The sequence below is a fragment of the Perognathus longimembris genome, chromosome 5 (genome assembly GCF_023159225.1).
Source record: "Perognathus longimembris pacificus isolate PPM17 chromosome 5, ASM2315922v1, whole genome shotgun sequence".
Lineage (NCBI taxonomy): Eukaryota > Metazoa > Chordata > Mammalia > Rodentia > Heteromyidae > Perognathus > Perognathus longimembris.
The window spans coordinates 51,239,920-51,311,840 of NC_063165.1; the positions used below are offsets into that span (position 1 = coordinate 51,239,920).

A 71,921-nucleotide genomic window follows, 5' to 3' on the forward strand; every position below is an offset into this window, starting at 1 on the left:
CATGTCTGCCTGGTAAACAGACCAATGTATCTCATCAGCAGCCTCCCCATGCTGGTCGTATGCTGAAAGGACTATAAAGGTCCCTCAAAAGGACAGGTTGAATCTGGGTTTAAAGGAGGAAATGTTCTCAGAGACAGGGTTTGGGGGTGGGTGCACACGTCAATTCCATTTGGTCTATTGTGCCATTTAATTCTAAGGTTTATTTGTTTGGATGACCTATTTAACTAGTGAGAGTGGGGTATCAGTGTTTTAAGTCCACAAGTGTTCGTGGGAGTAGTTATTTGCTATTGTTATTTATGTTAACAACTGGAATTTCCTCGTGGATCATTCCCTTATTAATAGGAATATGTAGTCTCTTACTGGCCTTAACTTTTAAGTCTGCTTTCAGGATCCATTTTCAAGGAAGGTCATATCCACGTTTTCACCCTAAACTTTGTCACCAAGATGTGTTTCTTTTTGGTCGGTTGTGGGGCTTGAACTCTGTGCCTGGGTGTTGTCCCTGAGCTCTTCAGCTCAAGGATAGCGTTCTACCATTTTGAGTCACTGTGCCACTTCCAGTTTCCTGGTGGCTAAGTGGAGATGAGTCTCATGGACTTTCCTGCTCGGGCTGGCTTTGAACTGTGATCCTAGATCTCAGCCGTGAAGATGTGTTTCTTATAGGTAACAACTCATTGGATTTTTTTTTAAGTTTGTGCCAGTTTTCAAGTCAGACTTGAGCTTACTGCCTCTTTCTTTTGCTTAGCTGTTCCACTTAAAGCTGGCGCTCTATCACCTGAGCTACATTTCCATTTCTGGCTTAAAAATTTTTTTATTTATTGTCAAAGTGATGTACAGAGGGGTTAGTTTCATGCGTAAGGCAGTGGGTACATTTCTTGAACAATTTGTTACCTACTCCCTCATTTCCTCCCCTCCCCCTCCCCCTTTTCCTTTTCTCTACCCATGACTTGTTCAGTTGGTTTACACCAAATTGTTTTCTAAGAATTGTTTTTGGAGTCATTTTTCTTTTTATCCTTTGTCTCTTGATTTTGATATTCCCTTTCCCTTCCCTAGTTCGAATACCAGTATCCAGGGTACTCAGATGGGATACAGTGATAGTGTGGGGACAACCACAGGAAGGGGATACAAGAGGGTCATCAACAAAAGAATCTATAGTTTCACATGGCATCTTGAAAGTAATTATTTCTGGCTTTTTGCTTGTTTATTGGTGATAGTTTCTTAGATTTGTGTTCCCAGGGTGTCAGTACAGTGATAATCAGAACTCAGCCTTCTCAGTAGCTTAGGGATTGGCTTTGGATCTTGCTCTTCTACAACTTGATTTGTTTGCCCAGGCTGACGAACCATGATCTGATCCTCAATCTGTCTCAGTTGCTAAGATTATAGGTGTGAATCACTGGTATTCAATTTTTTTTGAAGAGTTCAAAATTGCTTTAATCCCAGTGATACAGGAGATATAGGTAGGAGGGTTTACAGGCTGCTTGGGCAAAAAGCACACAAGTATGTGCACATACAGAGAGATGTAACTGAAGTTCGCTGTAGAGCAAATCTATTCACTAACTATACTGAAAGATTGGAGAGTTGGTCGTTTCTGTAGTAGGAACTTAAGAGTTCCAGGGTTAGAAGCTTGGCTCAGGTGGTCAGGTGCCAGCCAATGAATGAAAGCATCAGAGGAAGAGTCCTAGTCTCAGACAAAAAAAAAGCCTTTAAAGAATGACAACTCCGTGTTCAAGCATTTTTATTAAATCAGGTAAGGAATCTCCACATATAAGCTTGTATACAATTATAAGGGCATGTCACCTGTTTACACAGACACAGTTGAGTAGTAAGTTGACGAATCTAGAATTTAAAGAATGCAGTGAAGGTCGTGCAAGTTCTAGAGCAATAAAACAGTGAATCAAGACACAGCTCAATTTGTCCTTTACCTTTACAAAATAATGTCTTTAACAAGAGAAAAGTCTGAGGATGAACAGGTTTGTCACTGGTCAGATACATATTTCACTTAGGAATATTAAGCTTCTCATTATTTACTGTCATGTTTGATTGGAAATAACCCAATTTTCACCAAAAAGAGTTAGGTATTTCGGGTGGTACTAGGTTTGAATTCAGCATTTGCTAGACAAGTGTTCTACCACTTGAACCACAGCTCCAGTATGAGTTAGGGTTATTTGAAGAGGCATTACTGTACTAATGTGTGCTTTTATTATGCTGAAGTCACTGAGTTCTCATTAAGGTATGTGTGCATAATATTCAACCAGGAATCCTAGCCCGTCCTTTCCACATGGGTATACTAATAAGGTAAAACATTATTAAGATTAAAGAGGGCTGGGAATATGACCTAGTGGTAGAGTTGCTTGCCTCATATACATGAAGCCCTGGGCTCCATTCCTGAGCACCACATATATTTAGAAAAAAGCCAGAAGTGGCGCTGTGGCTCAAGTGGTAGAGTGCTGGCCTTGAGCAACAAGAAGCCAGGGACAGTGCTCAGGCCCTGAGTTCAAGCCCCAAGACTGGCAAAAAAAATAAAAAAGATTAAAGATACTGAGAAGTGCAATGTGGCAAGGCTGTAGAATAATCTAAGGTTCTGAAGTAGTCTTAGGAACCTTAGAGCCCCCATATGACCTTTCATTTTCGTTGGCAGTTTTGAACTGCCTCATGACACAAACTACTCACTCATTAGTACATTTATAAGAATGGCTGATAAGAAAATAAAACCGATATAACTTCCAACTTACTTGTTTGTACCTTCATAATTTATACCCACCACACTAATGGGCAAGATCCTTTTCCAAGGTTTGCTTTCCCATACCCTTCTCTATCTGGCTACCTCCTGCTTTAAGCTAAAAGGTCAATTCTAGACTCTAACTTGCCTGAACTAAGTTTATAGAAGATAGCATGCAAATAACAGGATAGGGTTAAATTCATTTATCAGTAGCAAACATTATAAATGTATGCTGTTATCCCACTAACAGAAGACCTGGAGAAACCACAAAGATAACAAAACACCCTTATTAAATTAAAAAATAAAAAAGAATCTCAAAGGAAGTATTAGTTCTACTTTACAGCAGTTAACTTTACCCACCAAATGCTTAATGACCACAATGTTTCTGCAACTAAAACTAAATGTTCTAGGGAGTTGGGAATACATGTTAGATACTAACGATCTTCAAGCTTTGAAGATGTCATTGCATGAAGAAAATTATGGGAAACACTGTCCCCGATAATTACGTACACCCTTAGTGTAACATATGGAGATCACTGTCTCCGATATAGACACTGTGGTAGGCAAAAACTACCTTGTTCTTTATACATTATGGAAGACACTGCTCCCGATAATGTGAGTTAGGTTTGTGACAAAGGTACTGGAAATTTTGCAAAATTAGAATTTAAGTTATACTTTGAAAAAATTGAGATATAAAATTTTTGTATCACAAGTTCTACCACAGCCTTTTATTTATAACTTGGTCACAATTCATTGCATTCAGGAGAATTATCATTTTATCTGACCAGCTAAACAGAAGTCTCACTTCATGGGCAATCCCTATATATAATTATTTTCCAATTTAAATAAGTCTTTTGCTTATTTTATTTGGCTTGTGGCTGTTTTCCAAAACCCTTGAGTATTGACCTTAAGTGCAAAACTTCCAGTATCTGTTGGGTTTTATTAGCAGATGCTGCTTTTATTTAAAAAAAAACCGACAGTATAACTGTCATAATTATGGAAGGCACTGCTTCCGATAATTATCTTCTATTAAAAAAAAAAACACCATTTATAGTGAACTCTGTCACTGATAAATAAACAATAAATATCTCAGTGCCAAAATGATAGAAAGCTTTTCCAGAAGATTAACACTTTGGCCAAAATTTGGCAGTGTGTTCTTTAAAGTCTGACAAACTGAGTCTGAAATTAAATGCCTATAGCTGGTTCTATTTCAGAATACTTGGGGGGGGGGGAAGAACTAAATAAAGAAAAGCTATGGTGCAGAGGTCACTGGAAGAGAAAATATACTAAGTCTTTGGCTTCTGGTCTCCTTCTCTCATAAATATCATGGAGGTTAACACATTCAGGCCTTATTCCTGCAAGTGGAACCTCACTTCAACCAGTGGAAAGGACCTCACTGGCAAGGAAACAAGTCCTCTCTTCTAGACGGTAACTGTTTCATTGAGTGATGTGGAAACCAGATACATCTTTATGGAAGGACATACATTTCATTTGGAGAATAAGGTCTTACAACCCGACATCTATTTAGCATCAACTGAAGATGGAGGACCACACCAATATGCCACTTTGAATGTTCAGCAGATACTATGTTCTTCCTTCCACCTAAAAAGGTACCAACCAGCTCATGGATCCTTAGAATTTAGAGCAATAATACATGTAACTGGTTCTAACATTTTTGTAAGTATGACACAATGAGGCAGATAGAATTACAAAGCACTTAAGATTCAAGAGATAATCTGAGAAGATACTCTGTCATGAACATAGTGGTTATTCACTTTAACTTGAAGTGCAGGTACCTACCCTGTATTAAAAGCTGCTGCCTAAAGACATCTAGTAGTATTTCAAATGATTGGGTAGAATTTCAACAGGTTTTGTAGCTCTACAGAAAATTTAGCACAACCAAAACAAGTCTGGAAATAAGACTATCCTATTCATGTATAAGCTATTGGGATCACCTTTAAAACGCATTGTCAATATCCCAAATGTCACCAGCGAGGGCATTTGCAGCTCCTTGAATAGTCCATGTTGCTAGAGCCAACTGGTTTCTGAACAGTGTTTCATTAAAAGCACCGTTATTTTTCCGACGCAACTTCAAGTGCTCCAGTAAAGCCGAGAGAGTGTGAGAGCCAGAACCCCAAAAGATGTGTCGGAAGGGAGAATCTTTTGGAGATACATACGGTGACAGGAAGTGGTACTCCACCTATGAAGACACAGACAAGATGGCTTATAATGTGTTGTGGTCTGGGGAAGGGCCCAACATATAAAGATGTCACTGTCGTACTTCAAATGTTACAATCTCCCTGAATCCAAGAACATTGAGAACCAAGCTACTAATCCTCCAAGTTAAAAACTAAAGCAAACCATCAATTCCTTTGTTGAAGTGAATCTTAGATGGTTTTGATTATTAAGATTTTTGGTTGGAGCAGGAACCAAAGGTTTTAACACATCCTCCGTTTCTCCAAGAAAATCAGGAGAAAGTACGTAAAGACCTAAGGCAAGCGAAATTAGTGTTAGCTTGGGTTATAGCTACTGATGTTCAATACTTCCTCCTTTTCTAAGAGCTTACTTACTTTCATGATACGATTGTTGATTTCCCTCATGACAAATCGGTTTGTTTTCTCAGCATTATGGAAATCTGCTGTTAGCTTGGAAGTAGCACGGAAAAAGTCTCCACGAGCCGAATACAGCCACTGTAGACTCAGGCCCATCTCCTGATATAGAAAGATATTAAATCCACTATTAGAAAGATATTGTTTTATATGCCATTCTAATTCAGACAACTGAGAATACTAAAAAAAAAAAAAGAAGTGACCCTTCCCCAGCACCACATATATAGAAAACGGCCAGAAGTGCTGCTGTGGCTCAAGTCCAAGGCCCAGGGATGGGGGGGGGGGGGGGGGGGGAAGGGGGGGACTGGAAGGGAATATGGCCTAATGAGTGGTAAAGTGCTCGCCTCATATACATCAAGCCCAGGGTTTGATTCCCCAGCATCACGTACATAAAAAAAAGCCAGAAGTGGTGCTGTGGCTCAAGAGGTAGAGTGCTAGCCTTGAGCAAAAAGAAGCCAGGGACAGTGCTCAGGCCCTGAGTCCACATCCCAGAACTGGCAACAAAAACAAAATAAACAAAGAAGTGACCCATGTGTAAACTCAAAAGTTCAGCAAGGTAGGCCTAAGCACCCTGTACCAGAGACCAAAATAATTCATTAAAAAATTCAAAATATTTAGCAAAAGTATCCTGGTACACTATATATTATTTCCCATGAGGAAAAATTTTAAACATGGACTTCAAAATCCAGTTATTTCTATGTGGTAAGTCCCATTTCTAAACTTATTTTCAAGATTTGATTATCAGTGATTTACTTCTATTAAGAGACCTATTCCTGGTATTACAAAATCAAGTGGCTAAAAAAATTTTTTTAGACTCACAGGATCAACACTAAATAAAACTTAAGTACTAACTGCTCTCTTTCCAAGCCCATGTCTGAAAGACTGAAAGCCTAATAAACTCAGGATTGGGATCTTTGTTTTCTCCAAGATCTACTTATGTATAGGTTGGTAAGAATCAAGAGTTAACTGAAGCCAGACACCAGTAGCACACGCCTGTAATCCTAGCTATTCAGGGAACTGAGATCTGAGGATCATCATTTGGAGCCAGCTGGGGCAGGAAAGTCTGTGAGACTCTTCAATTCATCACAGAAAAAGCTGTATGTGGCACTGTGGCCAAGCAAACAGTACAGTAGCTCAGAGATAGTGCCCAGGCCAAATTCAAGCCCCAGAACTCATGCATATGCAGTAACTGAAAACTGGTTGAATACTACAACTATGAAAATGGAACAATGAAACCTGTTGGGGATTTTTTTTGTGGGAAGAGGGAAAGGAAGGTAATAGGGGTGAGACTGGAATGTAGTGCAAACATTTGTGGAGGTGTAACAATGAAATCCCCCTGTATACTTACTATGGTTTCTTCAATCTGTAACCCACAGTCTCCCAATTTCTTTTTCAAATATTATAGATTCTAATCTGACATATATAACTATAACCACGCTGTATAACACCGTTATAGTAACAATTTTTTTTTTTTTTTGTCCAGTCCTGGGCCTTGGACTCAGGGCCTGAGCACCATCCCTGGCTTCTTCCCGCTCAAGGCTAGCAAGCACTCTGCCACCTGAGCCACAGCGCCCCTTCTGGCCATTTTCCATATATGTGGTGCTGGGGAATCGAACTGAGAGTTTCATGTGTAGGAGGCAAGCACTCTTGCCACTAGGCCATAGTCCCAGCTCTATAGTAACAATTTTTAAAATGTTACGGATCTAAGCAAGGCAATACTTCAGTTAACTTTGAAATTTATTTTGGGCCCACCACAGTTCAATCCCCAACAATTCAGAACAAAAACAAGTACCAAAGCCACAATAATACCATTCATGGGACAAAAGCTGTACTTCCACGTTTCTTACAGCACTGTTCAACAAGGAAATAACTGAGAAACGCCCAAAGAAATTGTGGCTGGTACATACATGTGCCACTATGAGTAACTGGAGACCATTATGTCTCTAGCAAAATATGCCAGGCACAGAAAGACAACTACATGATCTCACTTATAAGTGTAATATACATGATCTAGTGAGGCATGGTGGTACAAGCCTGTCATCTTAGCTTATCATCTTAGAGGATAAGGTAAAAAGATCACGAATTCAAAATCCTGACAAACAAAAGAAAAGCAAAGTTGGTTTTCAGAGTATCAGAAAATAATAAAGGTAGTTGCGTAAAACTAGAAAGACTTAAAAAAAAAAAAGATAGATAAAAGAGATTCTTGGTCTGCTACTGTGGAATGAGGTGACTCAAGAAAACAATGTATTTCATTGTAAAAAGCTAGCACAGGGCTGGGATGTAGCTCAGTGGCAAAGCACTTGCCTAGCAAGTGCAATGTCCTGGGTTTGATCCCCAGTACCAAAACAGAAAAAAAAAAAAGCTAGCACAAAGGAATTTGATACTTTTACTAGAAATCGTATAAGCAATGATAAATGGCAATAATGTACATTTTTTCTCATGTGCCACTTTAAAAAAAATCAGTTAAAGATAAGTTAACTTAAGAAAAGAGGGCTGGGAATGTGGCTTAGAGGGAAAGGGTTTGCTAGCATGCATGAAGCCCTGGGTTTGATTCCTCAGCACCACATAAAGAGAAAAAGCTGGAAGTGGCACTGTGGCTCAAGTCGTAGAGTACTAGCCTTGAGCAAAAAGAAGCCAAGGACAGTGCTCAGAGACCCTGAGTTCAAGCTGCAGGATCAGAAAACACACAAACAACAACAACAACACACACACACACACACACACACATACACATTTTAATTAGTACTCACCTTTATGTCTGCTCGGAACTGGTTCAGATCTCTCATGTATGAGAGCAGTCTGTTGTTATACATTTCATAATCCAGGTCCAACTCAATATCATGGGTGAGTTTAATCATGAATTGACCAGCCACTTCTGCAGCAACACGCATCAAGGCGTTCAGCTGAGGAACATTCTGAGTCAACATCTCTAAGGTATCCACCTTAGTACTCAGGTAAGGGTAATCATTGTCCTGGAAAACAGAGTGATGCTTTTATACTCATGGTTGGCAGAGCAGGAGCCCCATTCTGGCTTTAACAAGGTGAAATACTGCACTCCTCCTTTATTTCTAATAAGATCTCATCCCACTTTTACCTCCTGTCTGCTGCTTTAAGATGCCATCCTGGTTCTAATCTACTTCTGTACCCTCAAATGATTTCTAGCCAAATACCTTGAAGCCGCATCCCTTGCTCTTCTCTCTGGGAAATCTGGCACGTTTTAATGGGGAAAGAGGATGTCTCCAATATAATAAACGACTCCTCTTAATAATCAAGAAGCACTTGGTCCATCCATCCATGTTACCTTTCAATACACTGCTGTTTCTTTAGGCAGCTTTATTAAGTGCTTCTTACTAATTCTATACCCTACTATTGTCCTTGTGAAAATCTCATTAACACTGTATAACTTCTGACTGCATCTCTTAACCAGCACTACTAGATTTTTGATTATCTCAAGCTACATTTAAATGTTTCGAAAAAACATGATTTCTGAAGATCACAGAAATCATAAACCCTAGGACCTGATACCCAGTTCCTCCTAATGATTAAACGTATTATGCCTACTTTTAATATTCTCTATATTCCTGCTCTAGCAGAAGGTCAAGATAATTCCAGCCATGTTAATTTCCAAATTCAGACCTGTTATCCCTTTATACTTTTCTCTCTTTTCTTAGCTAAAACATCGGTGATTAAAAAGGATTTGGGGGGCTGGGGATATAGCCTAGTGGCAAGAGTGCCTGCCTCGGATACATGAGGCCCTAGGTTCGATTCCCCAGCACCACATATGCAGAAAACGGCCAGAAGCGGCGCTGTGGCTCAAGTAGCAGAGTGCTAGCCTTGAGCGGGAAGTAGCCAGGGACAGCGCTCAGGCCCTGAGTCCAAGGCCCAGGACTGGCCACAAAAAAAGGATTTGGCCTCCACTGGCCTGAAATTTGATGTTAAGTCAACAGCTTCCACCCTACTCTCTAAAGCTAATGCTATGATCTCTCCCCATCAAGACCTCACTATATATGAGCAGCTTTCTAACTTGAGCTTTTTTCTTTCTTTTTTTTTGCTGGTCCTGGGGCTTGAACTCAGGGACCAGGTGCTATTCCTGAGCTTCTTCTGTGCTCAAGGATAGTGCTCTACCACCTGAGCCACAGTGTCATACCAACCCAAATCTTATTTGCTATAATTTCATCAGTTCAAAGTTTTGTCTCAGGACAACCCTACATCTGTTTGATTTTTTGTGTGCTTTTATTCATAAATTGCTGCTTGAGAACATTTCTAGACAAATACCTAGAACTTCTTTGATGGAAATATCCTATACCTACACTATCAAAATCTAGTACAGGACAAAAATCTGTTTGACTATATAAGCTAATTTTGTGTGTACACACATGTACCAGTTGTAGGACTTGAACTCAGGGTCTGGGTGCTCCCACTGAGCTGCTTTTTTCCTTCTTAAGGCTAGTGCTCTACCAATTGAGCCACACAGCTCTACTTCCAGCTTTAATTGGCAGTAAGTCTCATGGACTTTCCTGCTCAGGTATAAGATAATTTTTAAAGCAATTTTTTCTTATTAAAATCCACTGCAGTTTTAGAAGTAAATTTGAATGCTATCAAGCTAAGTCTGTTACAACTGATAATGAAACATGCAATAACTACATGAAATAAAGGGGACTACTTTGTATAAACATACAGCTTTCCAAACACTTGAAGAAACTTGGTCTTAAACACAAGACGATAGATTGCGTAATTCTCCAGAATTATTCTTGTTCTTCACACTTACCTCACAAAAACAGAAAGAAACTGCTGGAATCCCAGAATATGCAAGGAATGGGAAAGCAGCATTATCCAAAGAAAATCTCTCCCTGCAAGGAAAGGGAAAATTTATCATTAGATTTTTCTTTTTTTTTTTTGGCCAGTCCTGGGCCTTGGACTCAGGGCCTGAGCACTGTCCCTGGCTTCTTCCCGCTCAAGGCTAGCACTCTGCCACTTGAGCCACAGCGCCGCTTCTGGCCATTTTCTGTATATGTGGTGCTGGGGAATCGAACCTAGGGCCTCGTGTATCCGAGGCAGGCACTCTTGCCACTAGGCTATATCCCCAGCCCAGATTTTTCTTTAAAAGCCAGTACCATAGAATCCTCCCCTTTCCTCCTACTAAATTTTGAAGCAGAATCTATAGTTCACTGCAAAGTTATGTTACTGAATGCAGTAGATACTACTGGATAATTCTGCTTTTCTATCAAGCTTGTTCATTTGCTTTTCTCAACTTACACTTTGTTGACCCAATTGCTGTCCTGATATAAAAACTTCCCATTAACTGGATGTCTCACCTGGAAAATAAAATATTACTTTATTACTAAAATAATTTTTTATTAATCATGTATCTATGAAAGTATTTCTTTCATTCATCCTAGCATGTGATGGAACCTGGCATCTTTTTTTTTTTTTTTGGCCAGTCCTGGGGCTTGAACTTAGGACCTGAGCACTGCCCCTGGCTTCTTTATGCTCAAGGTTAGCGCTCTACCACTTGAGCCACAGCGCCACTCCTGGCTTTTTGTATATAAGTGGTGCTGAGGAATTGAATCCAGGGCTTCATGCATGTGAGGCAAGCACTCTACCACTAGGGCCACATTCCCAGTCCTAGAACCTGGCATCTTTCCTATGCTAGTTAAGTTCTATACTACACTCCTAGCTAGCCTACCTCACATTTCTTAAATCATTCCTGCTATAATGGTAGTTAGTTCCTTAGTTATGTCTTCCTCCTTTACTTTGTGTGTACTCTTGCTTAGTGTTTTTGCTCAAGGCTAATGCTCTACCACTCAAGTCACATTCTGCTCTTGACTTTTGGCTACTTAACTGGAGATTAAGCGTCTCACAGACTTTCCTGCCTGGGCTGGCTTCAAACTGTGATTCTCAGACCAGCTTCCTGAGTAGCAAAGATTATAGGCATAAGCCTCCAGTGCCCAGATTGTGTTCCTTAGCTTTTTTTTTGGCCAGTCCTGGGGCTTGGACTCAGGGCCTGAGCACTGTCCCTGGCTTCTTTTTGCTCAAGGGTAGCACTCTGCCACAGCGCCACTTCTGGCCATTTTGTACATATGTGGTGCTGGGGAATTGAACCCAGAGCTTCATGTATACAAGGCAAGCACTCTTCCCATAGGCTATATTCCCAGCCCCTTAACTTTTTATTCTGTGAGTCATGGGGCTTGAACTCAGGCCCTGGACACTGAGTGTTTTTGCTCAAGGCCACAGCTCTACTTCCAGATTTAGAATCTTCAGACTCATGAGGCCTTTCTGCCTCGGCTGGCTTCAAACTTCAATCCTCATCTCAGCCTCCTGAGTAGCTAGGATTATAGGCGTGAGCCACTGGCACCCGACTCAGCATTTTTAGGTAGGCTTAACCACATTTTGGAAAGGTTCTGTAGTCTACATGAGACAATATCTTATTTCTGTTCCCCTCTTTGTAGCCCGTCTTGTACTATCAGACTAACATCCTATGAGACATGAAGTCCAACATTTAGTGCCTTTGTTTTGCTCCAACTTTAATCTCTATATTATACATACCTCTAACCTCATGAAGCCAAATATTCTTTCATGTATTCCTCTCTCATTCAACTATGGTCATTCACGTTTGTGTTTTCTCAATGCATACATCCTTTGGCTTTATCCAAGTCCATTTAAACCTTCCTTACTGATTTAGACAATTCCCTATGGCCTCATGTGTTTTCACATGTTCCCAAACAGACTATATATTCTGAGATTGGAGCCTTTCATATATCCAATACCTTTAGCTCACATGATTCCATTGACTACACGGCAGTAAGCTAAGTATTACTTAATATTGCTTTAGAGTTTATCCTGAATTTGTTATTGATAACTGAGAATGGTTTCCATCTAATGTAATTTGGCAACTTGTAATTAGATATGCATTCAACTCACATTTTGCATTGTCTTCTCAATAAGTTTATACAACAGTGGGCTGGAAGAAACCTTGAAGTTGTTGGTACCTGCAAAACATCTTAACATTACCCTCTTTCTAATAAAGCAGTTATTGTTTTTTTTGAGACAGGGTCTCCTTATGTAGCCCAATGAGGTATTGGGAGGTCAAGTTCAAAGCTCAGTACCACTATTTCACAAGTAGTTTACTTGAATTCATAAATAATGAAAAGGATTCTTACCAGTAACAGCTTTATCTAGATTGATGTAAGTGAAAGCCTTTAAGTGCAAAGAGGCAAGGTATCCCTAGAAGAGAAAATACTAATATGAATAGGTACTCATCATCTAAAAAGCACTAACTACTAGTAGCTATTCTACCAGTTTTGAAATCTGGAATCTGCTAGGATCTACTACACAAAGACAGTAATAGTTGAATAAAACGTAAAGAGCCAGTGAGTTCAGAAACTCATTGGGGGCAGGAAAGACATGTAACTACCTCTAGCCATTCAGTGGCACCAACAGCTCCAAAGTCTCCAGCACTCCAGCTGGCAAAAATAATGCTTCTAATAGGTTTAAAGCCACCTGGAAGACAACAACAACAACAACAAAATTATGCTATAAAGTTAGGAAACAGATAAATCAGAAAGTTCTGATTAATTCAAGCTAGTTATTCTTTTCCTTTCCTTCCTCACATGAAAGCACTAATTTCTAGTACATGGTGGGGACCAACTTAATGGTAGTTGCTCTTTTACAATTCCATTCTTTGAGCCCTTTAATCTCTAGACCAGGAGGTATTTGAAACCATAAGGTTTGGGGGGTTTTGTTTTTCATATATAGGTTCTTGTTATGTTGCCCAGCCTGGCTTCAAAATTGGTGGGTTTAAGCAATTCTCCTGCGTCAGTCCCCCAACTGGGAATAATCCCACCACATCTGGCTGAACATGTTTATTCTACTTATGAAATAGAATGATCCTTCACAAATTCTAGTGACAGAGTTTCCAGACAAACTAAATTTGTGGCCACTGCATTTTCAGCCCTTCACTCTCTCACTCAGTTTGCTTGGGTCTACTACTTGGTTAACTGGAACTGGAGTTTTTCAGTCTTCTCTGCCTGGGATGTCTTCTTCCATAATCCTCTGGCAGCTGGGATCACAGGTGTGACTCACCAGCCACTGACCACTACTTTTTTTTTTTTTTTTTTGGCCAGTCCTGGGCCTTGGACTCAGGGCCTGGGCACTGTCCCTGGCTTCTTTCTGCCACTTGAGCCACAGCGCCACTTCTGGCCGTTTTCTATATATGTGGTGCTGAGGAATCGAACCTAGGGCTTCATGTATAGGAGGTAAGCACTCTTGCCACTAGGCCATATTCTCAACCACTGACCACTACTTTTGAGGCTACCTATGCAGCTGCTCTCCACCCCAATTTCCCTAGGTATTTACTTTTCTGTACTCCTGTACTTTCTATAAAAGCACTACAACGTGTGCTACAAAAAGAACGGCACTTTAAAAATGTGGGAAGCAATAAGTAGGAGAGAGCAACAATAACTACCAGAGAAAAAGACTTGAAAATGGGCAGAACAAAATTATAATAGTTGTTGGGCTTTGGTTTTATCACATCACTATAGAAATATGCCACTACTTTACTTTCAGCAAGATTACTTAATTAAGAACCATTTGGATTTTTGACTCGGTATAAATACTTTCCAGCATCTCAAGATGAGTCCTAATGTCATGATGACACTTCTTGGGATTCATTTCAAAGTCAAAAGGCAATCTAATCTGCCTTGTACTAAAAGATCTAGCATAAGAAGACCATAAAGTAAGCAAAGCAAGGAAATACAATTAAATGTAGCACAGAGATTTTTTAAAGGCCTTAAATTTATACTCACCATTTAAGACCATATCTGAGAATGTCTGGGCCAGTTCCAACAAAAGAGCTGTTCCCACACTGGACTTTGCAACTCCAGGACCCCAAGAATCCCTCTGGGCTCCTACTACAACGTAGCGATCTTAGAAGGAAAAAAGGAAAATGATCATGTGCAGAACTTAAAACCTTACTAATACTGAAGCCTAGAATAAGCACATAAGTAGGAGGGTATGCAATGAAAATAGAAAAGCCTAACTTCAGATCTGCTTTATGATACCAGGGATTAAAAGAGCATGAGCATTATTATTATTAAAACAGCATGACTCCTTGAACTCAGACAGTTACAACAAGTAAAAGAATGTTTATCCCCTGTGCTTACCAACTATATGGTTCAGTCACTAACAAAAGATTTTTCTAGTTATAATAATCAGTTTTTAACATGTCAATTTCCCAGAGACCTCTTCTTTTCAGCGAATAAAGCTTCGCTGACAATATTATTAGAAGTAAGAATAATCAAAAGAAAAGGAATGAATAACTACATATCAAAATTCCTTACCTGGTTCTTCAAAGCCTTTAATAACTCCAAAGATGTTACGAATTTTTATCTCTTTTAGCATATTGTTCACAGTGAGCTTCACACTGTGGTTTTCTGCAGACTGCATTCTGCATGAAGAATCTGTTCTCCAGGTAACAGGACATTCATCTACCATATTTCTAGAAGCAGAAAACAGGTATGATTTATTGTTACTTCCCCTCAAGTTTATAAGATCAAAATCATAGAGGAGAGAAAAGTTACTCCCTAGTGACCAACCATTTTGATTTTACTCTAATGTTTAGGCAGTAAACATGAGTTACTTCCTAGCTTAATGCTTAAAAAAAAATCTTGCTAGGCACTAGTGGCTCATGTCTGTAATCAAAGCTACTACAGAGGCTGGGATCTGGGGGTCACAGTTTAAAGCCAAACAGGGCTGGCTTTTCAGGTCCATGAAACTCTTGTCTCCAGTTAACCACTAGGACAAAGCTGGAAGTGGAGCTGGGATCAAGAGGTAGAACACTAGCCTTGGGAGGAAAAAAAAACTCAGGGATAGTACCCAGGCCAAGTTAAAGGGCCTAGACTAGAATCCCTTAAAAAAAAAAAAAATTCATGTGATTTCTGCCTTTCTGCCAGAGACAAAACTATACCTGAGGGCTGGGAATATGGCCTAATGGCAAGAGAGCTTGCCTCATACACATGAGTCCCTGGGTTCAATTCCCCAGCACCACATATATAGAAAATGGCCAGAAGTGGTGTTGTGGCTCCAGTGGTAGAGCGCTAATGAGCAAAAGGAAGCCAGGACAGTGCTCAGGCCCTGAGTCCAAGGCCCAGGACTGGCAAAAAAACAAACAAACTATACCTGACATCTGAAACACATACCAGGATGGGCTAAGAATGGTCTCATATAAATCTGTTAATATATTTTGGGTTTCCCAACTTTCTCTACTAACAATAGTAATACATATTCTTATGTGTATATCGTAAAAGTATTACTAATTCCGATACATCATCTAGAAAATAAGTGAAAACACTTATTTCAAAATAAGGGACTGACTTAAAAAAGATTTGGAAAAACTTATTCCAACCATTGAGTTAGTAAGAATCACCTAACAAATGCCTTATGCAGAATCATTGTCACAGTACTTTATAAAGCTTTTCATTTATTTAAGGACCACTATATTAAACAAGATGTATCACAGCTACCTAATTAAATTGAAGAAGGTTCAGAGGGGCTAGAATAACTTGTTCTATATTACCAAGTAAACAAATCCTTAAAGCCTGAAATTAGATATTCATCCTATAATAATACCAAGTGTGAAGTATCTACATCAAGATAAAATTTAATGATAGGTACCCCAATCAGACTGGTTCTTTTCTTTCTTTTAAAGGTAGGGCTACTGGGTTCCCATGGCTCCTGTCTATAATCCTAGCTACTCAGGGGGCTGAATCTGAGAAATGAGATATGAAGCTAGCCTGGGAAAACAAATTCTCTTATTTCTAATTAACCACCCCCACCTCCCAATTGGTATAGTGCCTGCTGTGAATGAAAAAAAAAAACACTGCCAGCACACACAAAAAACAGGCATCACTATGTTGTCCAGGTTAGTCTCAAGAACATGGGCTTGGGCTGGGAATATGGCCTAGTGGCAAGAGTGCTCGCCTCGTATACATGAAGCCCTGGGTTCAATTCCCCAGCACCACATATACAGAAAACGGCCAGAAGTGGTGCTGTGGTTCAAGTGGAAGAGTGCTAGACTTGAGCAAAAAAGAAGCCAGGGACAGTGCTCAGGCCCTGAGTCTAAGCCCCAGGACTGGCCAAAAAAAAAAAAAAAAAAATAGAACATGGGTTTAATGATCCTTCCATTTCAGACTTTTTCAGGTGTGTACATTGTGCTGGGTTGGGTGGTAGGTTAGCTACTAGTTTTCTCTTTCTCTTTGATAGTACTGAAGTAAACTCAGAGTAGGGCTGGCTCACTTCAGCCATGCTTGTTTTGGCTCTTTGCTGGTTATTCTCAAAGATTCATCTGTCTTGGCTAGCTTCAAATCAAGATCCTCAGATCTCAGTCTCTTGAGTGACTAGTACTACACATATGAGCCTGTGATCACTACTAGAAAGGGCAAATCAAAGGAATTATGAAAAAACATCTGGAAACTATTGTAAGAACTGAAGATACTCAACTGTACTTTGCTGCCAGAATTAAGGCAATCCAGAATTTTATCTCAATACAAAATGCCCAATAATTAAATGGGTGGTTGCAATCAACAGTGCTTTTGCAACAAGATACTCAAGTAGAAGCTATACTACATAAGGAGTTCACTGGGTAAATTGGGCAAGAATTCTTATGCTTATAAACGTAATATCTATTATCAAAATCTGTACAGAAGAAAAATTTCATTCATCTATACCAACAGTTAAACATATCAAAAGTATCCAAATGTGGAAAATTATAGTCAATTTTGTTTTTTAAGTTTTATTTATTTTTTAGTCAGTCATGAGACTTGAACTCAGGGCCTGGATGCCATCCCTGAGCTCTTTTTGCTCAAGGCTGCCACTTTGAGCCACTTCCCTTCTGGTTTTGGGGTGGTTAGCTGGAGGTAAGAGGCTTACAGACTTCCTGCCCAGGCTGGCATTGAACTCTGATACTCAGATCTCAATCTCTTAAGTAGCTAGGATTTTGATTTTAAGAGTGACAATGCCTAACGTATGGAACTGTAACCCCTCTGTACAACAGTTTGATAATAAAAATTTGAAAAAAAAAAAAAAAAGAAGAGTGAGACACTGGCACATAGCCTATAAGAGTTGATTAATTAGCGTAAGCATATTATTGTATTTGTCCCTCTCCCAAATAAAAACTTACTTAAACAGCTCTTCTGCACACTGTCTGGAAATTGTTTGGACAGGTATATTTGGCAATCCTGATGACTGAGATGGTGGAAACTGAGTATGATTGAAAGAAGGGAATCCAGGTGTATAAGGGTCGCCTGTTCCCAGATGAGCCTAGTAAAAAAAATAACAATTAGCTTTATCTAGCACTTAGAAGTCCAAGAAGGTCCCTAGAAGATTCACATTCAACCTTTATTTAGCATCATAAAGCCTCAAATTTTAAATAGCTCTACTATATAACATTTTAAATATTGTGCTGCAAAATTCTCAATTTAAGGTACTGAGAAGTATTTAACAAGTATTGTTAGGAATTCTCAATTTAAGGCACTACTGATATGGCATTTTTACAATGTTTCAAAAAAAAAATCTAAGAATTTACCTTCACAATTCCTGCTACAACTCTTCCAACCGTAATTAAGATCTGAGTTCTACTTCAAGTAAACATGGAACCTTAACAATTTAGAGAACTCAAAAACTTATTAAATAAGAACTCACATGTCCAAAGAATGGAACATCTGCCTTAATTATGGGATACTTAGTCTTGTCCATGTATATCAAGACACCAATTGCATTTAAGCTTTCAGCATTTGCAACCTAAAAAAAAGAACAACAACACACAAACGCAAGAAGTAAAGAGCTGATCACGAAAAATGAAAATATCATACTGGACTTTGTGCTTAAGGACAAAACTTAACAAAGGACTAGATCAACACTCCCAAATATTTGCTTATGCATACATCTAGGAAAAACAAAAACCCTGCGTTTAAACAAACATTAAATTTATTTATATGACAGTGAGTGCCCTGAATGTTACAAAACCATCCAAACAAAAACCCACATATGTAATCTGCCTACAGAAGAATTTCCAGAGAGCTCTCCAACACTCCCCCAAGCTCCCCAAACACATCTATACGTTATTTGTTTTTCAATATTTTTGGCATTTGGGAAGAACTAGTCATACCAAAAAAGGAATCAAAGTAAGAATCAAACTCATAACGTACTATTAGCTCAGCTGAACAATATATACAAGATAACAGTGACAGAAAGTGTTCATTTCTCAAAACAAAATGCATTGAGATAAAACTGCATTGAAAGTGTGAAAGAGAGAAGTGTGTCAAAGGATTCTAAGGGCTGTTTATACTTTCTAGAATTTGAGCTGACTAATAAAGGAAAGGCAATGTAAATGTAAACTTATCATTTAGAAATTTGGAGGAAAGAAAAGGACGATTGCAAAGAAAGGTGATAACGATGGAAGAGTGACCAGGAAACAGAACTCAGGGGTGGTGTGGGGAGGCAGAATCATAGCTTCATAGGGCTGTTTTGTTGTTGATAATTGGTTGCTTGAAGTACTACTTGATTTACTTACTGTTTAGATACCCATTTTTAAAAGTCATAAAGAATTACTTCTCTAATTAAAAGGAAGAGAAATCAACCATTATCTTTTGTTTTTGTTTTTTATGTCAGATACAACCAAACTCTATATAAACATAAGCCTGGATTACACAGACAATTTATAAGCTTTTACCTAAGTTTTTTTTTTAAATAAGCATCTTAAAAATTACTGTTTTTTAGTGATACTTAGTTTTTCCTTTGCTAGGCAGGTCCTCTACCACCTGAGCCATGCCCCAGTCCATTTTTTTTTAGTCAATTCTCAAACAGAGCCTCATTTTTATGCCAGGACCATCATGGATCAAGTTCTACAGAACTGAGATTCTCCTCCTCGTCCTGACTCTAACTCTAAAATAGCTGGGATTATTACAGCAAAGAGCCAATCACATACAGGTAGCTCCTTTGTGTTTTCTTTGTTTTTTTTTAAGGCAGGGTCTCACCAGTCAGCCCAGACTGGCCTGGGATTCATGATCCTCCTTCCTTACAAACCTATGACAACCACATACAGGGATTTTACTTTATTTTTACTGAAAGCAATAGCTGCAAAATATTCCAAGTGAATATGCTATCATTTTGAAGTATCCTTATAACATGTGAGTAATTGGGACTAGTTTGATCCGTTGAACACTTCAATAAAAGAAATTATCAGATGAGAATTTAACTCTGCTGTTTTTTTCAAAATATAACAAGAAAAAAAATCAAAGAATAAGATACCAATGTATTTAATTACACATACTTACCTTTTCTGCAAAAGTGATTTCCCCTGCTCTAACAATCACTAATGATCCATTCACAGGAGATCTTAAATCCTCAAAGTCTTTTTTAGTGCCAAAATTAGCATGAATAAGTTTCCCCTAGAACAAAGACAGATTTTAATGAGAGTTATGGTATAAAAGCAGTTATAGAAGTCTTCAAAAGTAAACAAAGAGGCATCAAAGCCATGAATTCTAGAGTCAAAACTGATCAGAATCACCAGGAATGGTCTCCTGTAATAAATCTTTCCTTAAATTAGAAACTATTCTCCAACAATCCCATCTACCTATATTCCTTTCTGCAGGATCCAGGCTAAGTTAAGGAGACACACACACACACATAAACACCTGACAAAAAATTTTCTTTGGCCAGTCCTGAGGCTTGAATTCATGGCCTGGGAGCTGTCCTTGAGCCTCTTTGTGCTCAAGGCTAGCATTCTACCACTTGAGCCACATCACCAATTCTGGCTTTTTCTGAGTAGTTTATTGGAGATAAGAAATACTTTTCCTGCTAGGGGTTGGCTCCGAATGGTGATCCCCAGATCTTAGTAGCCTCCTGAGTATCTAGGATTACAGACATGAGCCACTGGCACCTGGCACCAACACATTTTTTAACTGGAAAACAATTCATTCTATCTAGCTATTATTATTTCTGTATTTTGTTTATATTGAAAACATCAAACATTAAAAAGAATCAAGTTGATGCGCAGAAAAAGCCAGAAGTGGCACTGTGGCTCAAGTAGTAGAAAGCTAGCTTTGAGCAAAAGAAGCTCAGGCAAAATCCCCTCCAAGTTCAAGCCTCAGGAAGGAAGTGGGGGAGAATCAAAGAGGCAGGTGGTGGCTCATGCCTGTAATCCTAGCTACTCAGGAGGCTGAGATCTAAGGATTGTGGTTCAAAGCCAGCCCAGACAAGAAAGTCTGTGAAACTATTATCTCCAACTAACCACTAGAACACCAGAAGTGGTAACATGGCTCAAAGTGGTAGAGCATTAGCCTTGAGCTAAAAAGATCGCAGGAACAGCACTGCAGGTCCTGAATTCAAGCCCACAACCAACAAGAAAAGAATCAATTTGTGACTAGTCCCCCAACCAACCAAGACCAAATGTATTATTTGAACTTTTTTTTAAGCATATTATTTCTGAGGTACACCTCCAGCTCAAGACTGGCCCCCAGGTAAGAAGAAACTTTACACATGTATTTCAGTTAACAAACACTAGCAAGTGTCAGGTACTCTCCAAGGCTCTGAGGCGTGTCTGAAAATGCAATAAACTCAGCCCTTCATGTAGCTTACAATCTGATAGAAACAAATGAACAAGCATTTGATGCAAAAAGCACTATGAAAAGAAGAAAAAAAGCAGGATAGGATAAAGGGATAAGAGGGAAGCTATTTTTGGAAGAAAAAAAGGAAGTCCTTAATAATGAGATGTTAGAGAAGACTAGCATAAACCTAAATCAAGAAAACAAGTCAGACTGATGAAATCGAACTAAGCAACTCAAGGGCAGTGGGGGTGGGGGGACAGGGAGTGAGAGAAAAAGAGGGAACAGATTATACTAAGCAAAAAAGAAAGAAATGTACATATCACCCGACCTGGTAGAAATTGTTTTATTGTTAATTTCATAGAATTCATAAGCACTGTAGACTACAATGACAAAATCTAGCATTGGGAGGGCTTTAAAAAAAATGATGAAAGCAAGTCAGGTTGATGTTTAAAGAAGACTAGAAAGCCAAGTTGCATAAAGAAGAGGCACATGGGGGCTGGGAATATGGCCTAGTGGCAAGAGTGCTTGCCTCGCATACATGAAGCCCTGGGTTTGATTCCTCATTACCACATATATAGAAAATGGCCATAAGAGGGGGCTGGGGATATGGCCTAGTGGCAAGAGTGCTTGCCTCGTATACATGAGGCCCTAGGTTCAATTCCCCAGCACCACATATACAGAAAATGGCCAGAAGTGGCGCTGTGGCTCAAGTGGCAGAGTGCTAGCCTTGAGCAAGAAGAAGCCAGGGACAGTGCTCAGGCCCTGAGTCCAAGCCCCAGGACTGGCCAAAAAAAAAAGAAAAAAAAGAAAAAAAGAAAATGGCCATAAGTGGCACTGTGGCTCAAGTGGTAGGGTGCTAGCCATGAGCAAAAAGAAGCCAGGGACAGTGCTCAGGCCCTGAGTCCACGCCCCAGGACTGGCAACAAAAACAAAACAAAACAAAAAGAAGGGGCACATGTTTGAGACTCACCAAGGTGGTCTGAGTAGCCAAAATGAATGAAGAGGACAACAGTAAGAGTAAGGCTTTGTAGACCAACATTAGGAACTTGCAATTTATTTTGACTTAGGCACTAGAGGACTGAGAATAATATTGAACAAATTTTTTGGGGGGGAGGGGAGCAGTCCTGGGGCTTGAACTCAGGGCCTGGGTACTGTCCCTGAGATTCTTTGTTTGCTCAAGGCTAGCATTCTTTAACACCTGAGCCACAGCACCACCTCTAGCTTCTGTTTATGAAGAATCGAACCCAGGGCTTCATGCACGCTAGGTAAGCACTCCACCAATAAGCCACAATCCCAGCTCTGAACAATTCAAATTTTAAATGTTATTTTATACATTTATTTTGGTGCCACTATCAAAAGTGAATTTAGGGACTAGCACCCTACTGCTTGGCTCTTTTATTCAGAGTTGGCATTCTACCACTTGAGCCACACTTCTACTTTTGGCTTTTTGCTAATAAACTGGAGAAGAGTCTTGCAGACTTTCCTGCCTGGAATGGCTTTGAACTGTGACCTTCAAATCTCAGAATCCAAGTACAGGCGTGAACCATGGGCACCCAAGCTCAAAAAGTAAATTTATATTTGTGTATTTAGTCCTAAGAACAGCAAACAATTGAGTTCAGCTCTTCAGGGAAATCTCATGTACTGTTTTGTCTTACTTACAGTAACTGTTGTAGCCTTACTGTATGCCACGTAACCCTCAGGATTCTCCACCAGGTTTTCTCCACCATTTGCACTCACTAGAGTCACAGAGTTTTGAGCACTGCTAAAAAGATTAAGTTAAAATTAAACCAAGCCCATCTTAAGAAAAAAAAAATTAAAATTAAAAAGCTTTGGTATACTTAGCATTTGCATTATTTGGCCTGAAATGTAGTTCCAAATCTTAACCTTGCTTTTTTATTTTGAAATTCTTTGCTATTAGTCTATTGCTATTTGGTATACCAAAGTAGTAAAGAAAAAAGTAGCAAAGTTTATCATCCTTCAACATACCTGCCTTTGACTTGAATCCTAACATAATGTTCATCTCGCCAAACTTTGCTGAGTTTAAATTCATTGAATTGATTTTCAACAAAATAGCCAAGACTTTCATCTTTAGGAGATCCAGCCTCACGAGGCACATATATATCTTGACTCAACTGCCTGGAGGAAAAAAGATTTGTTAAAGTCCTTATTAATTTAAGACAATAACAATAACAATGTTTATGTAAATAAACCTTTAGGACTGGGGGTATGGCTTAAGTGATAGAGCTTTCTTAGCATACTCAAAGCCCTGGGTTCAATCCCTAGTATCACAGATACATTTAACCCATGGATTAAGTAACTTGTTTCAAAATCATCAACGTAGTTATTAACCCCCATGGCTCTTTCTAAATATACTCAAGCATATTAGTTCTTTCTGTGTGGAATATTTTCACTTTATCCATAATGCCCCTAAAATCTATTTTTAGGAGAAAATGTGGTAGGTAGTCAAATGGGAAATACTATTACTTTTTAGTTCGTCTGATAAAAAAATAATTTGTTTATATACTGAGGTTGAACTTATGAAGGAGCCTAAGCTTACTTGACGGTGTTGAGAAAGTCTATGGCATTCAGTTTCTCTGACAACATGTTTCTGAGGTCTTCCCAATACAAATGAGGTGGCGGCTCAGGAAATGTATCTTCTGCTTCTTGCTCAGAGAATCCCTTTTCTGCATTCTCTGTCGCTGTTTCTGCGATTCTACAATCAGATTTTGTTTCTACACGTTTACAGTAGCCCAGGTAACCAATCATGAATCCTAAGGATAAAAAGGTTAGAGCTGAATTTTAAGAATTTATTTAAAATTCATTTGTCTCTATAGGAATTATTGCCAGTTAAACCTAAAAATAGTGGTTTTGATTAAATTCTACGTAGCTTGAAAGCAAAACTGCAAATCACTGTTTTTAAAGATTTTAGTCCAATAAATTACTTATTTACCAGAAATTTTAGGCTGTTTCTCAAAATTTCATGTATGTATTATACATGCAAATGTCAGGTATAGAAACTTAAGCCATCATTGTATTCCTAATCCCTAGCACAGTGATGTTTTGTTTTGTTTTTTGCCAGTCCTGGGGCTTGGACTCAGGGCCTGAGCACTGTCCCTGGCTTCTTTTTGCTCAAGGCTAGCACTCTGCCACTTGAGCCACAGCGCTACTTCTGGCCTTTTTGTATATATGTGGTGCTGAGGAATCTAACCCAGGGCTTCATGTATATGAGGCAAGCACTCTTGCCACTAGGCCATATTCCCAACCCCCAGCACAGTGATGTTTAAAAAGGTACAAAGTAAGCATCTACATAAGTTTTCGAATGGTTGTTCTTACCAATCAGGAAAAATATTATCACAGCAATTGCCCCATAGCAGATTCTTCCATTAAACCTTTTAGGTTTTGTGACATTGGTCCTCATGTTGTTGTCAGCACTTTCTTCTTCATCTACAGCGAGTTTCATCTCCACATGACTGTTATCTCCATCTACCTGCCGAGCCAGGCTAAACCGAGTATATGACATCGGTTCTCCACCAAACTGAAATTGTTAGGAACACAAAAGGCAATTGTAGACATTTACAAGAGGTCTGATTATGCACTGTACTTGTTCTTGGACCACTAGTATAACTTGACACACATTTAAGGTAAAACAAGTTACCCTTTCAAGTTAACATTCTTCTCTGTTCCCAGCAATTAAAGTGGCAGCTGAGGGCTACTAGTCTTTTCTTTCTTTTTTTTTTATAATTTGGTTTTATTGGTATATTGATTGCATTTTTTTTTTTTTTTTTGGCCAGTCCTGGGCCTTGGACTCAGGGCCTGAGCACTGTCCCTGGCTTCTTCCCGCTCAAGGCTAGCACTCCGCCACTTGAGCCACAGCGCCGCTTCTGGCCGTTTTCTGTATATGTGGGTGCTGGGGAATCGAACCTAGGGCCTCGTGTATCCGAGGCAGGCACTCTTGCCACTAGGCTATATCCCCAGCCCCGCTACTAGTCTTTTCCATCTTTTCTTTCTGATGCCAGTCCTGGGGCTTGAACTCAAGTCCTAGGCACTGTCCCTGAGTGTTTTTGCTTAAGGCTAATACTCTATCACATGAGCCACAGTTGCACTTCCAGTTTTTTGGTAGCTAACTGGAGATAAGAATTTCATGGGCTGGTTTCAGAGCTCAGCCTCCTGAGTAGCTAGAACTAGTCATGAGCCACTGACACAGGGCTCTTTTTGCTTACTATTTTTTTCCTTTTTTATGTAGGTACAAAGGATTGAACTCTGCTTTATTCTCCTGTTTGACTTTCTTCCTCACATCTGGTACTCTTTAGCTATGCTTCCAGACCAAGATTTTGGTTATTTTAAAGCTAGTTGTTAGCCTGGGATGGCTTCAAACTGGGCTTCTCTAGGTTGTAGTCTCTTTAGTAGTTATAGGCATGAACCCCTGGTCCCTGGCTCATTCAGCTTTTTCACTCATGATTTCTGTTTTGTATGTCTCCTATACATTTTCTAGTTTTCAACTTTTTATTTAAAAGAGATCTTCAGGTTGGAGGCTGAAGGTTTGTCTAGTACACACACACACACACACACACACACACACACACACACACACAGCCACGAGCTATGATGGCACACATTCGTAAATTTAGCACTTTGGAGGCTGGAAATTCAGGGCCAGCCAAGGCTACACAGCAAGACATGACAATGAAGACTGAGAAATACTCTTCTTTATGGGATCTATCATGCTATCAGTTCAAATGTAAAGAATGCCTGTTGATAGTGAGGGGTATAATTTCATGCTTACTCAACAAAAGCCATGTCTATATGAAGTATTACTGAAACTATCTTACCAAGTTAGAGAATGCTGATCTGGCTTGATCCATCATTCTGAGTTGCCAACAGGAAGAACCTAAAACTAGAATAAAGAATAATGAGATAGAAATAGATGATGCTGTACTAATCAGTATGAACTTTCAATTACAAGGCTAGATTACTGTATATCAAATTTACTGTTGTTAAATTTGTTATTACCACTCTAGAAAAGATCCAGTTGTTCCCCCCCCCCCTTTTGTGGTAGCACTGGGGTTTGAACTTAGGGCTTCATGCTTGCTAGACAGGCATTCTACTGCTGAGCCACATCATCTGTCCATTTTAGGCTTCCTATCCAAAATCCCTTTAGCTGAGATGAAAGGCATGTCCAATCACTGCCCACCTTTTGGGCATCTTGAACTTTTCACCTGGCCTGGCCTGGAACTGTGATCCTCCAGATCTCAGCCTCATCAGTAGCTAGGATAACAGATGTGAGCTACTGGTGCCCAACTATTTGTTTCTTAATACTAGATCTTACTATAATATTGCCTGTCTTTGAATTCACTATGTGGTTTCAGGTTGGCCCTGGACTCTGAATTCCCCAGTGCTAGAACTACAAATGTGGGCCACTATACTTTAACCATGATAGCTACTGAATCCTGAACTGAGGTGAGATAGTAATGGGAAGCAATGAGACACATAAAAATTCTGAAAATGGGACTATACACAAGTTAATGTTACACAAACATCAGATTTTTTTTGTTCTTAGATTAATGCTGAAGAATTTAAGGATGAAGTACTATAACTCATTATCAAATAGTTTAGGTTTTCTTTGTTGTTTTTTGTTTTGGTCAGTCTTGGGGCTTGAACTCAGGGCCTGGGTGCTGTCCCTGAGCTTTTTCACTCAAGGCTAGCATTCCACTACTTTGAGCCAGCGTGACACCTGCAGTTTTCTGGTGGTTAATTGGAGATAAGTCTTATAGACTTTCCTTCCCAGGTTGGCTTTGAACTGTGATCCCCAGATTTCCCAGCTAGTAGTTCAGTTTTTTAAATATTTTAAAAAGCAAACAGTTGTTGAATCTAGTTAAAAGATGCATGGCTAGCATAATAACTATTCCATTTTCCTAAGATTTGAAATTTTGAAAATTAAAATCGTAAGGAAAGCCAGTTAAAATGTCATCCACACTAAGCAGATTTAAGTAATCAAATCTAGTGGCCAAAGAAAAGATATCAATAGATTATCATCCTAAAAAAAAAGAATCCACAGCTGGGAATATGGACCAGTGGTAAAGTGCTTGCCTCATATACATGAAGCCCTGGGTTCGATTCCTCAGCACCACATACATAGAAAAAGCTGGAAGTGGCACTGTGGCTCAAGTGGTAGGGTACTAGCCTTGAGCAAAAAGAAGCCAGGGACAGTGCTCAGGCCCTGAGTTCAAGCCCCAGGACTGGGAAAAAAACAAAACAAAAAATCTGCAGAAGCAAAAATCAAAACTCAGCCAGGGACCAATCACTCATGCCTGTAATCCTAGCTACTCAGGAGGCTGAGATCTGAAGATCATGGTCCAAGCAGGAAAGTGAAGGAAAGTCAGTGAGACATTTTCAAAAAAAATCAGAAGTGGCACAGTGCCTAAAGTAATATAGTGCCAGCCTTGAATGAAAGAGCTAAGGGGCAGGGAGGGATAGAGAATGAGGAGGAAGGATAAAGAGGGAGGAAGGAGCAGCCAGGTCAAATAGCATAGGCCTGTAATCCCAGCATGCTGAAGTGGAACTAGTTTGATGATGCCAGGAAACCATTTGAAACCCTTATCTCAACTCTCCCAGCCCCAAAGAATCCTGATTCTAATTAAATGAACAAGTGAGATCTCTGACATAAAAGACAAAAGAAAAATATGTTAGGCAGTTTTACAGATAATTGAGGTCAATTAGTTGAGAGGTTAATCCATTTGTTCAAGGCTGAAAACTAGTCATCTAAAAAAAATTCAATAGGTTATGGGGTTGTAGAAATTGAATTCTTTCTAGAATTTAAAAACTAATTTCAATTGTGTTATTGTGTTCAAAGTAAAATATACTTCTATAGCCAGTAGAAAGTCTAATGTTAAGTCACCTGATATCTAAAATGTTTTAATTAACTTGCATGCACCTAGCTGATTGAAATTGAAATTACACTCAGATTTATAAAATGGCCATTTTTTACAAGCAGCATCATAAAGCAAACGGAAGTTATAGAAAGGTTATAAAACAAACAACATTATAAATTAGCTTTACAAAAAGTCTCCTTTCTAAGGGAATACCAAATTCGAGAGACACAGGGTAAAAAAAGACAAACAACTACAAAAACAATACTTGCAAAACTGTTTGGTGTAAACCAACTGAACAACTCATGGAGGGGAAAGTGAAAGGGGGAGGGGGGAGAGGGAGCGAGGGACGAGGTAACAAACAGTACAAGAAATGTATCCAATGCCTAATGTATATGAAACTGTAACCTCCCTGTAACTCAGTTTGATAATAAAGAAGTTTGTTTTATAATTTTACTAATTTAGATATAAAAATATAAATTCTTTAATCCTTTCTTTTTCTTTCTGTCATAGGGGATAAAGTATTCCCCCCTATTCTTTTAGTTTCTCAGTCAGGCTATTTGTTGAAATATTCCAACAACTTGCCCAATGGTCTTGCCTTATGGTTGGGGGTGAATTATCTATTCAATGGAGGTCAGAGATTCTTGGATGAATAGAGCTAAAAAAATTTAAAATTAAAAAAAAATTTTGATATAAAAAAAGTCTCCTTTCTAAAACCTATTAGCCAAACAATGTTTTTCAATCCCAAGCAATAAAAGGCACTGTCAAAAGCACAATCTTTGGCTCCTTCTGGTACAAAGTTTATCACTACCACTGCACTAGAACTGCACAGACCCAATCACCAAGAACCAGAGCTAAAGGGCCCCACCCTCAGCCAATTTTAATCATCTTTTTCCAGGAAAAAAAATGCTTATAAATCTAACACTCATCTGAACCAACCATCCCCCCGAACTGTCTAGTTTTTAATTAATTTAGTGGTAGTTGGGATTGAACACAGTACCTCACTCATACTGAGCTACACTAAGTCTTTAAACTAATTTTATAACTGAAGTAATAATACATTTAAAAATTACTAGGCAAGTCATAGCACACTTGCCTATTAAGTACAATTAAATAAAAATTCAGAATTTAAATAAGATCATCTGCAAGAACATATATTAATGTGCAATTATGACCATGCATAATTATATCCTAATGTTATTTTTTAATTAGTTTTATTCATTTATTGTTTATGTGGTACAAAAGAATTGAACCCAGGGACTCATGCATGCTAGGCAAGCACTTTACCACTAAGCCACATTCCTAGCCCCCCTAAAAAAAGTCATTTCTAACTCAACCCAGACACAAAGTTAAGAGTATAATAGAAGAAATAAAAAGAAAGTAACAAGAAATTTCCATTTTAATCTCAACTCTACATCTAAAGACCCAAAAAGTTGAGGGTTTTTCTTTTTTTTTTGTTATTACTAAAGAATTGTACAGAAGGGTCACCATTTCATAAGTTAGATAATGAGCATAATTCTTTTTGGATAATATCACCCCTTCCTTCACTTTCCCTTAAGTTTCCTCCTGTCATCCATGCAAGTTGCATAGTTTGTTTTCCACACAGTAAGTACTGAATACCACACTTTTGCATTTGTTCACCCTCCCTCCATTTCTGCATCCACTCTGCCTGTTTTTCTTTTAATAATTTTATTTCTAATCTCATTTTTAATTTCCCATAGTACCTATTTGAAAACAAATATTAACATAAGGATAAACTCATTTGAACACTTTACGCATCACGTCACAGCATTTTGGGTTTGCTAACAAGAACCTAAGCAATAGATAAATAGAAGTAGATAAATAATTCTGACACCCTACCTCCCAATATTTAAGATGTCACTCAAGGGCTCTCCAAGTTTTATATGTAATAAAACTGGGTGACTCTTATAATCCTGTCTATAAATGGCATGGCCACATCTAAAAGCAAGAAGATAGGTAAAGTTGACTAAACTTTAAAATAAAAGTAAAGCAAAGATTAATCAAACATAGCCATATAGGTCTTGAATCACAAAGTGATATGAGGATCTAAAGATAAAGACTCTAGCTAGACCAATCCCAAACTAATTTCAAATTCAATCTTCCTAGGAATGAAGCATGTGATAAGAATACTTGCCCAGCCAACTCTAGGCTCTATCTCCGATACTACACAATACACAACCAAACTCACTCATCTTATTCCTACTTTCTTAAAGCATTATATTCTACTTAATGTTATTTATCTATTTTTTTTGCCAGTCCTGGGACTTGAACTCAGGGCCTGAGCACTGTCCCTGGCTTCTTTTTGCTCAAGGCTAGCACTCTACCACTTGAGCCACAGTGCCACTTTTCCTGTGTATGTGGTGCTCAGGAATTGAACCCAGGGCTTCATGTATTCTAGGCAAGCACTCTACTGCTAGGCCATATTCCCAGCCCCCTCTACTAATGTTTAAACACAGTAGTTGTTTAAATACAGTAAGTATTTTGAAGTCTTAGGTGTTTTGGGGATTTCTCAAAACCAGGAGTCAGTAAACAGAGCAAGGGTGGGCTGACACCAAAATAGCTTTCACTAAGTGTCGTACCCAGAGCTGCTACTATTTGCTTTTCCATGAAATAAAAATAAGCCATGCTAATACTGACAAGCCCAATTCAATTTGGAAAATAGGTTAGTTTCAAGACCTCAGAGCTCTAAAGGAAGTTCCTCTACCTGCTTAAGGCTCTGTTCCAGATCCTCATTGCCTAGTATGTTTTTTCTGAGAAATAGACGTTATTTCTTTTCTTTTTTGTTTACCCGTCGTGGGGCTTAAATTCAGGGCCTGAGCACTGTCCCTGGCTTCTTTCTTTTTGCTTAAGGCTAACACTCTACCACTTGAGCCATGGCTCCACTTTTGGCTTTTTCTGTTTATGTGGTGCTGAGGAATCGAACCCAGGACTTCATGCATGCAATCACTCTATCACTAAGCCATATTCCTAGCCCAACAGATGTTATTTCTATTTCCATCCAAGGACATGAAATTAAAATAGCAAGAGTTAGAGGAATAAGAAAACCATGACTTCGAGTTTGTCCAAAATGAGAATCCAGAGACTTAAGCCACTAACATTCTTCCTGTTCCTTGAAGTTCCACTCATTTCTTCCAGACTCGGCCCAAAGGCCATCTCAGAGGCCTGTTACTGAATTTTCCTGTGACACTGATATTGAATTATGTGGCAATTAGGAGGATGCAAAGATTATCTTATTTAATAGTACTAAGCATGCTTGATGTGCAAGTTCCCACTGCTACAAAAAAATAACATAATGAATACCTTGGATCTTTCCAAGATACTCCATCACTGTTTTAATCATAAAAATCACGGATCAAATTTTGGTAGGAGAAAAAAAATTGTAAGCAAAAATGTACTTGGTAGGGCCCTAAAACCTCAAGCAAGTGGTTGTGGGTATTATGCAAACTGCTTCCCTAGACAACCATACATTTTCCAGGTTTAAAATAAACATGAACTTAAAGAAAAATTTTTGCAAGGTTCTCAAAACTTACATACTTCTAATACACTAAAATGACTTGGAAAGAGATTGCCGAGGTCTTTCTCAGTTTTTTTGAGTCTATTTTATGAGACTGAAGTGAAACAGCAGTGAAATAAATTTTAAAAAAAACAACAAGATGAATCTTCATTTCCATACAGCTTTCAGGAAAAGATTAGCTGAAGATCAGAACCACTTAAGTCACTGTAGTCTCTGCCTGTACCTCATCTGAGAGGATAGAAAGGAGGAACAATATATACAGAACAATTCCATCTGTAAGGCCACAGAAGATTCAGGTTTAGATGGGAACTTTGCTCCACTATAGATAAAGCACATTATCAGAGGCAAATAACTGCCTAGCCTTAGGGTGGAGTCTGCCAAACCAATCTATCCTGAGATCAAACACAGGCTGGGTTCACAGCCATTATTGTGTGACAAAAACATCCCTTCAAGGAGAAAGGAAAAAAGAAGTGTCTGCTGTGCTATATATATAACCCTTTAGAAAAAAAGCCTCTCAGGGCTGGGAATGTGGCCTAGTGGTAGAGTGCTTGCCTCGAAAAAGTCTATCAGTGCTAAAAATTAAATAAACGGCATTTTCTTGAGAAGCATATTGAATTTTTATTATAATGCGAGGAGAGTTGCTAAAAAACAGCAGGGCCTACAGGTACTTAAGAGCCTGGGTCTGGAAACTAGCTTAAATTCTTTTTTCAATGAGGCCCAATTTTCCAGCTCACAGACAAACCAAACTAACATCTAGTATTCCAAATAAGCTTTTTGTAGAGGTATCAGGTAGCCCAATACCTGATATCAGCAACTAGTTCCCACTTCAATCTTCTTATACAACAGGGAGGTGGGAGAGAAGGAAGGAGAAAACAGCAACCCAGCTCCATAGATCCAAGGAAAAGCGATCTAACAAGGTCATTCTATGAGCCAGGAGAGGTGAGAAGAATTGTCACCCTAATATGCTCTTACTCACTACCCACTCCTCAACAACCCTTCAAAGAGCTGTCCAACACACACAGCGAACACGAGGCTTTCAGCAGCCTTCCATCAAACAAACTACTGCTCATTCCCAATCTCGCCTCCCATCTTGTAGGGAGAGCCGCGAGCAATTTCCTTGGTGTGAACACCTTCAGTGTTCAGTCGGATTTTGCACACGAGTCGGAATCCACACACAAGACCAGGTGCGCCCAGAGTTCAAGGGTACAGCAATTCTGGAACCTTTCCGCAATGAAGACCGGGGGCTGAGGCGGGGCTGGGGAGGTTCCGAGCGCAAGGTCACTCACGAGCCCCGCCAGCCAGCCGTGCCCTAGGGTGACTTCCGAGAGCAGCCGCCACGTGCTCCCCGCGGAGGCCGGCGCGGCCGCGGCGCTGTTATCCAGCGCCCCGAACCCGCGGCCTGGGGTGTGTGTGTGTGAAGAGGGACGGCCTGCAAACCAAGTCCTCAGAAGCGGCGGCGGCGGGGTCGGAAGAGCCGGAGACAGAGCGGAGGGGACGCAGAAGGTCAGTGGGGAGTCCCTGTCACCACTCCTCAGTCCCCGCGGAGAAGCCACCCGCTGCTCCGCTGCCGAGGGAAGGGCCGCGGCCCCAGCGCACCGCACCGCACCTGCCGCCCACACGGGCGGCCCACCCCCCGCGCAGCCTCTGCCGGGCCCGCTGGCGCCGTCACGCCCGCCCGACCGGGCGAGGCTCGCACACGCTGCGGGGAAGCCCTACGAGGTCCCGGCCTGGGCAGCGCGCCACCGAGCTCGGCCGGCTAGGAGAGAACACGAGGGTCAGCAGAAAACACCGGCGACGCGTCACTCACCCAGGCGCCTCCTCCGCACGCCGCCGCTCAGCCACCACCCGCTACCCGAACGCCCTCTGCGGGACCGCGCGCCCCCAACCGGCGACTTATAGCCCGGCCCCGCCCCCTTCCCGAACCCCCGGGGTCTTGCGTCACTTCCGGCAGCACGTACACCTAAGGAGGTACTCTTAATATTAGAGACCGCCTCGGGTGAGGTGCGCGCGCAGCCAGATGGAGCCCTTCCTGACCGACGCGCTGGGCGGGGCGAGGTTAAAGAAAAGGCGCCAAGCTGGCAGGTGCCCCGGGCAGCCGCGCGATTGGCTCGCTGGCTGTCTCCTCCCTCCGCACCCTCCTCCTCCGCGCCCTCCCGGCTGCCGGAGCCGCCGTATTCAGCCCTTATTGCTGGGAGCTTTCCGCCTAACCTTGACCGACCTCCGGGCGCTGTGGTGCACGGTCAGATCTGATAGAGGGCTTGCAAAGGTTGCGTGCTTACAATGAAAGTAGATCCTGGAAGCGCATGTCCGCCACCGAAGCCATATTGTAATATAGGTACTTCGGCCTTACAAACACTTAAGCAAAAAACAAAAAAAAGAATGCAAAGCAAAATGCAAATTTGTACTCAGGATGGACACAAAGCAGCCCTGGGACTGGCGAAATGCTTTGCGTTTTGTTTGCTGCGGGAGGAAAAACGCAAGGGATTGTAGAAACTAGAGATTTATTAGGGTGATAGAATTGCAGACTTACTTTCCTGTTTAGCTGCTGTACAATGCACAGCAAATAAGCAAAATTTAATTCTTGACACTTAAAATTCTGCCAACAGGGCTGGGAATATGGCCTAGTGGTAGAGCGCTTGCCTTGCATACATAAAGCCCTGGGTTCGATTCCTCAGCACCACACATTTAAAAAAAGCCAAAAGTGGCGCTGTGGCCTCGAGCAAAATGAAACCAGGGACAGTGCTCAGGCCCTGAGTTCAAGGTTCGGGACTGGCCAAAAAAAAAAAAAAATCTGCAAACATGGATGGGAAAATGGAGAACAGAAAAGGACTGTTTATTGAGGAACAGGGAGGGCCCAGACCTTCCCACGGGATTGGACGTTGGATTTTGGGGTGGGCTTATATAGGGCTTAACAAGGAAGTAGAAAACAGAAAATGGGTAATGGTCTCTTGGCAGCCCAGGAGGATGTCTTTGGCCAGGCCCACAGTGGAATGTTCCACCTGGGGTGAGGGGCTATTGTCCCCTGGAGACCAAGGGTGGCGTCCTTGGCCAGGCTCAGATTGGAATAATCTGTCTGCTGACAGGTGTGTGATCAAACTTGTTGTCTTGCTTGACCTTGGGAATGAGGTAGGAATCAATCCTGCAAACATCTCCATAACAGAACATTAAGGGAGGTAAACTAAGAAACAACTATGAAAGGATTGCAGAAAAACTCTTTCCAAATCTCTTTCTGAGTCTCCAGCTTTTCCCTTTCCCCTGCACCACCAATATCTTTACACCCCACTCCTTGTTGTATTGATCTAAGATCTTATCAAGATCTCCCTCAACAATATATATCATGTGAGTGCTTGAACTCAAGGCCCTGCACTCTCATTTGGCTTAAGACTGATGCTCTACCCCTTGAGCCACACTTCCAATTCTTATATAAAACCATAGCAAATTCTTATATATAACCATAGCACCCTGAAATATCAATGACCCTTTGTAGGGAACAGACAGGGATTAGCCTTTGAGGGGTTGCCTTGAAACAAACAATGGATTGAACCCCTCAGTTTTCCTCTGTGTATGTGTCTGTATATGTGATCCCAGAGATTGGAGACTGAGGCTAGACGATTTCAGTTCCAAGATAGCCTGAGATCCTTAATGAACTTGTGTCAAAAATACAGAAGAAACAAGCAAAACAATGCTCATGTTTTCAGGAAAACATCTTATACTGAAGAGCCAGACTAAAGCCATTTTGAAGTCAGGCCCCACTTTACCACAGGAACCTGAGATAAGCAGGCCCTGTGAGCAAACCCAGGGCAAGTTTATTAGGGCCCAGCCAGTCAAGAACTCTAACCACTTGGGAATGCTTAACTCTAACCGCCCCCAGAATACCTCAAGCCCTGAGCCAATCAGATCTGTACCCATGTCCTAATCTTGCTTGCTTGAACACCTGATGGCTGTAACTTTGTTTTTTGCCTTCATAAGCCCTGTACAATCGCAGCTCGGGCTTCCTCCTAACCTCCGCTGTGTCGGTGAGTAGGACGAGGCCTGAGTTGCAGCTCGCCTGAATAAAGCTTTGCTTTTGCATTTCGGAACATCTGAGTCTCGGTCTTCTTGGTGGTCTTCTCGTGACTTGGCATAACAATACCATCATGGAGCAAAATGAGCTTAGAACATAAAAGTTAAGACCGTTCATGACCACATTTTATATAAAAATTTTATATTCATGAAAATGAAACAAGACAAAACACATTAAAGAAGTTAATTTTATTTTCATGGTTTATTAGCAGTAACAGACAGTATATAATTAAAGTCCCTTTGCTAAAAATCCTTTCTAGAAGCTTTGTAAGATCTACTTCTGCAATTTTAAGTAAATTCAAATACACATTTTCCTTATGGATAGAGGAAAAGAAACATTCTGAATCAATACAATGTATGCATGTCTGAAATACTTCGGTGAATTCCCTTGGTGCAATTAATACTCACTAAAAAAAAAGAATCGCTTTGTTGGAGGGGGAAGGGGAGTTTAACCATGACGTGGAGTGAATGAGGACGAATATGGCAGCTTGTTTGCATGTATAAAAATGGAACAATGAAGTATACTGAAATTTTAAGAATGGGGACATGAAGCAGAGAGCACAAGCCCTAGAGAGTCTAAATCCTGGAGTTCTTAAATTTTCTTAGCTAAGTCATACCCATTTTTAAGTGGATATTAAAACAAAACAACAGGGCTGGGAATGTGGCTTAGTGGTAGAGTGCTTGCCTAGCATGCATGAAGCTCTGGGTTTGATTCCTCAGCACCACATAAACAGAAAAGGCCGGAAGTGGTTCTGTGGCTCAAGTGGTAGAGTGCTAACCTTGAGCAAAAAGAAGCCAGGGACAGTGCTCAGGCCCTGAGTCCAAGCCCCAGAACTGGCAAAACAACAACAAAATACCCTTCTGTAAGTTTAAATGAACCAAAGCAGTGGAAGCTCCTAGGAACATTGAATGGGCACAGAGTAGATACTTAGTGAGACTGGTGGTCAAACTGGTTGGGTGGACTGGGGTGAGGCAGACTGGGAGAAAAAGACAAAGCTTTTCATTGGAGAATAGCTCTGACATGAGAATGAGTGTGGGTTAAAATTCTACTTAATTTAGCCAAATAAACCAGGCTGAAAGGACAACTATCACATGTTCTTTCTTACATGCACAATCTAGACTTTTAAAAAATAAATGACAAGCTGGGTGTAGGTGACTCACACCTGTAATCCTAGCTACTCAAGAGGGTAATATCTGAGGATCACAGTTGGTGAAGCCAGCCTGGGCAGAAAAGTCCATGAGACTCTCACCACCAATAAAAACTACTCAGAAATCGCCCGAAGTAGTGCTGTGGCTCAAGTGGTAAAGCACTAGCCTTGAGCACAAAGAGGCTAGAAGACAGCACCCAAGCCCGAGTTCCAGGACTGGCAAAAAACAAAAAAAAAGTAACAACAGGCCAGTAGCTAGTGGCCTCACCTGTGATCCTAGCTACTCAGGAGTCTGAGATCTGAGAATCTTGGTTCAAAGCGAAAGCAAGCAGGAAAGTCTGTGAGATTTGTATCTCCAATGAAACCACCAAAAAGCCATGGCTCTGTAATAGGGGGGTCAGCTCTGGCCAGTGCCATCATTATGCATTTATCTGCTTAGGTTATGGTTTTTAAAATCACATTTTAAAATACCATTAATCTCTCAATTTAGTGGTAGATGATCTAAAACCATGTTACCTGTGACCCAAATGATAGGTATCTCAAACATTTTTTTTACCATATTCCATGAAAAATACCCATCTTACTTCACAACTCAGTACATGCCATGGATGCATGTGTTCACAATGTTATGCCCAGATTTTGGGGTCCCCAAAGACCACTAAGGAGCCGAAAGCTGCTGTAATCACATAAGAGTCTTTATTGCAAGCTCCAGCCTTGGCTCACGATTGTCTCACCGACGCAGCAGGTCTGAATGAGAGTCCGGACCCTCCATTCAGCAGGGTTTTTTATAGGGTTTTGGGGAACATTCCATGTGTCACATCATCACACAGCAAATCATGTCACACCACAGGAAAGTTATAAAATAATTCTTAAGAATGATTGGCCTAATCAATGGCGGGGACGGGCCTGGTGAAGGTGATTGGCTAGCTTATGGGGTTTGAAATGATTGGTTTAGACAAATGATCTGGGTTGGGTCGCAAGGGTGTCACCCCAGTCATCCTTAGCTTGAGGGGACACATTAACCATGTTAACAAAACACACAAAAACACACAGGAACAAAAACACACTGGCCACACCTCAATGCATTTCCTTTGTGCCACAATGGCTAAAGCATTCTAACTTTAACTGACCTCTGGTCAAATGAAGTCTCTCTGGCTATCTTCATTAATTTAGTCTGCATTTTGTTCAGGCTCTTCACATTGACATGTTCTGCAGTTATTCCAGGAAGATTCAGGGCCCGGTCAGGCCCAAGCTACAATATAGAAGTGCACCAGCTGCTCAGGTTCCTCAACAGGAAACTGAAATAAAAGTTTTATCCAGTTTTGGTGGCTCACATTTATCCTACCTACTCAGGAGGAAGATATTGAGAGGACTAGGACTAGAGGACTAGGCTGGCCAGTGTGAGGGGGAAATGATGGTGTGTATAAATCATTCTAGGCAGTGTGAATAGGAACGTCACAGTATAAGCTGGCACAGGCATAAAGATGACGTCCTAGGGCTGGGGATATGGCCTAGTGGCAAGAGAGCTTGCCTCGTATACATGAGGCCCTGGGTTCGATTCCCCAGCACCACATATACAGAAAACGGCCAGAAGTGGCGCTGTGGCTCAAGTGGCAGAGTGCTAGCCTTGAGCAAAAAGGAAGCCAGGGACAGTGCTCAGGCCCTGAGTCCAAGGCCCAGGACTGGCCAAAAAAAAAAAAAAAAAAAAAAGATGACGCCCTATTGTTTGTGTTCTTGGGATTTGAATTCTGGGCCTGGGCATTTTTCCCTGACCTTCTTTTGCTTACTTTTTTGAGTAGTTTATTGGAGATAAGAATCTCATGGACTTTCTTGCCTGGACATGCTTCGAACGTTGGTCCTCAGGTCTCAGCCTCCTGAGTTGCGAGGATAATAGGCTGAAGCCCAGGTGCCCAGCTTGAGGCCCTATTTTATTATTTAAAAAATAATCAAGGCATGTAATTCAAGTTATTTGGGAGGCAGAGAATAGAGTATCAAGGTTGGAGGCCAGCCTGGGCCAGAAAAAAAAAAAAGTTCATGAGGTGCAGCGGTCCATGGCCTGTCAATTTAGCTGGAAGCACAAATGCTGAGCAGTGGTGCATGCCTATCATCCTATTTACTCAAGGCCACTTGTATAAGATTGTAGTCCAGGCCTGCCTGACATTATACAAGGCCGTATCTCAAATATAACCAATGCAAAAAAGGCTGACTGTAATAGGGAGGTCAGATCTGTCCAGTGGCATCATTAACTGTGGAGGGGCATCAGATTGATTCCAGGTCAGATTAGAGCAGAAGCCAACTCCATCTTCACTAAGATCTCCCCCACCCTATCCAGGGATGTTCCCCTTCACTGTGATAAGATTGTGTAAACTGCTTGATCATCTAAAGCATGGAAGTTTCAAGGAACACTCAAGGTTAAACCTGTGCCCTCCTATGAGTAGGCGTATTCACCTGCATCATGTGAGCCCCGCCAAATCCATGAGTCAATTCTAACTAGAATGATAGGTTGGTTCAAACAGATACTATGAGACAGACTGTAACTCCATTGGCCACCTGCGTGTGACCTAGCATGTTCTGTAAGTGTTGTAACCTCATTCGCCACCTGCGTGTGGTGCTTGCCTTTATAACCCGACCCTGAGTGTGGCCCAGGGCTCGTGGTCACAGCTCCCAAGTCTGGGCTGCGGCCCTGGCTGGGCCAGCCTGCTTTTTATGGTTGGGGTTCCAGCTCCCGAGTCTGGGCCGTGACCCTGGCCGGTCAGTATACTTTTTACTTCCTCAATAAATCCCATCTTTTTACTTGAGACTGTCTCTGAGTGGTGGACTCTTGGAGGAATCGGGATTCCCCCTACCCTTGGACCCCGTTACATTGTGGTCCCCTCCATTGGAGGGTCCCCATTACACTGACAAAGTAGCTCAAGTGGTAAAGTGCCTGTCTGGCAGGTGTAAGGCCCAGAGTTCAAACCCCAGTACCACCACCAAAACAAATTTGCTGATTTCAACCTATTGAATTGATTTTCCAATGGACTAAGTGACCTGTATTTAAAAACTGCAGGAGATTGTCCTAGGTCGTCTCCTTTCCAAGGGCACAATATTAGTGAACAGGATAAATGACTTCCTCAAGGTTAAATTTCAACTCTCAAGGTTTCTCACTGGGCCTTTGCCCACTGTTTCACCTTTCTACCATCCTCACTTCAGCAAATATTGATTGAAGTTTTATGAGTTGGAGGCAGAGTAAGGAAACAAAGATAAATGAAATCTTTTCACAGGCTTTCAAACAGTAACTCACTCTTTGACTTGGGATGGTCAGTAGGTATTTATTGAAAATGACAGAAAGCACTCCAGTATATATTCAGCTCTGGTCACAGATCCTGAAACACGGTATGTCTACTTTGTTTTTCTTGGGATCCTAAGCTTAGAGCAATAACCTCAGATCCAGAATCATAAAACTAAAATGTGCAGCTCTGTTATGGGGAACAGGATAAATTCCAGAGAATGGCTGGTGGACCAACACCTCCCAGACTTGAGGTCTGTACTATTTTCCATTTCTCTTTTCTTCTACTTAAAATATCTACTTAGAAACCTTCAGCTTCCTGTCCTGATATGCTGACTAAATTATTTTCATGTTTCCCCAGTGCTAAAAGAAAGCACACACAAGAAGAGTATGAACAGATCACTATCCAGGTTAATACAGAAGGGCCTGACCTCATTTTATAGCAATGGCAAAAGTTACTTAGGACAAGGAGAATGATTCTTAATTTGTTACAGGGATATTTATGCCAACTGGTATTGTGATGTCAGGATATAGCATGCAGGATTCTATGTTAGTCCCCTTTGGATAAAATAGAATTGGCTTTGTCATGGAATTCCAGATTTGGAAAGAACTTTAACTCATGTTCTCTTCTTGGCTTATTATAGGGGCTCAGTAAGTGTATATTAGATGATCAAAATCCCTCTATTTCACACCATCAGGAGGCTGTTTAGTTTCTTCTTTTCTGTGTGAGTGTGGGCTGGGGAGTGTATGCCAGTTCTGGGGCTTGAACTCAGAACCTCATGCTCTTGCTCAGCTTTTTTCAAAGCTGGTGCCCTATCACTTGAGTCATATCTCCACTTCCAGCTTTTTGCTGGTTCATTGCAGGTAAGAGTCTCATGGACTTTTCTGCCCAGCTGACTGCCAAACCATATTCCTCAAATCTTAGCTTCCTGAGTAGCTAGGATTATAAGTGTGAGCTACCAGTGCCCAGCTTTGTTTCTCCTTACCTTTCCAGTGAAAATAAATCTGTAATTTCCAAAAGCAGAGAGCTTTAGACAGTTGTTGGGTATGAAATGTCCTTCAAAAGACTCATGTATTGAGAGCTGGCTTACTAGTTAGTTGTGTTACTGAGAAGTGACTAGCTCATAAGGGCAGTAACCTCATCAATGGATTACTCCAGATAAGTTCATAGCTGAATTGCCCATTAGGAAGTGGCACCCAGTTAGAGGAAGTAAGTCACGCAGGGGGCTTTGTTTGAAGGCTATATCCTCAAATGGAGATATTCTTCTCTCTCTTCATATCTCTCTCCATATCTATCTTTTATCTGTCTAGTCTTTATGTCAATGTCTATATCTGTATATATCTACATACCATCTATGTCTATATCTATCTGTTTCATGGCTGCTAGCTTTCCTAGAAAGCCCTTGCCACCATGGAACACCACACCATGGGTCCAGAAACAACAGAACAAAGTCACCACAGACTGAAACCTAGGTTTAAAAATCTAGAGTTTTGCCATGTGCTCATTAATCATATTAGTGCTTTATATTTTTTCTTTTCTGTGGATGTGATGGTTATACACTGTGGCAGTCAAACATACATACTAATGCATGTAGAATATCTGACCTGGTTATCACCAGTGCAATTCAGGCAAACATGGAAAAGAAGCTTATCTAAGTGGACTTGGGTAGTTCATACTCCTGGCTACTCAGGAGTCCAAGATCCTGAGGGTTGCAATTTGAAGTCAGCCTGTGCAGGAAAGTCTATGAGACTTCATCTCCAATTAACCAGGAAAAAGCTGGGCTGGAGGCACCACTGAAGTGGTAGAGTACAAGTAGAGAAAGCAGGAATAATGCCCCAGTCATGCTGGGGGGGGAGGGGAGGAGGAGGAGGAGGAGGAGGAGGAGGGGGAGGGGGAGGGGGAGGGGGAGGGGGAGGAGGAGGAGGGGGAGGAGGGGGAGGAGGGGGAGGAGGAGGAGGAGGGGGAGGAGGGGGAGGGGGAGGGGGAGGAGGGGGAGGAGGGGGAGGAGGGGGAGGAGGGGGAGGAGGAGGAGGAGGAGGAGGAGGAGGAGGAGACAATGACCAAGGTAGAAGAAGAAGAGGAAAAGGAAGAAGGAGAAGAAGATCTCATCTAATAGGGAATATCTTTAGAGATGATTAATAATAGCTAAGATTTACTGAGCATATGTGATGTGCTGATATTCTAAGGCCTTTAAATCTACTAATTCATGTAGTCTTTCTAACAATTCTTAAAAATAAAAATTAAAGGCAGGGCACCAGTGACTCATGCTTGTAATCCTAGCTACTCAGGAAGATGAGATCTAAGGATCAAGGTTCAAAGCCAGGCAGGGCAGGGAAGTCTGAGATTCTTATTTCCAATAAACTACCCAGAAAAAGCCAGAAGTGATGCTGTGGCTCAAGTGGTAGAGCTCTAGTCTGGAGCAAAAGAAGCTCAGGGACATCACCCAAGCTGAGTTCAAGCTCCAGGACCGGCAAAAATAAGAACAAAAATAAATGTTAGCCCTATTTTCTAGTTGTGCTAACCAGTATTATATACAATTTAAATCATTAGCTAGGCACTGGTGGCTCATGTCTATAATCCTAGCTACTCAGGAAGTTTAGATATGAGGATCACGGTTTGAACCCAATAGGGTCAGACAGATCTCCAGTTAACCAGTAGAAAGTTAGGAGTAGAGATTTGTCTCCAATGGTAGAGTGCCTGCCTTGAACAGAAAAAGCCAGGTAAGAGAGCAAGAGGCCCTGAGTTCAAGCCCTAGAACTGGCATCCACACACCCCCCCCCCCCCACACACACACAGTTAAATCATTTTTCTAACTTGTGACAGTTAAAATTCAAACTAGGCCATCTAGCTTTCACCCTGCTGTTATGCCAAGTCGCGAAACCACCACCAAGAAGACCACCGAGACTCAGACATTCTGAAATGCAATAGCAAGGCAAGGCTTTATTCAAGCGGGGCTGCGGCCCCACCCTTGTCCTACCCACCAACACAGCGGAGGTTAGGAGGCAGCCTCGAGCTGCAATTGCAGAGGGCTTATAAAGGCAAAAAACAAAGTTACAACAATCAGGTGTTCAAGCAAGCAAGATTAGGACACAGATACAAATCTGATTGGCTCAAGGCATTCTGGGGGCAGTTAGAGTTAAGCATTCCCAGTGATTAGAGTTCTCGACTGGCTGGGCCCTAATAAGCTTGTCCTGGGTTTGCTCACAGTTTAAACAGACAACAAAACGGGGGTTGCCTGAAAATGGGGTTTACTTTAACTCTTCATTTCCCCCTTCATTCCTCCCTTCTGATAGGTAACTCGAGAACCAATCATGGTTCTCCTTGCTTATTAGTTTGATTCTGACTGAGAATCGGTAGGGATAGGTTGGTATTGTGCCCGCAATACCATAAGTTGTCAGTGGCGCTTTACTCAGTTGGTAGCGGGTCTCAGGAGGAGGTCCAGTCTCATAAAGGGCCTTTAGCTTGAGCCAGATCTCTTGGTGGACTTGCTATAGGGCTCTGAGGGGGCGATAAAAGCTCATAACAAATGTGGTTACAAGTTAGGAATAACATTTAGATGACATCACACAAGTCCCTTAACCCTGCAGATACAGGTACAGATAAACATAGTTTTACACCAAAGCCCCAATTCTGACCCTATTTATATTATAGCCAATTTGATTATATACTCACTTTCTAGGGATTGTCTTTCTCACTTTTAACATGCCAAAACCTTTTAATCTACAGGAAACATTTGTTTTCTCTCTAAAGCCTTTCCTTATACAGTTTTATAATCTGTGTCTTATAAAATTTAACATATTCCCACTCACACCATCTTCTACTTCCTCACACCATCAGTGACTTACTGGAACATTCTGTGACAATTTACTTTTTAAATCCCTTTCTTATCCAGAGGAAACCATTTCTCTATCCCCTTCTCCAAGGCTTTCTATACTAACTTTCCTCTTTACATTTCCTGGGGCTTCTTTGCTGCTAGAGTTTTAAACTGTCTACATTTTCCGGTTTATCTCAACTACATCAAGGCAATTTACTGTGACTCCATGCACAGGCTGTTGGGGAAAACAAAAATGGGGCAACGGTAAGTCCAATCGGACTGCTGCTCCTAAGAAGCCAGACCAGAGCCAACTATCATGAGCCAACTATTCTATATCTATATTCTATATTCTATATCCATATTCTATATCTATATTCTATATCTATATTCTATATCTATATTCTGTATCATGAGCCAACTATTCTAGAGTGGATTTCTCCAGTTTCCAGTTCCTCCAAGTGTCTAAGGTTGGCCAGTGGCATCTGCAAGATCCACCCCCAGGAGGGCTCCATGAAGATGCCCCCGGCAGTTTAAATCTCTGTCCAGTTACCTTGGTACCTGGCACACCTGATGGCAGTTACCTCCCTCTCTTCTGAGGTCACACCCTAATCCATCTGGACACATTTTAATACTCTTGGACACACCTCCCACCCTAGGCATTGCCTGGAAGTGACTCTCCAGCCTGTCAACTGCGTGTGATAAGAGTCTCATCTGAAGATGTAGATTGTTCCAGATGACTGTTAGACTGTCCTTGATCCTCAGACTGTCCTTGATCCTCACTCAAATGCAATGGGCAGGGGCCGTGGTGTCAGGCAGCAGTGGCATCCTGCCTCATCTTCCCAAAAACAACTCTGGTCCCTTGGTCCTAAAAGGGGAGGCTGATGGGCGAAGATCATCCATCTTCTATAACTTCTTCAGGCTGACTCAGGGACATTGACCTTACCTAGCCAGGAACCTATAACCTTAGTCTACTTTACCAAGGGGCTACAGGATCAGATGTCCATTAGGAGCTTTACTCCAAACTGGAAATTACATTCAACATTTTAACTTTCAACTATACAGACTTCTTTTTGGGCTACCTCAGTGTAGCCTTTTAACATTCTAGTTCATAAAAGATTTTTCCTGACTGGCTGGGGAACTGATCTCTGATGAGCTAAAAAAAATGCCTACATTACCTTTGCGGGCCTTTAACAGATTTCAATAAGAACACAATCTCAGGTCTACAAGCTTTCTTTCCTGAACAGATGTATCAGTTTAAAATTCTCACTGCCAGTCAGGGCTTTGAGTAGATGCGGGGGTTGGGATTTTAAACTATCCTCTCATTTGACAAACTTACCCTTACTAATCACTATCACAGATGACTGGCAAGTTCCTGCCCAGTAGACAGACATGGGCATTAGACAAGCACTCTTGCCACTAGGCCATATTCCCAGCCCCTAGACATGGGCATTAGAAAGGCATGCTTCCGAACTATTCTTCTAGGACTTCCCGGCTTTGATTAACTTTTGAAAGGCCAAACAGGAGTGACTCTAGGATCTGACACCATCTCTGCCATCCAAGCAGCGGCTTACTGCCTCTGGATGCTCCATCACTTTTGTCCCAGGAGGAGTGACTTTTCACTGGACTTGGACTCAGGGCCTGAGTGCTGTCCCTCAGCTCCCCAGCTCAAGACTAGCACCCTACCACTTTTGAGCTCCACACAACTCCATTCCCAGCACTCTGCTGGCTGATTAGAGACAAGTCTCTCACAGGGACTTTTCTCTGCCCGGGCTGGCTTCGAACCGCATATTTCAGATCAGTGAGTCTTACAAGAGGCCACTTTACTCCAATTAGAAGCAACAAGGTGGTCCACACAGAAGTAGTTTTTAAGCATGCTCTTACCTGGAACTTATTAAGGGCCAGTATTAGATCTTGACAAACTTGTAGGAATCATCTGTGTTTCTCTGTGGGCCTGCTGGAAACTTATAAAAAACCTACAAAGAAACTGGAATGGCAATTAAACATTTTGGTAGCCATAATTCTCCTTTTCTTACTTTGCAATAATCATTTAGGACAATTTTACTTCCAAATTTCAAATCTAGAAATGTATTCTTGATTTCCAAAGCCTTTTTTACTAACCTCTGCTTTAACACTAACACTTTGGCTTTTATCTGCATTGGAAAAACTCTGAAGCTTACAGGCATTCTGAAACCAGGTGCCACCCTTTGCCTTCGGGCTGCTTGTTTTAAAAACAAAAACAAAAACCTCTTTTTTTTTTTTTTTTCTTCAGTCCCAGTTACTGCATGGCATGAAGACCTTTGAACTCAAATGACAATTTTTTCTTAATGCAAGAATTACAATTACAGAATTAGAAGTACTTATCCATTCAGCTTTCCAATAAATTAGTGAGAAACGTTGGCCCATTTTGCCATTTCTTCCTACATACATAGAGTTAATGAGAGTTTACTTCTATCCCCATTAGTTTAATATATATCCTTTAAAATCCAAATTACAAAAATAGCATAGAAAGCAAATCACATCAGATAAATAAACTTTTTAACCATTTAGTCCAGTTAAATCATTCATTTTTACCACCAGGTTTCCAAAGTTCACCTGAAAACAAAAGAAACAAAAGAAAGCCCTCTTGGCTCCATCCTGACTCCATAGGGCTTAATGAGTTCACGCCAGCTTGCCCTTTGTTAAATAAAGTCTTAATTTATTGATACCCACTTTTTTTGACTGCTAATTAAAGAACCCTGAGAAATCCTTTTTTTAACTCTAGTTCATTTTTAAAACAATGCAATAATCCTTTAAAGCATTAGGTAATGCCCAAACTTGATGACCATTTGAATTTAAACTTAAACTTAGTTTTGCATCATACTGCAGTCTTGAACATGTTCACACTCACACATGTACACATACACATACATACTCAAAAGATCTTAAAGCGTGCAAAATAAGCATCGGCCGTACATTTTCCAGTGGCAAGAGGTATTCAATCTTACTCCTGCAACACCCAAATTTTAAGACAAAACCTTTAACAAATGATTTTAGCATTCCCCAGACTCATTTTCCAGGGCTTGATAGTCTTAGTAAACATTTTAGCACACCAAATAATTTTCTGCTTAAGAAGGCTGGGTGGGGGTCCCCCAGAGTCACAGGGTGATCCACTTTTCCTTCTGAAGAGCCACACTCTGGTTCTGAGCTATCTCCTTAACCTCCCTCCAGTGAGCTAGGATCAAGTCTAGGGGGCTAGATGGAGGTTCCCATGATAGAACGTTACCCATAGCTCTGATCAGATGTTCAGTCCAAAAGGCTACAAAAAAACAAAACAATTATAACAATACAAAAGGAGGAAAACACACAGGCAAGAACAAGAATAAGAACAAGAAAAGCTAGATCTCCCAAGTTGGCCCACAACCTCCTGCAAGGATGCAGAAGGAGTGGACTTAAGTTGAAGGCGGGGCTCCAGGGGTCCCCCTTCAAGGGTGGAGATTCTAGGGCATCCCCCAGTCTCCCTGCCGAGTAAGCGCAACCGCTTCGACAGCCCCTTCAAGAAATAAGCAAAAGCAAAACACACATTACAGGACAAGACAAATGAACAGGGCTGTTTTCTTACCTTCGGAGTCTGGGGTCTCGGGGGTCTCTGGGGCTATCCCGGACCAAACCCCAACTGTTATGCCAAGTCGCGAAACCACCACCAAGAAGACCACTGAGACTCAGACATTCCGAAATGCAATAGCAAGGCAAGACTTTTTCAAGCGGGGCTGCGGCCTGGGCCTTGTCCTACCCACCCACACAGCGGAGGTTAGGAGGGAGCCTGGAGCTGCGATTACACAGGGCATAAGCCCTGTGTAAAAGGCAAAAAACAAAGTTATAACAACCAGGTGTTCAAGCAAGCAAGATTAGGACACAGGTACAAATCTGATTGGCTCAGGGCTCAAGGCATTCTGGGGGCAGTTAGAGTTAAGCATTTCCAGTGGTTAGAGTTCTCGACCGGCTGGGCCCTAATAAGCTTGTCCTGGGTTTTCTCACAGTTTTAAACAGACAACAAAACGGGGGTTGCCTGAAAATGGGGTTTACTTTAACTCTTCATTTCCCGCTTCACCTGCATCCTGCCCCCTTATTATTCCAACCATCATCTACAGTGATATTACAAACTTGGCTTCACAGACTTCTCAAGGCCAAAGCTCTATTCAGGGGTGTCAAGGACCATCCTTGTAGTACATTTTGACAAGCTATCACACCTAAGGGATCATTTATTTTTTTCACTCCAGGTTTAATTTCACTTTAAAAACCTGGATTCACGGGCTGGGGATATGGCCTAGTGGCAAGAGTACTTGCCTCATATACATGAGGCCCTGGGTTCGATTCCCCAGCACCACATATACAGAAAATGGCCAGAAGTGGCGCTGTGGCTCAGGTGGCAGAGTGCTAGCCTTGAGCAAAGAGAAGCCAGGGACAGTGCTCAGGCCCTGAGCCTAAGCCCCAGGACTGGCAAAAAAAACCAACCTGGATTCACATTCATGTTGAGGAGAAATCCCAGAAAATTCTAAAAGTCCAACTAATATAACTGTGACTCCATAAACTTAAATTCAACTCCACAGAATTGTGATGCTTTCCTATTTATTGTGTGAGCAGGCCCGCCGAATTCTTTTAAGTTTTTCGTCTGTATTTAATAAGGAGATTTATTGAATTAAAGTAATTGTGTTAAGCTGGATACCAGTGGCTCATACCTACAATCCTAGCTACTCAGGAGGCTGAGATCTAAGGATTTCAGTTCAAAGCCAGCCTAAAAAGAAAGTATGCAAGACTCCCATCTCCAATTAATCAGTAAAAGGCCTGGAGTAGAGATATGGCTCAAGCATTAAAACACCAGCCAGGAGTAAAAAAGCCAAGCTAGAGTGAGAGGCCCTAAGTTCAAGCCCCATTACTGGCACCACAAAAAAAAAAATTACATTATCAAAAAAATTACCTTGTCTTCAAAATGCCACTGAGTCAGTTTGGCTTTTCTTTTTTCCATCTTCCTTCTTTGGACATCTGCAACTATTGCTGATTTCTGAGTTTCCCTTCCTCTATGGTTGAAATCTGGCATTTTAAGAAACTGTGGCTACATGGCCAGACACTGCCAAAGTTGAAGAGTTACATTACAAAAGAAAAATCTGTAAAAAGAAGCCTTTGTAAAGAACAATGTGACCATTGATGCAAAATGGGGAAAAAGAACAAATGTGTGAAGAGATGTGCAAAGAGATGATTAAATTCTAACTCAGCAAATCCAGAAACATTTTGGTTTCTTTGGCTTACTAAGCACTGTCGACAAATTTTCCCTCACTTTGGAAAAATGATCCTGCCAGAGCTTTCCATTCTCAGACATGGAAATGTGGTCAAGGAGGCAACTTTGGGTGGTTACATCTGGGAAGCTGGCTTGAGCCCCCCACCCCCAGCAGATCACTCAGTCTTCTAAATGTGGGAAGAGTTTCATCCCGGTGGTGGTCTTCCAGGCCTCAGCTGTCTAATGCTTTCTTAAGCCTCTACATTGTGTAGGTACAGGGGGGTGGGTGCTTATGCTGTTGCATCTTATTTGGCCCCTTACTATTCTGCAAAATGGCTATCTAACCATTTTCTTCCTTCTTTCCTTTCTTTTTTTTTTTTTTGCCAGTTCTGGGGCTTGAACTCAGGACCTGCGCACTGTCCTTGGTTTCTTTTTGCTCGCTTGAGCCACAGTGACACTTCTGGCTTTTTCTGTATATGTGGTACTGAGGAATCGAACCCAGAGCAAGCACTCTACCACATTCCCAGCCTCTCCTTTTTTTCCCTTTTTTTTTAGATAAGAGCATCTCTTGGATTTCTAACACTGATCTTCAGATCTCAGCCTCCTAAATTGCCAGGATTATAGGTATGGGCCATTGGTGCCTGGCTCTTATAAATTTTCTACATGAAGAAGTGGATGTGCTAAGTATTCAAGATCATTGCCCAGAAGTGACACAGCTTTTATTTAGTAAAGCCTGACTTCAGGTCTTTGAGATCATTTATCTTAAATCAATTTTTTTTTTTTTACTACTTCTCAGGAAGTGAAACATTGAATACTGTTCTAAAAAATAGGGAGTTGAAGTTCTGTTCCTAGTGTAGAACAACCTAATGCAGGCTCCTTCTCACCTGGACTGTATAGCCATATCCATCTTAGGAAGCTTCAAGTCCAATTGATAGTTGAATTTGATGCCAGGAGTACAAAGTAAAAGACCTCAACATAAAATGACAAGTCACTGGGCTGAGATGTAGCTCAGCCCAGTGGCAAAGTGCTTGCCTAGCAAGTGCAATGTCCTGGGTTCAATCCCCAGTACCAAAAAAAGAAAAAGACAAAAATAATACCGTTTTTAAAAAACCAAAAATGACAAGGTCACAAGATACAGGGCGTAACCTGTTTAACTGAGGAGAGGAAAGGAAAGAAGGAGGAGGGGGAGGGGGAGGGGGAGGGGGAGGGGGAGGAGGAGGAGGAGGGGGAGGAGGAGGAGGAGGAGGAGGAGGAGAAAGAAAGATGGAAGAAGTAGGAGGAGGAGGTGGAAGAGGAGGAAGAGGAGGAGAAGGAGGAAAAGGGGGAGGAGAAGAATTAACTGATGAGGTAAAGGTCCCTAAACCCCAGCCAACATAAAAGATAAGCTTGACTAATATCTCTGAGCTTACTTAAGATGATTGATTGCTTCTGCCTAGAAGCAAATGGTATATGCATTATTCTGCTGACTTTCCAGGAGGAGCAAAAGAAGCACCTGGATACTCTGGTCAATTTAGAGTTTTCTAAGAAGCACTCAAAAAGGTGGACAACTGTATCTACTGAAGAGAACGGACAAGCTGAAGACACAGCAAAGGCAGAGAAGGCTCATTATGAAAGATAAATGAACATCTTCCTGACAGAGAAGAAAAAAGAAGTCCAAGAATCCCAGAATGCAGAGCTGGCTATTTGGTGGCTCATGCCTGTAATCCTAGCTACTCAGGAGGTTGCCATCTGGGAATTATGGTTGGAAGCCAGCTGGAGCAGACAAATCCCAGGGGCATTTATCTCCAATTAACCAGAAAAGAAAGCCAGAAGTGGAGGTGTGCCTCAAGTGGTAGAGTGCTGTGAGAGAAAAAGTTAAGTGAGAGCTGGGCTGGAGGCCTAGAGTTCCAGCCTCAATACCAGCACACACACACACACACACACACACACACACACACACACACACACACACGGAGATGTGTATGAGACAGTGATAGAGGGGTAGATTGATTGGAATACATCTTCATAAGTAGAAATTTAACAGTGAAATCTTCCTTTGTATCTTGTATAGTTAATAAAATTCAAATAAAAAGTAGAGTTGGTTCCAGTGGCTCATGCCTGTAATCCTAGCTACTCAGGAGACCTATCTGAGGATCCCAGTTCAAAGCCAGCCCAGACAGGAAAATCCATGAAACTCTTATTTCCGATTAACCACCAGAAAAACTGGAAGTGGAGCTGTGGCTCAAGTGAGATAGCAACAGCTTTGAAAAAAAAGCTAGGGGATAGTGCCCAGGTCCCTGAGTTCAGCCCCACTACACACACACACACACACACACACACACACACACACACACACACACACACACGAAAGGAAGGAAGGAGGAAGAAGGAAGGAAAGAAGGAAGGAAGGAAGGAAGGGAGGGAGGGAGGGAGGGGAGGGGAGAGGAGGAAAGGGGAGGGAGGAAGGAAGACAACACCAATAGCTACTATGGAGGCTGAAATCTAAGGATCGAATCCAGCCCAGGCAGAAAAGTCTGTGAGAGGCTAATATCCAATTAACCAGCAAAAGGCTGGAAGTGGGGGCTGGGAATGTGGCTTAGCCATAGAGTGCTTGCCTAGCATGCATGGGTTCAACTCCTCAGCACCACATAAATAGAAAAGGCCAGAAGTGGTGCTGTGGCTCAAGTGATAGAGTGCTAGCCTTAGCAAAAAGGAAGCCCCAGGGGGCTGGGGATGTGGCCTAGTGGCAAGAGTGCTTGCCTCTTATACATAGAGCCCTGGGTTCAATTCCTCAGCACCACATATACAGAAAACGGCCAGAAGTGGCACTGTGGCTCAAGTAGAGTGCTAGCCTTGAGCAAAAAGAAGCCAGGGACAGTGCTCAGGCCCTGAGTCCAAGCCATAGGACTGGCAAAAAAAAAAAAAAAAAGGCTGGAAGTGAAGGTGGGACCCTGGGAAAAGAACCCTGAAGACAAATCTAGTCTAAAAAAAAGAAAGCAGGAGCTTGTTGCTTAACTCTTGGTAGATCACCTGCTTAGTAAGCAGGAGAGCCTGACTTCAAACCCTGGTACTGAACACACACACACACACACACACACACACACACACACACACACATTCCTAGCTTAACTTCTTCAAAGAACAGCAAGGACTCTGCAGGTATTAGGATAAGTCTAGCTGGAACTGGCTTTGAGATCCCCAAGTAGCCTCTAGCCCTGTGCTTCTTAAGCTTGAATGCTGCTGTCCTTGTTAAAAGGCAGACACTGGGGGAGGGGGGCAGACCCCACATGTCCAAGCTCCACGCATACAAGTAGATGGCAGAAGAGGGAGAGCTCTCATAGCAGTTTCTCCAGTCCTCCTCATGCACAAGGCACGCACTGTGCCCCCAGCTGGCTTGAAAGTGGTTCCACTTGGTAGCTATTTTTATGTTGCTGTGGTGACTTATTACTCCTCAAAGATTTTTCAGTGAACAGAAGCAATTCCTGGGGCTCAACTAAAACAGCCATTAAAAACATCCAGGGCTAGGCAGACTGGTTCAAGCCTTTCATCCGAACTATGTGTGCAGGAGTTGGGGGAATCATTGTTTAAAGCCACCCTGGGCATAATAGTCCTTGAGACTCCATCTCAGCCAATGCTTGGGCACAGTGGTGCACAGCCGTCATCCTAGCTACAAAAGAAGCACGATTCTGGGCTCAGTGGAGCCAGGGATGTCATCACCATTGACACTGGAAAGCACAGGTAGGATTGCAGCCCAGGATGGCTTGGGCAGAAAGCAAGATCTTACCTCAAAAATAGTCACAACTGGGTGCTGGCGGCTCACACTTGTAATGCCAGCTACTCAGGAGGCTGAGATCTGAACTGGAAGCCATCCCCAGCAGACAAATTCAAGAGACTCAACTTCAATTAACCAGCAAAAAGCCAGAAGTGGAGGTGTGACTTAACTGGTAGAGTGCCAGCCATGATTAGAAAGCTAGCCAAGCAACAGAGGGAGCCTCTGAGTTCAAGCTCCAGCAGTGGCACAGACAAACAAACAAACAAACACCACACTAAAATGGGGTTGAAGTAGTAGAGTACCTGCCTGACAAGCCCAAGTCCCTGAGTTCAATAACCAGTCTAGCCAGAAGCAAACATACAAACCAACAAACAAAACCAAAAGCCATTCAGTGCCTTTGCTGGGACTCCAAAATTGCCAAACCATGCATCCTTTTTCTTTGTGTGTGTGTGTGTGCGCACAAGTACTGGGCTTGAACTCAGGGCCTGGGTACTGTCCCTGAGGTTTTTTCTCTTGAGAAAGGATATGCATTCCATCACTTAACCCACAGCTCCACTTGTGAATTTCTGGTAGTTGGAGATAGGAGTCTCACAGATTTTCCTGCCTGGGCTGGCTTTGAACCGTGATCTTCAGATCTCAGCCTCTTGAGTAGCTAGGATTACAGGCACCAGCCACTGTCACCTGGCCTCATCTTTATTCCTGAGGGTATTTTTGCTCCGATAACATACTAGAGCACAGTTTAAAGACTTGGCTTACACAGTCAATGTGGTTCTTTTGCTCAGTACAGGCTAGTAAATTGGCCTTATAGGTTAGTGTTCTTTAGCTTTGGGAAGTAGATTTACCTGATGATTTTGGGTGAACTGAGAAAATTGAGAGTTTGAAAATATAAACCAGAGAAACAACCTGGACTTGCTATGTGTGAACATCCCTAAGGGCCAGTCCCTACAGATTTTGCTCTAGAACTTTCACCTTATGAGAAATGCTTTTCACGGGTGGATTTTTTTTGTCAGTCCTGGGGCTTGAACTCAGGGTCTGAGCACTGTTCCTGAGCTTCTTTTGCTCAAGGCTAACCTCTACCACTTGAGCTATAGCACCACTTTTGGTTTTTTCTGTTTATGTAGTACTGAGGGATCAAACCGAGGGCTTCATTCATGCTAGGAGAGCACTCTACCACTAAGCCACATTCTCAGCCCTCATGCATGGATCCTAAGGACCTGTGGTTTTGCTGAAAGCTGTGAAGTGATAGAAAGAAGCAAATAGACACCCCATTTGCACTTGGTACCCTAGATTTGGAGTCTGATTAAAAGTCAGCTTGAGCCTGGCACTAGTGGCTCATACCTGTAATCCTACCTATTCAAGAGGCTGAGATCTGAGAATCACAGTTTGAAGCCAGCTGCAGCAAGAAAGTCTGTGAGATTTATCTCCAGTTAATTACCAAAAAAGCTGCAAGTGGAGCTGTGGTTCAAGTGGTAGAGCACTAGACTTGAGAAAAAAAAAAAACCTCAGGGACAGTGCTCAGGCCTTGACTTCAAGCATTAGAACAGGCCCGGGGGGCAAAAAAAGTCAACTTGAAACTGGACATCAGTGGTTCATACTGTATAATCCTAGCTGCTCAGGAGGATGAGATCTGAGGATCTCAGCCCAGACAGTAAAGTCTAGTGCCCAGGTCCTTAATTCAAAACCCTAAGATTGGCATACACACACACACACACTCATCTTGAGTAGGGCATCAGACTTGACCCACTTCCTGTTTGTCACCTCTGAGTTGGCTGAAGCAGGTGGGCTCCAGGTAAGGACACTCAGACTTGGAGGTTAGGTACCATCACAGGGCCTGGGAATGGGCTCCCACAATTATCCTTTCGTGTGGCTCTTATTTGAGGCTTCCCAGCTCACCCTGACCCACCTGAGAGCCTAACTCTTCAGAAAGTACTTCTGCCTCTCTGGGTCTCTCTGGGCAGTTTGCTCTGGATGGCCAGCTTTTGACCCTGACCCATTTCTCTCCGGTCATTAAACACTGTCACCGGGCTAGGTCATGTACCCGTATCCATATGGAGTGACAGAGTGCAGTGTCTGTCTTGCATTAGCTCCTCTGCCAGAGAGGCTGCATTGCCTCATTCTCCATACATCGAAGATTGCTTGGGATCTGCCATCCACCAAAGTCCTGATTCCTGGGTGAGGGATGCCTCTGATCTTCCACTGGCTCATGGCCAGACTCAGTCTGGGAGTGAGAGAGCCACTGTGAGCTCGAGTATTTGATCAATCTTTTCCACGGTGGTTCCTGTGCACCAGGCTATACTGAGCCTTTGTGATCAAGAGCTGCCCCAGGACAGCCCTTGGGTTCTAACACCTGATTCATCAAATGCTGGGCATGGGCTTGGGGTCAGCCAGAGGACTGCCTCCTGCTTGTTCAGCATGTAAGACCTTTGAAATATTAAGAGGACCATTCTTGTTTCATATTTGAAGATCACAGAGAAATAGTACAGAAGATCCACTGAAAGGCTGTGTGAAGAGGTTCATACCTACAGTTTTGAGATCTGAGGATCTGAGGATCTCAGTTCAGTCAGCAAATTTGGGAGACTCTTACCTTCAATTAACCAGCAAAACACTGGAAGTGGAGTAATGACTTGCTCAAGTGGAGATCATGAGGCCCAAAGTTCAAGCCCTAGTACTGGCATAAAAAGAAACAAAAAAAGTTCAAAGCTAGCCTAGGCAAAAAGTTAATGAGACCTCATCTCAACAAACAAGATGGGAGGAATAATATGCATCTGTCATCCAGCTACTGGAAGGAATAGTTAGAGACTTGTGTTCTAAGGCTGGAGATTCTCATCTGAAAAATAAATGGTGTTTCAAGTCAGCTCCTGTTACTGGGCCTTTATTCAGTGATGGTTCCCCTCTGTAGGACTCAGGCTAAGCTTAGGAGACAGAGACACACACATATACCTTGCAAAACCTTTTTTTGTGTGTGTGCTGGTCCTGAGGCTTGAACTTAGGGCCTGGGCATAGTCCCTGAGCTTTTTTGCTCAACGCCAGTACTCTATCACTTGAGCCACAGTTCGACTTCTGGGTTTTGGGTAGTTACATGATTAATAGATGCAAAATTAAGATGCAGGGTAAGACATGTTTGCTGGGGTGAACACATCTGGTACCAGAAGTTTAAAGGAGGGAAGACTGGTGGGACTAGGAAGATCTTGAGGGGCTCCTGGAGGAAAGGAGATCTGAGGGACCCTGAAGGTGAAGTCAGGGCAGGTTGAGAGGGTTTGGACTCCCCCTACTACTGGGTCTGAGTTCCATTGGACCATGGTTCAAAACATCTCATTGGCCCAGAGAAGGCAGATTCGGAACCTAAATAGCCTTCATTGGAAGCTTAAGTTCTGCAAATGCCTTGGAGATCCTGATCTGTATGTACACATCTTAAACTAAGACTTGATTGATTACCTCTAATCTGTGAAATGGAAATAGGATGGTCATTTCACAGGTTTAAACAAGACCATTAAATAGGAGGATGTCTTTATTTTTTTAAATTTATTTATTTTTTATTAATTGAACATAAATTTTTTTACAAGGTGTTGTGCAAAGAGGGTGCAGTTACATAGTAGGGCAGTGTGTACATTTCTTGTGATATCTTACGACCTGTTTTTCCATCCCTTGTCTAGGTCAGGTAGACACGTATGCAATATACAATGTATCAAGAACATATACAGTGCTCACAGACTTGGTCTCTACTGTCTCTCCGTCAGGAGAATGTCTTTAGCTGGGTGATAGTGACACATGCCTATAATCCTACCCACTCAGGAGGCTGTAATCTGAAGACTGCTGTTTGAAGCCAGCCCATGCAGAAAAGTCCATGAGACTCTTTTTTTTTTTTTTTTTGCCAGTCCTGGACCTTGGACTCAGGGCCTGAGCACTGTCCCTGGCTTCTTTTTGCTCAAGGCTAGCACTCTGCCACTTGAGCCACAGTGCCACTTCTGGCCATTTTCTATATATGTGGTGCTGGGGAATCGAACCCAGGGCTTCATGTATACGAGACAAGCACTCTTGCCACTAGGCCATATTCCTAGCCCATGAGACTCTTATCACCAATTAACCACCAAAAAGCTAGAAATGGAGCTGTGGTTCAAGTGGTAGAGTGCCAGTCTTGAGCAGAAAAATAAAGCTAAGGGAGAGTGCCTATGTCTTGAGTTCAAACCCCAGTACTGGCACAAAAAAGCAAGCAAGCCAGGCAGGCAAGAAGAAGAAGGAAGGAAGGAAAGAAGGGAGGGAGGGAGGGAGGGAGGGAGGGAGGGAGGGAGAGAGAGAAAGAAAAACAGACTAATCTTTCCTATAATTCCAAGCTATACTTCTTTTTTTTCTTTTTTTTGCTTGTTTTGTTTTTTGGGCAGTCCTGGGACTTGGATTCAGGGCCTGAGCACTGTCCCTGGCTTCTTTTTTGCTCAAGGCTAGCACTCTACCTCTTGAACCACAGTGCCACGTCTGGCTTTTTCTATATATGTGCTGCTGAGGAATCTAACCCAGGGCTTCATGTATATGAGGCAAGCACTCTACCACTAGGCCATCTTCCCAGCCTCCAAGCTATATTTCTTACTCTGTTATTCCAAAGTTAAAAAACATTTCCATAAACTGCAAAAGAGGAACAAACCAAATTTCTTTTCTTAAAAAAACTTGGCATTGAAGTTGCTTTAATAAAAATTGAGTTGGTTTTTGTGTTTTGTTTGCTTCCTTGAAGTCTCAATTTAAGCTAAAAGGAAAAAAGTTACTGTTTGCTCTAAATAAGAAAAGCTGCAGTCTTCCCCGTGCACCGTCCTGGCTCCCAGGAGCACTTGAGGAAGTCCTCGGTGGCCACCTTCTGAGTTAGGTGAGCTGGTAGTTTGATATTCTTAAATTACGTGAATTAAAATAACGTCTTGCTTAAGCTTAAAAAAAAAAAAAAGAAAAGAAAAGCTGCAGGGGCTGCGAATATGGCCTAGAGGCAAGAATGCTTGCCTCATATACATGAAGCCATGGGTTCGATTCCCCAGCACCACATATATAGAAAATGGCCAGAAGTGGAGCTGTGGTTCAAGTGGTAGAGTGCTAGCCTTGAGCAAAAAGAAGTCAGGGACAGTGCTCAGGCCCTGAGTCTAAGGCCCAGTCCTGGCAAAAAAAATAAACAACAAAAAAAAGAAAAGCTGCAAAAAAAAAAAAAGTTCAGGCTCATCAAGATTCTAAATCTGAGCAATTATGAGTTTCTTAATGGATCTCTAGCTGCAGGGATTTGAGCAAAAAGAGAACATACACTGAAGTAGCAAACTGTAGCTTGTAAAGGGAAATGAAAAATACTGCTTGAACCGAGGGAAATTCTGCTGCATAACTTTTAGATCCATGGAATATTCTCTCTTTCTTTAATTTATTTATTGTGTGCTGGTACAGGGTCTTGAATTCAAGGCCTTGAGTTCTGGCTTGTGTTTTTCTGCTCAAGGCTGGTGCTTTACCACTTGAGCTGCACCTCCACTTCTGATTTTTTTTGCCAGTCTTGGGGCTTGAACTCAAGGCCTGAGCACTATCCCTGGCTTCTTTTTGCTCAAGGCTAACACACTACCACTTGAGCCATAGCACTACTTCCAGCCTTTTCTGTTTATGTGGTACTAAGGAATTGAACCCAGGACTTCATGCACGCAAGGCAAGCACTCTAGCACTAAGCCACATTCCCAGCTCTCTGCTTCTGATTTTTAATTTTTTATTGTTATAAAGGTGATGTATAGAGAGGTTACAGTTACATAAGTCCAGTAAATTTCTTTTTGGACAATGTCACTCCTTTCTCAGTTTCTTTCTCCATCTCAACCCACAAGTATCTAGTGAATACCACTGCTGCATTTGTTCACCCTTTGTCTCTCCACTTGTGTGCCTCCCCTTACCTTCCCAAAGATGGATAAATGAACAAATAAGACAAAAAGAACACAAAAACAACAACAAAGAAAAAACCTCCCTAGAGTTCATTTCAATAAATATTATTTTGTGTGATCAGAGACACATAGGCATTGCACCTTTGTGTTCTTCTCCTAAGAGTATCCTTCTTTAGTCTCACTGTATGAATGCCTAGAGTCCTGTATAATTTATCATGTCCCAGTGTATTTTAGACCTAGCTTCCACATATTAGAGAAAACATGTGCCATTTGTGTCTCTGAGCTTGGTTTACCTCACTTAACATGATTCGTTCTAGGTCTATTTCCTTGCAAATGACATAATTTTCTTTCTAATGGCTGTGTAAAATTCCACTGTGTACAAGTGCCACACTTCTTGGATCCACTCATCTACTGTAGAGCATCTGAGCTGTTCTCTTCTGACTTTTGCTGCTTAATTAGAGCTAAGAGTCTCTTGGTTGGTTTCAAACCAGGATCCTCAGATCTTCTTAGCTTCCTGAACAGACAGGATTTTAGGATTACAATACCATTTTTATGGCAGAAAGAGTGGCTTCTTGAGACTGTAAAGGTATTTCCAAAATCTGTGCTTAAGCCTCTACAGTGGTATCTTTAAAATAAAAGGAGTTTTTCATATTGCCTTAGACAGAACATCCCCGAGCTGGCACTGGGCAGTTCTTCTGGAGTGGCAGTGGCAAGCCACTACCTGCCTACTGTCAATGACTGTTAACTCAGACACGACCCAGCTAGTTTTAGATACAACTGATGCCTACTTTTAGATGCAGTTAGCCACATAGGTACCATTCTTTGTCTCAAACACCTCTCTCTACCTGTGAAAAACTAGAAGATGGTTGAATCTTGAGGAAAAAAATGCCTGAGTGCAGCATGTGTCTCTGTGGTGAAGATAAGTCATGAAATAGAATGTGAAGAAGCAAGGCCTACAGAAGTATCACACATATTCCCTTAGACTCATTTCAAAGGAAGCCGTTTTGGAAATCCCCCATGGCTCATAAAACAAATAGAAACTTTAGAGGGGAGAGTGGGGGGGGGGGGGAGGAGTGCGTGCCATTTTGAACTTGGGGCCTTGCAATTCTATTTTTTTGGTCAAAGCTGAAGCTCTATCACCTGAGCCACACCTCCACTTTTGACTTTTTGTTGGTTAATTGGAGAGAAGAGACTCACAGACTTTTATTGGTTTTGTTTTGTTTTTTTACCAGTCCTGGGGACTGGACTCAGGGCCTGAGCACTGTCCCTGGCTTCTTTTTTGTTCAAGGCTAGCACTCTACTACTTGAGCCACAGCGCCACTTCCAGCTTTTTCTATATATGTGATGCTGAGGAATCGAACCCAGGGCTTCATGTATACAAGGCAGGCACTCTACCATATTCCCAGCCCTCTCACAGACTTTTTTAACCAGGCTAGCTCTTAATGGGGATCCTTAGATATCAGCCTTGTTTTTTTGTTTTTTTGTTTGTTTGTTTGTTTTGTTTTGCCAGTCCTGGGCCTTGGACTCAGGGCCTGAGCACTGTCCCTGGTTTCTTTTTTGCTCAAGGCTAGCACTCTGCCACTTGAGCCACAGCGCCACTTCTGGCCATTTTCTGTATATGTGGTGCTGAGGAATCGAACCCAGGGCCTCATGTATACGAGGCAAGCACTCTTGCCACTAGGCCATATTCCCAGCCCTAGATATCAGCCTTGTGAGTACCTAGGATTACAGGCATGAGCCACCAGCACCTGGAAGAAACTTCTCTTTATATATGATAGTCATGAACCAATAGAATATATAGATGATGATCTTCTTAACAGAACATTTATTAATGATTCCAAACTAGCAATCTCTTCTTTTCTTTCTTTCTATTTTATTTTTTCTTACACATGACCTCTCTTGGAAAGACAGTAGATGCTGAAACCTTATACAATTGAATTGATGGTGGCAACTTTGGTTTGTGCTATACCTGGGTGAGTTTAGAGTACACGTCATCTCAAAATAAAACAAGAATTTTAGGTGGTTTTTTTTTTTTTTTTGGTTGTAAATGTGAAATGCCAGACTAGAAACATATTAGAAAAACAATACAGAAAAAATATAGATGACTTTGGGGTTGGATAAGATCTTTTAAATCAGACTTAAAGGTGCAAACTAAAAAAAAAAAATTAGTCAATTTTATTTGATTAAAACTAGGACATCAGCCAGGTGCTGTGGCTCACTCTTGTAATCCTTGATACTCAGGAGGCTGAGATCTAAAGATCGAGGTTTGAAGCTAGCCTAGGCAGGAAAGTCCATGAGAGTCTTATCTCCAAATGACCACCAAAATGCTGGAAGTGAAGCTGAGGCTCAAGTAGGAGAGTTCTAGCTTTGACTTAAAAAGCTAAGGGACAGGCTGGGAATATGGCCTAGTGGCAAGAGAGCTTGCCTCGTATACATGAATCCCTGGGTTCAATTCCCCGGTACCACATATATGGAAAATGGCTAGAAGTGGCGCTGTGGCTCAAGTGGCAGAGTGCTAGACTTGAACAAAAGGAAGCCAGGGACAGTGCTCCAAGGCCCAGGACTGGCATAATTAGGACAGAGTATTTGCTAAATGATTCCATTAACAGGGGCTGGAAGTATAGCTCAGTAGTATAGTACTTTACTAACATGTTCTGGGTCTGATTCTTTTTTTTTTTTTTTGCCAGTCCTGGGCCTTGGATTCAGGGCCTGAGCACTGTCCCTGGCTTCTTTTTGCTTGAGGCTAGCACTCTGCCACTTGAGTCACAGTGCCATTTCTGGCTGTTTTCTATATATGTGGTACTTGGGAATTGAACCCAGGGCTTCATGTATACGAGGCAAGCACTCTTGCCACTAGGCCATATTCCCAGCCTGGGTCTGATTCTTTTTTTTTTTTTTTTTTTTTTGGCCAGTCATGGGCCTTGGACTCAGGGCCTGAGCACTGTCCCTGGCTTCTTCCCGCTCAAGGCTAGCACTCTGCCACTTGAGCCACAGCGCTGCTTCTGGCCGTTTTCTGTATATGTGGTGCTGGGGAATCAAACCTAGGGCCTCGTGTATCCGAGGCAGGCACTCTTGCCACTAGGCTATATCCCCAGCCCCTGGGTCTGATTCTTAATACTAAAAAAAAAAAAAAAATCCAGATATCAAAAAAATCTATACATATATTTCTAACATTTATAGCCAAAATACTATTTCTACATAGAATATATATTTCTTTAAGTAATGTTTATATGTTATTATTATATACTATTTCTGAAAATATATTTACTAGTAAAGGAAAAAAAGAAAAAAGAAGCCTGGCATTGGTGGCTTACGCCTATAATCCTAGCTACTCAGGAGGCTGAGATCTGAGGATCAAAGTCAGCTCAGACAGGAAAGTCTGTGAGACTCGTATCTCCAATTAACTAGCAAAAGGCCTGAAGTAGAGCTGTGGCTTAAGTGGTAGAGTGACAACGTTGAGTGAAAAAGTTAAGGGACAGGGCCCAGGCCCTGAGTTCAAGCCTGAGTACCAGCACATAAAGGAAAAAAAAAATCCCAAATGGGGATCGGTGCTAGCTTGAGCCTGGATCTGGGACTGTAAAGGAATCTCTCCTAACTTTGTCAGGTTACACATGTGCATAATAGCTTCTGTCCTCAGAGTGGAAATGATAGTACATGTCCAGTGTGCCTGACATGTGGCACATGGCAAGAGCTGAGTAAATGGTCACGGTTGGGGCTATAAATAAATAATAATGTCAGAGCTAGATGAGAATCCAGCTCAGCTTCTCACATCCTCTGTGACCTCAAATAAGACTACTGGGATCACTTGGCTGAGGCGAAGGGCCCTGGCCATGAAGGGCAGCGGCAGGCAGATATTGAGGGATAGAGCTTATACCTCTACTGGTCTGCCTTCCACATAACTCACTGGAGTTTTCTCCTGTGCTTCCCCTACTCCCTGGCAAGGCCTTTTGGGAATCACTCCCAAATTTAATCTTAAGAATCTACTGGGAAATAATTCTATAGATTGCTATCCTGTGCCTACTGCCTTGTGTCCCTCCCAGACTGTCTTCAAACTACTGGGTTCCAGTGAACCTACTGCTTCTATTTCCCAAGAATCTGGGACTACAGGCACACACCGAGGACCTGGCTCTACATATTCGAATACAAGTTCTATATCTTACATGCACTTCCCCAAATGTCAGTGTTGGTATGTGTAACCTATTCTTTTGCCTTTGGAGCATGACCTGGTACTTGTCTTAAGCCCAGTTGGTTGAGACCCAGGTACAGGTCTCTGTGGTATGAGGGTGACTTATTCAGGTCCTACTTTAATCACCTAGCAGAAAAATAAAGACTTAAAGTGGCATGTTAATCCTGTAAATGATGTTGCAATCGAATTTCCTGATACAGCTAAATTCTTGCCATAGTGCAGAAGGCGAGACTTGTGTGCCTTAAAGACAAGAAGAGTGGCAGAACCTAAGCAAGAAAGGGCTCACAAGGAGGAAGTGGTCCACTCATGCATCTGTGGATCAACTTCCCCTCTCGAGATTCCCCCAGGACTCCGTGTACTCATTGGCTGTGTGGATTTTGGGAAGCTGGATTTTATTTTTGTCATCTCCAGAATGGCTTCCAGTCAGCTGCCAGCCTTGATGACCCAGCCCGGATCGCCCTTCTGCTTTGTACACATTCAACCCTGCCGGGATGACTTGGCATCTTCCTGGGGGGAGAGCCAAGTGGGCAGTCAGAGTGCAAAAGGACTGGAGAGGCCTGAATCTGTGTGGCAGTCCTATGCCAACCCACAATCAGCAGATCTGAGCAGCCCCTATTCTCAGGTTTAGCTGAATCCCACCCAGTTCTGAGCCCTTGCCTCCCAGAATGTGACCGTGTGGGCAAGGGCTTGTGTCATCACCCCATGGGCCACCTGCTTGTGCCCTTTGTGCATCAGCTGCCGGGCCTATTCACAATGAGTGTTTTTCCCTCAGTATTTTGGAAAGGAATCAAACTTCCTTTCCCTAAACTCATGACACAGCCACACAAATCCTCAAAAAGCCCTAGAATTAAGGGAGCTACGGAGACTATACTTTTGGAATAAAAAAGTAAGACACAGGATCAGGACCAGAACAGACTTTATAGGGTGACTGAGGCTTTTACTGAGAGACTGGTCCAGGCTCTGTCCTTAAAGCGGGAGTGGGGGGAAGGGACTGGGAGGTAATTATGTTCAACAATTCCAGCCTCCCTCATACACAGGCATCCCAGTCATTTAATGTGCACACAGAATGTGTAATCCATTCCACCCAAGCATTTGTTTCCATATCCAGTCTCAGTTTCTTCAGTCTCCATTACCTTCACTACAGTTGCCTTAATGGAGCATTTAAGAAAGCGCTGAGATTCTAACAAGGGTGGAAGTTGTGTTCATAGGATTTGTCACTGAATTTTGAGTCTACCCAGGGGGTCAGCTATAGAGACTGAAGCCTTAATCAAGGGTCTCAGAGCCAAGGAATGGTCACCTTAGGGAACCTTCTGTCTGTAATTTATAGGAACCAAGACCGCCCTTTGAGAAGGCTTTGGTGTTGGATTGTAGAACTACAGTCCATTGTTCTTTCCCATAGGAAGCTGGAATGACCTTGACACAGGTAGAATGATTCCAACCTTGTTCCACTGCTCAAACAGCTGTCTTGGTTGTGAGCAGGACATATTATACTTCCCAGGTGACATGGAGTTTATCTTCCTTCTAGGCTTTTATCAGGACATCAGTTTCCAGGTCAGTGAAGGTGGGGAGGAAGCACAACAAGAAGGGAATCAGTCAGGCTGTGGTGGCTCACACCTGTAATCCGATTACTCAGGAGGCTGAGATCTGAGGATTGAGGTTTGAAGCCAGCCCAGACAGGAAAGGCCATGAGACTATTTCCAATGAACCACCAAAAAGGCAGAAGTGAAACTGTGGTTCAAGTGGTAGAGTACAATCCTTGAGCAAAAGAGGTATATTGGAGATAAAGAGTCTCATGGACTTTCCTGATTGGCCTGGCTTTGAACAGGATCCTCAGATCTCGACCTCCTGAGTAGCTAGGATTACAGGCTTGAGCCACCAGTAACTGGCTGATATGCATCTTTTCTTTTTTTTTTTTTTTTTTGGCCAGTCCTGGGCCCCGGACCCAGGGCCCGAGCACTGCCCCTGGCTTCTTCCCGCTCAAGGCTAGCACTCTGCCTCTTGAGCCACAGCGCCGCTTCTGGCCGCTTTCTGTATATGTGGTGCTGGGGAATCGAACCTAGGGCCTCGTGTATCCAAGGCAGGCACTCTTGCCACTAGGCTATATCCCCAGCCCCTGATATGCATCTTTTTAATGTAGTAACTTTCATTAAAAGTAACACCATTCTGAAGATGTTTTCACGCACACATACAAATACATATGGGCACAATAAGTTTTAGTTTAGACATGCAAAGTGTGATTTAAAAGTGGGCTCAAAACTGAAAATTGAGGGGCTGGGGATATAGCCTAGTGGCAAGAGTGCCTGCCTCGGATACACGAGGCCCTAGGTTTGATTCCCCAGCACCACATATACAGAAAACGGCCAGAAGCGGCGCTGTGGCTCAAGTGGCAGAGTGCTAGCCTTGAGCGGGAAGAAGCCAGGGACAGTGCTCAGGCCCTGAGTCCAAGGCCCAGGACTGGCCAAAAAACAAAACAAAACAGAAAAAAAACTGAAAATTGAGCTGGGGGCCAGTGACTCAAGCCTGGCTACTCAGGAAGCTGAGATCTGAGGATCACAGTTTGAAGCCAGCACAGGCAGAAAAGTTCCCATGAGACTCTTATCAACAATAACCACTCCTAAACCAGAAGTGGTACTGTGGCTCAAGTAGTAGAACACTACCCTTGAGCACAAAGAGGCTCAAGGACAGTGCCCAGGCCCTGAGTTCAAGCCCTATAATCAACAACAACAACAACAACAAAAACCCAAAACTAAAAATTGGGCCAGAGCATTGGTGGCTCACACCTATAATCCTAGTTACTCAGGAGACTGAGATCTGAGAATCACAGTTAAAACAACTCTCACAGAAAAGTCAGTGAGACTCTTATCTCCAATTAACTACAGAAAGGCCAGAAGTGGAGCTGTGGCTCAAGTGGTAGAGCACTAGCCTTGAGCAAAAAAAGCTCAGGCACAGCTCCCAGGCCCTGAGTTCTAGCCCCAGAACTGGTACACATGCATGTGTGCACACACACATACACAAAGGCCATTATTAATTTAGAGTACTCTCAGACCTGTTCCTCAACATTTTTTCCAACAGACTATCAAAATGTCTAAGGAAGCTTCCCTAGCCCCACTTTTCTTGGTTTCCCTAGGCCTAGAATTCTTCTTCCCCATTTTCAACAGCAGGTCTCTGTGACTAAGTTCCTGTGTGTTTAACCCTCACCCCAACAAAGCAGGGTTCCTCCCTAGCAGGACAATGAAACTGCAGATCAGTCACACGTACTCAACTGAAAATACCCAAGTACAAAAGCAGTACTCTATAGCCTGATTTGTTTTCTTGCTTGGTTCATGCATGAGGTTACCTGGTTATGGGAATGCCTGCTTGGGCCCTGTGTTGTTAATTAACCTTCAGTTTCAAGTCTGTTGTTAGCCATGAGGGAATGCAGGTTAGCCTGACCTGGAGGTCAGAAAGATGCATCTCCTCCTTTATAAAGAGGGGCTCTCAGGGCCACCCAGATGACACAAAAGATCACAGGCAAGAACTCAAATTGTTGAAAATTGTATGGGATATTAGGATGTAACATAGGAATAAAGACGTAAAGACCAACTTGAAAGGAACTCAGCAAGGCAAAGTTTATCTCTTCAGAAGAACACATTACTGACAGGAAGGAAAGCAAGCAAGCACACTGAGGGTAGGCCACTCAGGTTTTATTCCTAAGCCATTAGTACCGTTGGTTCTAATTGGTCAAAACTTAGGTTCACACTCTTGTGTGATTGGCTAGTTTGAAAGGGGTTAAAGTATATTAGAGCAATCAACCAAAACTAGGACACCTGGCTAAAACTTGTCAGAAAAATAGTTCTTACTCAGCTGGCTCTCTACCATTGGAGTCATGCCTAGAGTGCCTAGAAAAACCACATTTTTTTTTTTTCTGAGACAGGGACCCCATATCTGACTCTTTTGCTCAATGGCAGGTGTGCTACCATCTAAGCCACACATTCAACATTGGAAAATAATTCTTATGACAGGATGTGGTCTAATTAAAATAGCTGCTTGCTTGCCTTCCTTTCTATTTTCTTTTTCTTCTTTTTTCCTTCTTCCTTCCTTCCTTCCTTCTTTCCTTCCTTCTTTGGTTCCTTTCTTCTTTCCTTTTCCCTTTTTCTCCTTTCTTTCCTTCTTTCTTTCTCTTTCCTTCCTTCATTTCTTTTTTCTTTTTCTTTCCTTCCTTTCCTTTTTCTTTTTTCCTTTTTCTCTCTTTTATTTTTCCTCCTTTCTTTCTCTTCCATTCCTTCCTTCCTTCTTTCCCCCTTTCTTCTCCCTTTTGCTCTGTTTCTCTCACTCTCTTTCTTTTATTTCTTCCTTTCTTTGTTTCTGCCAGTAATAAGGCTTGATCTCAGGGTCTGGGCACTGTCTCTTAGCTTTTTTTTCTCAAGGCTGGAATTCATTCTACCACTTGAGCTTCCTGCTTTTTGCTGGCTAATTAGAGATAAGAGTCTTATGAACTTTTCTGCTTGGGCTGGCTTCAAACTGCAATCATCAGATCTCAGCCTCCTGAGTGGCTAGAATTACATGTATGAGACACTGATACCTGGCCTAAAATAGTTTATTATAAGATGGAAACTATCCTTAAAATGTCAGTGCTTGTGTCAAGCAAATACTTTGATAGAAAAGATCCTAACTCCTACAATTTGAACTCTTGATCCTCCTGTTTCCACCACCCTATAGATGCACACCACCATACCTGGCTGAGGTTATACTCTGAAGTCTCATAGCTGTGTGCCTCTAGACTGGGTAACAGAGGTAGTATCACAGGACTCTGGGGCTGGGGTGTGTGGTCTCAGCTCAGTGGTAACAAATATGTCTGTGATATATTGTTAGAACACTTTCAGATGATGATGAGCTCCCCAAAGTTTGTTTCTAAACATCTGTAAGCCTTCCCCCTCACCAGGTTGGACCTATAAATACCTTTTATCTTCAAACAACTTCAAAGCTAGTTGTGTTTGTTTATTTTAAATGAAGGTTTAGTTTCTTAGGCATTCTGAAAGGGTATTAAAAGTATGGACCTGAGGAACTGTATCTCTTAAGTTCCTCACTCTGGGATACAGGCCCTATTAAGAGCTTCAAACACTGTTCTGTTGATCTAGCCTCTGTTCCTAGGTGAGGATGGGGGAGGGGGGGAAAGGCTGTGTGAGCTGTTTTGGTCCAGTTTTCTGGTTTATGCTTGATCCATGGTCATCTGTAGTTCCAGGAACTGCAGTAGGAGGTGGGGCTGAATGTTCCTTCCAAAATCAGGATAATGGAGTTTCAGCCCTGCTTGGCCTCCAGGTAGCTCTGTGAGCTGACCTGCTCAAATCAGTCCTTTCTCAGGCTTTGCTTTAGTTTTCTCAGCTGTACCATGAAAGTGAAACTGAACAACTCCAACATCCAGATCAGGACCTTTGTCTTGATGATCTTGAAGAATGAATCCATGACACAGAGAGAGGAGAAAAGCAGCAAAGGTTCATTGAAGAAAAAAAACAAGCAGAACTTCTGCTAGAGGGGAGGGGTCCCAAGGAAGAGTACCATATGGGGTGTGTTGTGCAGAGGTTAATAAGATGTCTCTAGGAGAGCACTATGTGACTGTAAGATCTCTGGACAGCCTGTGGGCCATATCAATCCCCAGACCTGATCAGAGGCTCTATGCAGCCTACCCAAGTTTGCCATGCATCTCTCAGCCTCTCTGATTGGCTGGTCATTCTGGCACACACCTCTGAGGGCCAATCAGCCCATTGTTCACTTGCAAGTCCTCTAGGAGGAATAGGCCATAACTGTGATACCCAGGGGCCAAAAGTGTGACTGCTCAGGCCATGGTAATATAATGCCTATGGCTCACACAGGGACTACTCCAGGCTGTGGTGAGGGATGCAGAATGTTACCTTTGGCCTAATTGCCTAGTCAGGCTCACAATCTGCTCTCAAGAAGTCTGGCTGAGGGGCTGGGGATATGGCCTAGTGGCAAGAGTGCTTGCCTCGTATACATGAGGCCCTGGGTTCAATTCCCCAGCACCACATATACAGAAAATGGCCAGAAGTGACGCTGTGGCTCAAGTGGCAGAGTGCTAGCCTTGAGCAAAAAGAAGCCAGGGACAGTGCTCAGGCCCCGAGTCCAAGCCCAGGACTGGCCAAAAAAAAAAAAAAAAAAAAGAAGAAGTCTGGCTGGAGTTCTGGTGGCTCATACTCATAATCACTGCTACTTAGGAGACTGAGGTTTGAAGCTAGCCCAGGAATACAAATCCAAGACTCTTATCTTCAATTAACTAAAGCAGGAAGTTGGAGGTATGGCTGAAGTGGTGGACCACCAGGCTTGAGCAAAGAAAGTATGAGTGCAAGGCTTTGAGTTCAAGCCCCCATAATAGCACACATAGAAAGTAAGAAAGAAAGAAAAGGAAGGGGCTGGGAATATGGCTTAGTGGCAAGAGTGCTTGCCTCCTACACATGAAGCTCTTGGTTTGATTCCCCAGCACCACATATATGGAAAATGGCCAGAAGGGGCGCTGTGGCTCAGGTGGCAGAGTGCTAGCCTTGAGCGGGAAGAAGCCAGGGAAGGTGCTCAGGACCTGAGTCCAAGGCCCAGGACTGGCCAAAAAAAAAAATAAAATAAAGAAAGAAAAGGAAGAGAGAGAAAGAAGGAGGAAGAAAGGAAGGAGAGAAAGGGGGGGGGAAGGGAAATAGGACTGTCAGGATTGACTCTTTTAATTTTGTTTCATATCTTTAGTAGTAGAGATTGAACCCTGGGCTTCACCCTTACCTGGAAGCACTCTATCACTTGAGCCATATCCCCAGCCTTGTCACAGTTAAAATTAGATAAATGAGTTATGCCCAGAGACTAGGTATCTTGCCACAACGAATCCAGGGTTCTGTTGTCAACAGGTAAGGGAGAGTGAACTTCAGGTGGGTGACTCAGGGAACTTTGCTTCCCTGGCTAGTCAGAATGAGCTTCATGGACCAGTAACATCGGCATCAAGCAGGAATGTGCTAGAAATGCAGAATCTCCAGCTTCCTCAGGTGTTTCCTGCATCACAATCTGCATTTGGATGAGATCTGAGGTGACTGACTGTAAAGTCTGAGAAGCACAGCCTTCAAGAGGGTGCCTGGGTCAAGCAGTAAGGTCATTATGGGGATGTATATAGTCCAGAGGAGGAAGAATGAGGGGAAGGGAAGACAGGAAAAGATGTGACGAGACATGGTTGGTGTGTCTACTGAGCTATCTCTGTAGAGGCCACAACAGAGAAATCTCTCTTGCTTCTGGCCCTCTGCTTTGTCCCCATCTCTCGTTGGTCAGCCCTTTCCATTGAAACAAACCCATTGCTCTTGTTGGTGATATCACCTGAAGTTAAGGTCTACAGGCCAGAGCCCACAAGTGTGGACAGCGGAGTGGTGTCACTTGCCACAGGGAGCACAGCTGGCCCTTCCCAGCCCTGCCTGAACCCATCTCCAGCCAGGCGAAGTTGCACATGATGAAGGAAATAGAGCCAGGCGCCAGTGGCTCACGCTATAATCCTAGCTGCTCATGAGGCTGAAATCTGAGGATCATGGTTTAAAGCCAGTCTGGGCAGGAACAGTCCAAGAGACTCTTATCTCCAATGAACCACTCAAAAACAGGAAGTGGAGCTGTGGCTCAAGGTGGCAGGGCACTAGTCAAAGAGCTCAGGGACAGTGCTCCAGGCCCATTAAATTCAAGCTCCCGAACTGACAAAAACAAAAAAAAGAAGGTGACAAATGTGACTGCAGAGGTACTTCAGGTTTAAGGGCTTGGGAGACAGGTGCAGCCAAGGGAATTTGAGGAGCCGTATTTAGCATATCTCACATAGCTGAAAATCCCCAGGACCCCCAAACAGGGCCAACCACTGAGCTTGCAATAGAGCCCACGAGGGATCTGCTGAGGGGACCACTACTAAGCCCTGACTCTAATGCAGAAGCAGAGAAATGGACCCCTACACAGGCTCCATGCCATGCCACTCTGCAGCCAGTGGTCTCTTCAGATGCCCCAGGCATCTGCTCTGTACCATTCCCTTCCTTCCACGCTGCTCTGTCCCAATCAAAGCTGGATGGACAAGGAATGGGCCCCAGAATCCATTTGAAACATGGAGGGAACAGTCTCCTGAACTGAATGCCTGGGCCTCTCATTGATGAGCTTCTGCCAGATCGAGACCATGCTCAAAATGGGAACCACAGGGCTGGGGTGTCGCTCAGTAGTGGAGCTCTTGCCTTTCATGCACAAAGCCCTGGGCTCCACCCCCAGTACTACAAAAACAGAACAACAAGCCAACAACAAAACACCCTATAGCAACCACCTCCTTCTCAGTCCTGCGTAGATGTCAATGGACCCAGAATATGTAGGATGCCCTATCTACAAAATGATTGACATAGAGTGTATACAGCCAGGCCTGGTGGCTCACACCTGTAATCCTAGCTGTCCAGGCTGAGATCTGAGGATCACAGTTCAAAGCAAGCCAGAGCAGGAAAGTCTGTGAGGCTCTTACCTCCATTAACCAAAAAAAGTCTGGAAGTGGAGCTGTGGCTCACAGTGGTAGAATGCTAACCTTGAGCAAAAGAGCTCAGGGACAGTGCCCAGGCCATGAGGTCAAGCCCCACAACCTACCAAAATAAAAGTCGCCTATCCCTCACACTCCACCCCTCCTCCCTTTCAGAGCAGCGTCCTGTTTACCCTTAGCCAGCAGGGCTTAATCATGGCAACTACATCCTCCTGACTTTAAATAAGAACAGCCACCCTTCCAGATATTCATGTATTATTTAACCACACCCACTTCCAAAAAAATAAAGCATTTGAAATGGCTCACAATGAAAGGCACACAAAGAGCAAATAAATGTCTTCAGACTATGGAAGGAATTTTGCTTTTTAAGGACAAAAGAGGTCATTTTGTTTTGTTTGAGATGGTCTTGTTATATAGTCCAAGCTGACTTCAAATACTTGAGATCCTCCTGCCTTCACCTCCCAAGTGCTGGGATCATACCTGTGTATCACCTACTGGTCCCAAAAGAAGTCTTTGACCTCTGGTACCTGACAGGGTATAGCTCTTGAGTATGGATTGAAAGGAAAATTAGCCCAGAAGAACCACAAACCATAGGCGAAGTCATGTAGAGCAAAAGAGTTTATTGCCAGCAGGGCCAGCAAGGCCAAGTTCCCACAAAGGAATAAAAGAATTGGTGCCTGAATGCTCTCTCAGGAGGGTCTTTATACCCTCATGCAACTAAGGTGGG

The 71,921-nt window shown here is 42.3% G+C and overlaps 1 protein-coding gene and 1 long non-coding RNA gene across 3 annotated transcripts; one reads left to right on the top strand and one right to left on the bottom strand.

Moving 5' to 3' along the window:
* Positions 1–2,659: 2,659 nt before the first annotated feature.
* Tfrc (transferrin receptor) lies at positions 2,660–33,183 on the bottom strand. Of its 2 annotated transcripts, none has more exons than XM_048346847.1 (19): positions 33,137–33,183; positions 25,757–25,821; positions 24,261–24,462; positions 23,485–23,698; positions 22,914–23,063; positions 22,587–22,686; positions 19,656–19,769; positions 18,022–18,120; positions 17,501–17,640; positions 14,664–14,821; positions 14,130–14,249; positions 12,740–12,825; positions 12,486–12,549; positions 12,247–12,314; positions 10,582–10,640; positions 10,094–10,175; positions 8,076–8,297; positions 5,287–5,427; positions 2,660–4,916 (listed from the first exon to the last, which is right to left on the bottom strand). In XM_048346847.1, the coding sequence occupies exons 2-19, from the start codon at positions 25,790–25,792 to the stop codon at positions 4,674–4,676; spliced, it is 2,298 nt and encodes a 765-aa protein (XP_048202804.1). In that variant the 5' UTR covers positions 25,793–25,821; positions 33,137–33,183; the 3' UTR covers positions 2,660–4,673. The 2 variants fall into 2 exon arrangements, with proteins under 2 accessions (XP_048202804.1, XP_048202803.1); XM_048346846.1 differs by having other exon boundaries at positions 22,587–22,689.
* On the top strand, positions 27,479–29,245 carry LOC125351818. Its single transcript, XR_007211023.1, has 2 exons — positions 27,479–27,988; positions 28,496–29,245. It is a non-coding gene; the product is annotated as an uncharacterized LOC125351818 (long non-coding RNA).
* Positions 33,184–71,921: the final 38,738 nt, after the last annotated feature.

What these genes read in the sequence shown, in the direction of transcription:
- Tfrc (XM_048346846.1), bottom strand. Translation starts at nt 25,792, where the DNA reads ATGATGGATCAAGCCAGATCAGCATTCTCTAACTTG. An exon ending in TGTGCAGAAGAGCTGTTTAA is followed by an intron (nt 14,822 to 17,500) that starts GTAAGTTTTTAT and finishes TTCTGCTTCTAG; the next exon opens with AAATATGGTAGATGAATGTC. An exon ending in TTTCTTTCTGTTTTTGTGAG is followed by an intron (nt 8,298 to 10,093) that starts GTAAGTGTGAAG and finishes TCTGTTTTCCAG; the next exon opens with GACAATGATTACCCTTACCT.